This window comes from Hippopotamus amphibius, chromosome 7 (assembly GCF_030028045.1).
Source record: "Hippopotamus amphibius kiboko isolate mHipAmp2 chromosome 7, mHipAmp2.hap2, whole genome shotgun sequence".
NCBI classification, from domain to species: Eukaryota; Metazoa; Chordata; class Mammalia; order Artiodactyla; family Hippopotamidae; genus Hippopotamus; species Hippopotamus amphibius.
The window spans coordinates 11283976-11354309 of NC_080192.1; the positions used below are offsets into that span (position 1 = coordinate 11283976).

Consider the following 70334-nt stretch of genomic DNA (forward strand, 5'->3'; position numbering starts at 1 on the left):
TCCCTAGTGCCTGGCACGCTTGGGCACCTCCTCCCACCCCATGAATAGTTCATGGCTTTGACCACCCAGAATCACCTGCCTCCTCCCCACGCAGTTCCCAAGGTGTAGACTTGAAGGCGCCGTGCAGCCCAGGACTGTACAACCCTTGCAATTGATAGTGACTGGTTTAGAGATGGTGTATGATCAAACCAAGCTAATCACAGCCAATGAAACTCAATTTTCGGAATTTTGATGAAGATCTTAGGGCAGTGGACTCCCTTTTCCCCACAGGAGTTGAGCCTGAAAGTTTACAGCACTGTAGGGGAGGGCCATCTTGTAACTCTTAGGGGACAGCCAGTCTGAGAAGGTGGTCAATGCAGCACAAGGTATTGCTGAGAAACAGAGAGAAACAGCATTCTCATGGCTGGTGACTTCTGGATCAAGCCATACCTGAACCTTCCTGGACTTATCAGACACATGAGTCGATAAATCCTCCTTTTGTGTTTTTTGGGGCAGAAAATGTTTTTTTCTTTCTTTTTTTAATTGAGGTATATTTGGCATACATTATGTTAGTTTCAGGTATATAACAGTGATTCAGTACCTGTACATATTGCAAAATGGTCACCAAAATAAGTCTAGTTAACATCCATCACCATACACAGTTACAGAATAAATCCAGCCTGAGTCAGGCTTTCTGTAATACAGTCAGAAAAGGCCTTCCTGATAAAACCATTCTCTGGCATCAAAGTCTTTGTAAAATCAAATTAATAAAGTGATTGACAGCACAGATTCAGGGCAAAAAATGCCCTGGGTGTTTCAAGATATTCTATTCAGGCTTTAGGACATCCCTACCCTACTTCAAGTGTCGTGGGAAAAAAATGCTTCAGAATTGGAAAGTTTTACACTCAATTGGAGTTGAATTTAAATCTTAGCTATCTTGCTAGCTATGTGACCTGCTCACCTAACCTCACTGAGACTCTATTTCTTCAAATCTCTAAGGGCTATAAGGAGTGTAAAACTAAATAATGTCCATAAAGCGCAAAGTATACAATAGGTCCTCAATATATGCTTTCCAACAATATGGTTCAGCCCGTCTAGATCTGCTTTTTTTTTTAATAAATTTATTTATTTATGGATTTATTTTTTTACTGGCTCTGATGGGTCTGTTGCTGCACATGGGCTTTCTCTGGTTGCTACAAGCGGGGGTTACTCTTCATTGTGGTGTGAGGACTCCTCATTGTGGTGGCCTCTCTTGTTGCGGAGCATGGGTTCTAGGCAAGTGGGCTTCAGTAGTTGTGGCACATGTGCTCAGTAGTTGTGGCTTGCAGGCTCTAGAGCGCAGGCTCAGTAGTTGCGGTGCATGGACTTAGTTGCTCTGAGGCATGTGGTATCTTCCTGGGGCAGGGCTCGAACCCGTGTCCCCTGCATTGGTAGTCAGATTCTTAACCACTGTGCCACCTAGGAAGTCCCATAGATCTGCTTTTTTTAAAAAATAAATTTCATTGGGGTTGATTTTTTTTAAATATTTATTTATCTGGCTGTGCCAGGTCTTAGTTGCAGCACACGGAATCTTCATTGCCCTGTGCGAGATCTTCGTTGAGGCATGCCAGATCTAGTCCCCTGACCAGGGATCGAACACAGGCCCCCTGTATTGGCAGGACAGAGTCTTAACCGCTGGACCACCAGGGAAGTCCCTAGATCTGCTTAATTACAGGTACATGACAAGACATATGGGGACAGACAAGAAGACCATTCTGGTTCCCAAGAATTCACTCATGGTGGGGGCACTGCCATCAACATGTACCTTCTGTTCATCTTACCAAGAGGCAAGATAGTAGAGTAGAAAAGAGCAAAGACTTTGGGGTCAGAGAGACCTGGATTTAAGTCCTATCGCTGCTCAGTGACCTTAGGCAAGTCACCTAACCTCTCTGAGCCTTGTTCCCTTACTAGTACAATTCTGAAGGCAATGGCTACCTTGTAAGGATGAAAGCATGATGCAGTCAGTGTACACTGTACCTGGCATAGCGCTCAACAAACGAGTGTGATTATTTTCTCAGACCCTAGCCAGGGATCTTCCCCGAGGGCTGGTCCTCAAGACTGCTGCATTCCCGCCCCCCAGAGCTCGGCTGTGCCTGTGACTTCAACTCCTTGACCTCTCTGATGACCACCAAAGCTCTGTGTCCAGCTCGACCTCTCTCCAGAGTTCAAAGCTCCTGCGCATCTCCACCAGAATGTCCTCCAGGCACCCCAACCCCAGCACAAGGTCCTGGCTCGTTAACTACTCTCTGTGTGATTTCGGTCTGTCATGTTGGCCTTCGTTTCTTCACCTATAATGTGAGCAGGTTGTAGTGGATCACTACAGAGGCTCTCCCAGACCTAAGATCCTAGGACTCTCACCTCCAACCTATCATCTCCCCAGCTTGGCACCACTTCCTCCCCAGACTCACAACCTTCAAAAGCAGCACTGCCGTTCTCCAATGAAAACCAGTATGAAAATTTAGAGTCGACTTGAACATGTCCATCTTGTTCATCACAGCCCCCAAGTCCGGGAGAGTCTCCTCAGAGATGCTACCCTATCTCTACACCCCTCCCTGATGCCGCTACCATCACCCTAGTCTAGACTCCTAGCCCTGCACATCCGGGCTCCGTCACCGGTTTCCCCTCCAGTCTCTCCTCTGCTCCTTCCATCCATGGAGCCAACTGATGGTCAGTGAAGGACCAGTGCATCTTCCCTCCCAATCCACCTCTGCACGGAGGCTGGGCCTCCTAATGTCACCGTCACAAACTGGACTGCCCTGTTGACAATGTCAGCACCCTGGAGATTCTTCTTGAGGCTCAGGACGAGAAGAGGAAGTTTTCATGGCGTTCATACTAGACATTCAGTAAATATGGGTTAAATTCATTCATTCACTCATGCTTTTCAAAACACACCCCTTGGATGGTCATCTTCAATGCAAGACAGACCACCCCCGAGATCCTTTTGCGAATCTCATGAAAGCTGCAGGCCTTCACTTCACAAAAGAGCCCTTGCATGTGACTTTGGAAATATAATTTCAGAGGGTTCTTAGTCCCCCAGCCTATCTATAGAGCCAACTTTGCGCCCAATTGCATTTATTTTACAGATGGAAAGACTGAGATCCAAAGAGAGGAAGGAATTTGTCAGAGAACATGTAAAGCATATGTTTCTGGGAGGCACTAGGTCACCTTATGAAAATGCGGGGTCCACTCCCGACTCTGGGTCCATAGTTTTAAGTAGTCAATCATGGAACCCCTGACATCTTTGTTTCCCCACCCATGCAAGAGGGACCAGGCCTGCACTGCAAGGCTGCAGTGAGAAGATGGTGTAGGAATAGGCATCTAGCCCAGCCCCGTGCATGGAAGACAATTCCTGTTCCATCCCTCTGCTCGCTTTTTCTCTTCCTTTCCTTGCAGGATTTTGGAGGCCGGAGATGTTACTGCCGTCTAGAGTGGTCATGGAAGGCTTCATGGAAGAGGACTGCCCTGCCTGAGCCACAATTTTGGATGCTGGAGGGAAGCAGGGACCAAGGGTTATTAATAGGCCTGGCTCGAGGGGCCCAGGGAGGGTGAATGTGATACAGACACCCAGCACCATGGTTGGGGAGTACCTGACACCGGAAGGGGAGGGGGCCGGGGGCAGAGGGGAGCGCCACCTCCCAAAATAGCCAGAGCAGAAGCTTATATAGGTGGCCATCCCACCACCAGGCTCACTTCCAGACGGGACCTCCCACCGGCCCAGCCTTTCAGTGCAGGTTCCAGCCCTCCACCCCCACTTGAGGTGAGTGGTAGCTACTGGGATTGGAGGAGGATGGAGGTATGTCGGGGCGGGGGGGGGGGAGGCCAGCTGGAAGGGACAGCCACACGTCCCCTTCCCCCAGTGACACAGGCTGGGTTGGTGGATGCTGAGAGTACAATTCCTGGGGTTTCCATCCTAACTCCTGGTGTGACCTGAAGCAAATCCCTCCCCCTGGCTAAGCCTTGGGTTCCCCGCCTATAGAACGAGAGGGGTGGACCAGACATCTGTGAACTCAGATGAGGAGGCTCCATGCCTGGGTAGAGGAGGCAGGAGGAAGGGGTATGGAGGGCTGAGGGGTGGACCTAACGACATCGCCTGATGCTCTGGCCCAGAGAGGGTGCCGAGTTGATGGGAAGCTTCTGCAGGAGGGAGAGATGAAGGAAGGAGAGAGAAGGATGGGGCCCCTGCTGAGGTTCCAGTCTCTGCCACAGGGGTCAGTGTTTGGGGACTCTGTCTCTGTGGCTCAGACATGTGGGACTTGACTGGGCTGGGTCCTGAGACTGGAGAAGCTCCATGGAGTTGAACTAGAAGTTAGGAGACCTGGGCATGGGTCCCTCTGCGCCGCTGCCTTGCTGTGTCTTTTTAGGCCATTCACTGACTCTCTCTGGCCTCAGTTTCCCCACTAGTATAGCATAAGGATCCATCAGCTGGGGAAGCAGATTCTCCAACTAGGCCCCCTGGAGATAGCCGAGCCTGGGGGTTGAAATGACAGCACAGAAGCCCAGCATCTCCAAGTTAACAGCCCAGCTGGGCGCAGGGGCAGCAGGGGCAGCTGAGGGGTCCGGGGAAGCCCTCACACCGCGAGAGATCAGGTCAGGAGCTGCAGCCTCGGTGCCTTGGAAGCCAGCGGGCGGACGGTCACCTGAAGGAGCTGACTCACAGGGAGGGGGCCATCTGGAGCCAGCGGCACCCTAAGGTTTCCAGGAAGGGCAGCCGTCCAGGGCCGAGCTGAGGGAAGCCGCGTTGACAGAGAGTGCGAGGGAACTTGAGCTACCAGGCAGCTGGGCTGCTCTCCCCAGCGCCCCCACGAGGACCACCATCTCAGTCCCCGCCCACCTGCCCTCACCTGAAGGTGGAGTCTCAAGATCCCACCACAAGGGACCACCCATACCATCCACACAGTGGAGGGAGACTGAGGCCCAGAGATGCGGAAGGTCACAACCCTAGGTCACATAGGGACATCGTGCAGCCCCAGATCTAGAACCCAGGCCTTCTGACTCCGTATCCAGTGCTCTGCACACTTTAGAGACAGCTGGTTGCAGCCTGAATCCTTTGGAGACCGTGGGAAAGAATGCAACTGGTCTCTGGCTGCATAAAGATTAGGAAGTGTCACATTTCTCAGAGATGAAGTTCGGACCATAAAACCTGCTTCGGTTGTCTCGAAAGTGTGATCTGAGGGTGCCACCCTCTCCCCAAGCATGAGCCTTCTGGTCTCCAAGTGGACGGAGGGCGCACAGAGATTCCAAGGAGCCTCGCCCACCCTCCCCTCCCCTCCCCTCCCCTCCCTCAAATGGTTTACGGGGCAGGAGGAGTCTGGACCCACACTACACTCCTTGGCTCAGGAGACCAAGAAAGCAAGTCGTTAGTGGGGATCCGAGAAGCGTTCTTTGAAAAGTCAGACTACGGGGAAAAAAAAATCGGTTTCAGTATGCACGTCCCTGGCTAGATGTGGGATGGGGCACCCGCAGAGGGCCCTAGCAGCACCGGCCACCCCATTCCGAGGGTCAGGTTTCCAGACCTCGGCGCTCTGATTCTGCAGCATAAATTTGCATCCAGGACAGATAGAGCGGAGGCTGAGGTAGGAGAGGAGAGAGAATGGGAGCAGAGCCAAGGGGCCCACGAGGGTGTAGGTCTGGCCCCTGCCAGTCCAATATCTTCCCGGAAGCGGAGGGACATCCTGCGAGGTGCGCGGATCCGCGATCCACACCAGGCCGGTGGCTCCTGTGTGCCCTTGACGGCGGGAGAACCCTCCAGAGCCGGCTGGGGACGCGGGCGCCCCGTAAATTCCAGAAGTTGCCCCTTCCCCTGGCGCCCTGGCCGCAGCCCCTGGGATCTTAAGGACGCCCGGCGGGGCGGGGAGGGAGCGGCGGCCGGACCGCGCGCCCGCCCGCCGGCCCGGCCGGCGCGGCTCCTCGGCGCGGCTGGACTGAGCTGCTCTGGCTGCGCGCCGAGCCCCGCGCCCCCTGGCTCCGCGCCAGGCCGGCGGGCGTGCGCCCGGCGCGCGCCACTGCAGCGCAGGTCATATGAGCAGAAATGATGAGAAAAGCACTTTTTAATCTTTTCGCACTTGCTCTGCCCGCTCAAACAGTTGCAGGATGTCGATGACAGACTTGCTCAACGCTGAGGACATCAAGAAGGCAGTGGGGGCCTTTACCGGTGAGCAACGCGCTCCCCTCCGCATCCCTCTCCCCTCATCCACCACCCTGGCCCCTGCACCCCGTGGGTCTCGAGGCCGACCAGTCTTCCCCAGCGCTCCTTTGCCCACACATCCCGCGGGGCGCTGGTGGAGCGTGGAGGGGCGTCCACAGCATTTCCCAAACTCTGCCCGCGCGGGACTTGGCGCAGGGAGCCGGCAGGGAGGCCGTGTGCCCTGCCGGACAACCGAAACTCTCGGGCGCCGAAGGCCGGGTTGCCGTGCTGCGCGGACTGGGGTCCTGGACCAAGGGCGAAGACTGGGGTGGAAAGCGGGACCTCTGGGTCCTTGTGGGCTCTCGGGACTTCCTTTTCAAGGCGCTGGGGGGGGTGGGCGTAGGTGCGCATGCTTCTCTCCACGCGACCCCTTTCCGAGACCCCCATTCTGGACAGGGCTCTTTTCGCCCAGCTACTCGTTGCTGGCTCCCCGAATGTCTAAGCCCCCTCTCCGGGGCTCAGAGCCCACTCCCCCCCGTCCCCACCCTAATGGACCTGCGAGGGAGCGAGGTGACCTTCCCATAGCCGGCGCCCTGCTCTACCCAGCCCTGCCCGGAGCATCCTCCGAGCTTGCACCTTCCAGCCTCCTCAGGCACCAAGGGAGGGGAGGCGGCATTTTCATGTCTCTGAGCTGCCCTGGACTTTGAGCGCTTAGCTGCTTACCTTCCTCCTTCCTCCCGTCACCCAGATGGGGAAACTGAGGCAGGAAGAGAGCTAGAAACTTGCCCAAGGTCACCTCGCAGGGCAGAGGGGGGATTAGCACAGGGGTCACCTCCAGGTCTCCCCCCTCCTCGCCCCCATCTAGTGTCCGAGGTGGACAGAGCAACTTTCCTCCCCTCCAGCCCAGAGAGGGGACCGTGCCTCTCCATAGGATTGTCCCTACCGCCCCCGCCCCACAAACACACATAAGTTACTTGGTCTAACATTGTTTCCTTTCCCAGGTGTCCTTCAAAAGGAGCTCAGGACCTAGAAAACTGGAGGAGGGCTCCCATTTGCTTTCCTTTCTGCTTGGCACTCCATCCCCTGAACATAAAGACACTCTGGGAAGCCACCCACTTCTCCTTGACCCTCCTTGCTCCCTCTGAGAAGAAACCTAGCTGGGAATTCTTGGGGAGCCTTCCAACACCCGCCCCCATTCCCACCGGAATGGATTTATGCAGCAAAGCTGGGACTTCTGGGTCCTCCCCCTCCTCCTCCTACTGTGTGACCTTGAGAGAAACTTGTCCTGTCTGTGTTGATTTTCTGGCCACACAATCTGTGGCCAAGAAAAAGGTAGACCCCCCCCCCCACCTCGCAATATACACACATCATATTCACACCAATTCCCCTGCCCACCCCCATTCAGCCACCACTCAAAAGGCTTCATGGGAACTAGGAAGCCCCTCTGCCTTTGAATGCCATCCCCGCCATTAGCAAAGGGTATAGTGGAGGGTGGGGGCCAGTTGGGGAGCCAGGGAGATCTGAGTGCAAGCCCACCTCTGCCACCTCTGGCTGTGCAACCTGGACTTGCCTGGCCTGGGCTCCCTCAGCCCTCCCATGAGGTGTACCTCCGCCATCCCGCAGGACTGGCCCCCTTGGAGTCGATCAAAATGCTGTGACATCCCCATTCTCCCACCCCTCCCCAAGTCCCTTCTCTGTCCTCATTTTAATCCCTTCTCTCCACCCCCCAACAGCTGTCGACTCCTTTGACCACAAGAAGTTCTTCCAAATGGTCGGACTAAAGAAAAAGAGCCCGGATGACGTGAAGAAGGTATTCCACATCCTGGATAAAGACAAGAGTGGCTTCATCGAGGAGGAGGAGCTGGGGTAAACTGAGGCCTGCAGGGGCTTCCCAGCCTGCAGATCTGGGAGAGGGAGTGGGGGTTGGGACTCTTGCTTCCAAGTTCCAGTCCATCTGCCCTTCTCTCTGCATCCTTCACAGAAAATAACCGTCCGTGCCTGACTGCTGTTGCTTCCGGAAAATAAAATCCTCAGCAGAAAGTGCAACTAACGAGGTTAAATTATAGCCACTTAATATTGCTAATGGAATGATGCTACTTAATAATTTAATACAAACCGAGAGGCAATTTTTCTCCTTGCCTAACACCATAGGCAAGACAGAGAGCGCTCCCTTGAGTATTTCATTGATTTTCATTCTTCTAAAAGGCACCTTCTACCATCCTGCAGACCCCATGCCCTTCAGTACCAAGGCAGCTAGAACAGTTTCTGGTCAAGTCAGGGATGCAGAACCAGCTTTGGAGGTTCAGGAGTCCTGGGAGCAAGGCAAAGAAGGTTATCACTAGGAAAATGTAAGATGACATCAGCAAATCCTTCCACCATAACCCTCTTGGCCACCTGGCCCATGTCTGCCGACCCAGCTGTGCTTTATGTAACTCTCTGGCCAAGATGGCCTTGAATTTTGTCAGAAAGAGAAGGGGGAGGGTGTAGAGAGGGGCCTTTCAAGTAGGGACTTCATCCATCTTGTCTCTCGCCTAAACCATCCCACAAGGGTACCCTTTTTCTAGAACTTTCTCCTCTACCCTCCCATGCCCAAGCATGTATGTGTGCACCCCCCCCCCACACACACACACACAGAGGCCTCCCATTTCCAACATGGCCCTGGCACAGAGAAGACACTTTGATGTTTGTTGTGTTGGCTGAACAAATAAACAAATGCAGGTGCCCTGGCTGAAGTGAGGGCAACCCTTCGCTGAGGACAGCCTGTCCTTCTCTGCACACCCACTTGGGAAGCATAGCCGTGGCAGCCATGGCGGGGCTACCTGGCCCAGCACAGCTGCACGCATGCTCGCTGCTTGCCGCCTGTCCCAGCTGCCTGCTTCCCCTGTGCAGATGCCAGCCCACCATCCACACGGTGCTCCTGCAGGGTGACCCTGTCCTGACTCCCTCCCCGCTTTCTCCTGCTCCTCCTCCAGATTCATTCTGAAAGGCTTCTCCCCAGATGCCAGAGACCTGTCTGCTAAAGAAACCAAGACGCTGTTGGTTGCTGGAGACAAGGATGGGGACGGCAAGATTGGGGTCGATGGTGAGTAGCCATGACCTTGGTGCTTGGTGGATCTCGGGATGCTTGGATGCTAAAAGCTCAGAGCTATGTCTCTGCATCATGGGAAAGGGAGATGGGGGAGCACATTAGAAGAAAAAAGGCAATCCATTAGGTCTGAGAGTTCTGTCATATAAGCCAGGCAAAGAAAAAACTGGTTTATTTTTTTCTAGATTTGAACAACCCAAAAGGAATAGGTTCTGTTTTTTCCTCCCTGCTGTGTAAGGAATCCAGGAGAATTTGGAATTTTTCCTGAACTTTGTCTGCACTTTTACCTGAGTTCTGGTCCCAGCTCTGCCCAAGCTGGCTATGTGACCTTGGGCAGTCTCTCTCCTGCTCTGGGCCTCAGTCTCTCATCTGTAACCTGAGGAGATGAGGCCAACTGATCCCTCAGGACCCTACTGGCTCTCATGTTCTCAGATTCCAGGGATGGAAATTCCTTATCTCCTGTCTTCCTCAGCATCTTATCCTGGGTGTCCTATAACTTCAAGTGTCAGAACCTGTTTTGGCTTCACCCAAATATACCATTCCAGCATTGTAGGAGAGCCAGGAAAAAAACAGCCATCCAGGGATCAGCTGGGAATTAGGAAAAGGAACACCTGGCCTGACCTTGCTGTTCAAGCTTGCTTTCAGAACAGACGAGGGACTGGTGGTCCACCATCCCATATCCTTTTCCACTGAGATCTAATCAGCATTCACATCCCAGCATCATTATCTTTATTAGCATCATAACATCCTTGGGAATCATCTCCATTTTGCAGATGGGCAAACTGAGGTTGAAGGTGGTTGGCCTGCTCGGAGATCTAGGACATAAGTCAGGGAGCGGGGATTTAGAACCAGGTCTGAATATCTCTTTCCAACATTCTATGTCATATCAGTGTCAGGCCTCATGATGGTCCTTTCTACCAACTTAAGAGAAAACTATGTGTAAGGGCTTGCCTCTGGTCCTGTGCTGTCTGGGTTCAAATCCCAGCCCAGCCACTTGCTAGCTGTGTGATTTGGAGAGATTCAAGTAACTACTCTGGGCCTCAGTTTTCTCGCCTCTGAACTGATAATGACTGTTCTTATCTCATAGGATTTTCAGAGGATTCCATGTGTTAATGTGTGATGTGTGTAGAACAGGGGCACAGAGGAAGTGCTATATACCTGTTTGTCAACAAATTTTTTTAATAGGGACTAGGGTGTATGCATCTTTTCTCCCCCAGTATCTCGCCCATACCCGACCCAGAGCAGACACTTATTAAACATCTGTAGCTTGAATGTCAAGTCCAGCCCCATATGCTCTACTTGCTCTCTGCTCTTCACTAGCTGTGACCTTGACCATCACCTCTCCACATCTAGGTTCCAGTGTCTGACAAACGGGGTGCACAGTTTTATCCTAAGAGCTGCTTGGGCTCATTGTGAAAATTAAGCAGCTGGACACAAAATTGCCTTGGGAAAGGTACAGGGATTCTGAACGTGGACATAGTTTATTAAAGTTTTATGCTAGAAATGAGAATGGAGAAACTCTAGCAAGGTCAGATGCAATGAGTCGCCTGGCCTCCTGATGCCAGCTGCCCTTCTTGTGGCTGGGAAGGAGGGAGGTAGTTTTAAAGGAGCAGGAGCAGAGGGTGCTGGAGGGAAATGGGTGGCTGGTCCAGTGATTCCAGTGAGAGGGGCAATTCCTCCCACATCCCCATCCTCACTAAGTCACTTATCAGACAGTTCCATCCCGAGCCGGGTTCCCGCCATGCCCCCAACCCAGGCCTTTGGACCTCCCTCCCATTTTCATATGCAGCCAATATGCTACAGCTCAGAAGCCCTAGGCAGGGTCTTCATGGCTGGCTGCCCACAAGCAACCTACACAATGAAGAAAAACCAGGCCAAATCCTGGCCTGCTTCCCTGACTCCCTGCCTCCCTCCCTCCCTCCCTCCCTCCCTCCCTCCCTGCCCAACTCAGATCTTAAAGCACTAACTCAACTCTTCCATCAGACCCAACAGACATTTCCTGAGTAGCAACCCTGTGCCGGGCAGCGGGGGAAGCAAAGAGGAATTAGACCCAACTCCCAGAGGCACCACTTACTGGATGGGCATCCCTGGGCCCCAGTTTCCTTGTCTATAAACTGGGCATAACGGCACATAGCTCAGTGGGATTTTGTGAGGATTCTATGACGTGATATAAGGCAGTGTTGAGGACAGTGCCCAGCACACAGTAAGTGGTCAGTAAACAGCAGCTGTAATTCTGGTCTGTTCTATCTGCGTGATGCTTGCAGCTGCAGGATATATACACAAACACACAGTAATACCAGGCAGAGGCCAGGAGGTGCAGATGAGCTCCGCAGAGAGGGAGACAGTGGGCACTTGTGCGGATCTGGAGGCCACAGGCAGGGCTGCCACAGGCCAGGAGGGCAAGTGGAGGGAGGTCCAGGAGAGGCCTTGGTATCAATCAGCAAAGTCATGAAAGCTGGGAAGTTTAGGGCGTGTTTAGAAAGAGGCAAGAAGGTTGGTTTGTTGAGTGTGGGAGGGGAAAGAGAATTATTATCCGGGCAAGTGATGTGTGCCCGACCCGATGCTGGACTCTGCACACACGTCACCTCATTTGACCTCCAGGTGACAGCGGACATAGATGCAGATGCAGAAGGAGCAGCTCCAGTGCTGAAGGTGACACTGGATTCCAACCCTGGTCTGTCTGCCAGCACAGTCCAGGCTCAGGCCAACCTGGTGAAGGTCTGGGAGTCAGGGCAGAACAAAACAGAGGGGCAAGAGATGAAATGGGCAGTGAGAACAGATCACCCAAGGCCGGGGGGCCCACACCTCGTGCTTTTGAGGTGGGAAGATGCAGACATACCCCCTCCCCTCTTCCGCCCCCAAACACAGTATTTTTCCCAGAGGGCGACAGGAAGGATGATTGTAATGATGCCCAATAAACAGTGGGATGGGAGGAAGGACCTTCGTGGGCTGAGAATTTTCTATTTTAGGCTCTCTGCTTTACTGCCTACTCCCTTTAAAGGCCAAAGAGTCTGAGCCCTGTCCACCAGCTGGAGGATGCCTTCACCTCCTGGTGGGACTTGGGATGAGTCACAGAACTCCTCTGACCTTCAGGTGCCTGGTCTTTAAAATCAGAGGTCAGATCACTGGCCGATCACTGGGGTCCCTTCCAGCCCTGGAACCCCCTAGGTGCCCCAGTGCATACACATTAGATAGAGGACCTGGTTGGCACCCAGGCTCTGCTGTGAGACCTTGAGTAACGGCATCTAACTTCATGGAGCCCTCCCTATGCCAGGCACTATGCTTAGCATTTTACTCATTGAATCTTCCCAGCTTCTTTCAGGATACTATTACTATCCCCATTTTATAGACGAGAACACTGAGTCTCAGAGAGGCCAAGTGTTTGCCTAGGAAGAGACTAGGTTGAAATCTGAGTTTCAGGTCTGTCTGGATCCAAAGCACATGCCCTGTGCTGCCTGCTTCATTCATTCACTCATCCATTTGTTCAAAATCAAAGAGCATCTACTGTAGATGATTTTTATTTATTGACTTATTGCTTGCTTCTTTCTCTCTCCCACTGGCATAGATGTCAGCGCCACAAAAATAGGAAATTTGTTTTGTTCAGCTCTGACCCCAGTACCTAGAATAGGGCCTGGCACATAGTAGGGGCCCCAGGAAAGTTTGTTGAACGAACGAATGAATGAATGCCTATGCGTCCAGCTCTGGGCATGCGATGATGAGGACGTATGGGGTATAGGGAGAGGCCCACAGCTAAGGGTGGAGACCCGTTTGGGCATGTAGCGATGCTAGGTAGGGGATTCTAGAACTAGGGATACTGCCTCCCTCTCTAGCTGCTTGCCCTTCTGAAGGTGAGTGATATTTACCGGGCCCTTTAAGGTCCCAGGTTGATGGGAGGGGGTAGAAAGACAAAGTTCTAATAATAACCCCTTGCCTTCCTGTCTCTGGGCAACTACTTCCAGGAAGCTCAAAGACTTATATAGATGTGGTCTATTGATTCTTGATGGCCACCTTTGAAAGCCTGGTGCAGAGCTGGTAAAGGGGGGGTTTAAGGCAGAAAAGAAGAGAGAAGCTGGTCAGAGGTGGAACGTGCCCCCCAAACCCAGGCAGTAACAGGCGAGACTAGTAAGTGGCAAGTTCCTTCTCAAGTACTTGTCCTTCCCCGCGGTGGGTCTCCGACGGCACTGGCATCAGAATCCCAGACGGCTTTTCATGAGACAGATGGCTGGGACCCATCCCCAGAGTTTCTGATTTCTTAGGTCCAGAGCGTTTGCATTTCTACAAAGTTCCCATGTGGTGCTCATGGTCCAGGGACCACACTTTGAGAACCACTGCCTTATAATCATCCTGGAAAGTAGATGCCATCACCCTTTTGGTTTATAGATGAGGAAACTGAGGCACTGAGCAGTTAAGGAACATGCCCAGGGTGACTCAGTAGCAGAGCCAAAACTGAGACTCAGAGGTCCAAGCTGGACCTCCTGCCACCCTGCATGTGTCCCCAGCCTGGGCTCTCCATACCCAATACTTGCCCTCATGGACCGTGCCGGCTGATGGGAATAGTGGGTACCATCCGTGTGACACTTCCTTCTGTCCTCAGAACAGCATTACAAGACATGCCCTCACTGTACAGACAAGGAAACCGAGGCCCAGGGAAGTGAGATGACTTGCCCAGAATTACACAGCATTGCAGCCCTGCTTCAAACCTTGACATTCTCTCCCCCGCCACGGTGTAGACAGGAACTGTGTACCCCGCCTACACGCATGCACACACGCAATCCTAGTTACGGTTTCCCTGAAACTTGATCTCAGATGCAGATCCTGTTTCCTATGCTTCAAGCCTGTTCCAACTCAAGAGCCTGTGTGGTTTGCTTTTTGCTTCTGTGGCTGAAAAATTTAGTCATAATGATTGCCTGACCCTTGCAGTCAGTTCCATGTGCCTGAAGGCACTTGCCTTTTCTGCTTCCTTCTGGCAAAAACCCATTCCTTTTTATCCTTAAGTAGCCTATTTAACATGGGATGTGGGAGGGAGGGGGAAAGCCCTCCAGCTGAAACTCTTGAAGTCAGGCAGAAAATACAACCTGTAGAGTGCGGTTATAGCAGTGTGCATGGCCAAGCCATGTCTTCATCCCAAAACAGGGATAAAAATAACCACCTTCAAAGGTTGTTGCAAGAATTAAGTGAGTGTTCTGGAAGTGGTTCCTTTCCTCTTGCTTTATGTGCTTTCTCTCGTAAGCTACCTCAAAACCCTTTGGAAGTAGAGGGATATCCACCCTCAAAGGAAATGAAACTAAGATGGGAGGAAAATGAGAAGGACAAAAGGAGAGTCGAGCCCACCTGCCTGTAATCCCAGCCCTCCTGCCCCTATGGGGTTTGATTTCCAAGCAAGGCAGGATGTGCACATCAGGGCCAGCCCACAGCCCTGTTGGCAGAGCCCCAAGGCATGCAGTGTTTTGTCCTATTTCATTGCATTCTCATCCCAGCCCAATACTGTCTGGGGGACAGAGTCTGTGACCCCCCAGTGAGAGATGTGGAAAGTGAGGCCCGGCAGATGTGAAGGGCCAAAGTCACACAGCAGGCCCTTGGCCGAATGGAACCCAGGTCTCCTGTCTCGGCCACTCCCTCCACCAGGCTGAGCTGGGACGCTGGGGTTATGAATGGTTTCTGTGCTTAGCAAGAGGCTCGCTCTTATTCCCATGTGGGCTCTCCCTAACTCCCGGCCTTATGCTGCACGTGATAAGATTTAGCCAAGGCAGGGCAAGCGGCACTCCTTACGTAACTGCCCTCCTGCGAAAGGGAGCCGTCGAGAGGGCAGAAAGAAGACGTTCCCTCTCCCTTTATCCCTCCCCTGCACCCGGAGGTTACAGCCTGACTCACAACCCACGGCCATTCAAAGCCAACCTCTGAGAAAGAGACACATCCTGCCACGAGCCAGGCCCGAGTTACAATCTTCCTGGCTGAGTGACTCTCAGCCTCAGTTTCCCTGTAAGTAAAATGGGGATAGAAGGGCTGGCGAGAATGAAATAGGACGGCTCTTAGGGCAGCACCTGGCACAGAGTACGCCCCCAGGACTGTTTACCGGCTTGACCCCAAATGACCCAGCCTCCTGGTTCTCTGGGGCGGGAAAGTGATCCCTGTTTGCAATACCAATTTATAAGAAACCCAGCCCGGGAGCTATTTAGAGGCAAGGTGATAAACCGGAGGCCGGTGCCTTCATCCTGGTCATCACAACAGAGGGGAGGAGAGTGTCTTCCAGGCGCTGACTCAAAGTTCGTCTCACTTTCACCTCGGGCTATCAGCAGGCGCTGCTCTCACCTGTCAATAGCTTCTAATTTTGTCCAATCCCCACAGTGCCAGGGTCGGGGACAGACCTAATTAGGCTAATTTCAGTTTCTTAAGGGAAAGGAGAGGACTGAGCCCGCCCATCCTCTGACCCTTTGCCTGCTGGCCCCCCATCCCCCCACCTCTCATCTCTTCCTGATTGGATGATGAAGACACCAGCAAGCTGGCCCCAGAGGCCTCGAGTGAGGCTTCCTTGGCAAAGGTAGGGATGTGCCTGCATTCTTACAGGAGGAAGGACTCTGGATCCCTCCCCACAGGAACACTCTCTCTCACTCCTTGACAGTAAGACGATTTAATTTTGCTCCCTCTGTGTGCCAGGCATCACTGTACCTCATATAGTCCTCGTAGTCACCCTGTGAGGAGATACTCTCAGCATTCCCATTTTACAGATGTAGAAACTGAGGGGCAGAGACTGAGTGTCCGTGGACATGCATGTTAGGGATGGAACCTTAACTCGAATGGGATAGAGAGTGTCAGAAACTTGTATCAGATCAGCTGCTTGCTCTTTGGGTGTCCCATGTCCTCTGTCTGTTTACATCTTCCTGTCCTGGTTTTGGGATTTTTGTGGTTATTGTTGTTATTTCAAAGCTCTAGCCTGTGCCAGTTGTGCTGAGGAGATCCAAGGAACTAACATTTATGAGCCATCTCCTCTGTGCCAGGCATCTTTTTGTACTTTCTCATCCAATCTTCCCAAGAGCTGTGCACGTTGACGTTATCATACCCATTTTACGCATGAGAAAATTGAGGCTCGGAGTGGTAAGGTAGTGACCTAAGGCCACCCAGCCAGGAAGTCATGGAACAAGATTCAGACCCAGTTCCAGGATTGCTGGAAGGTGCTCGGCAGGTGCCAGGCGGGACAGGAAATGGTGGGGGAAGGGCAACAACAAGGCCAGGAGGTAAAGGTTACGGTGCCATTTGTGGCATCCTCCCCCCGTGCCAGGCAGCAGCCAGGCATTTCATGGGCTTGGTTTTAAAGTGGCTGGAGCTGTAGAAGCATCTTGATAATAACAGCTACCAAATGCTGTGTGCTGGGTACGGATCAGGCCGGTGACAAGGGCTTTAGTGCTGGTTCCTCTGAACCACCCAAGGAGCCCCACTTTACAGATGAAGACACTGAGGCACAGTGAGGTGAAGTATCTAGTCCCAGGTCACAGAAGCAAGAAATGGGAACTGAGGGTTGACTCCCAGCTCCCTTGCTTCAGACTCCGGAGGAAAGCTAGAAAGGCATCTTCTAGACCTGAGGCTGCACAGATAAGAAACCCAAGACCTGGAAGGGTGAGGTATCTTGTCCAGGGACACGAGTGAAGCACAGACCCAAGACTGGAGCCCCATCCTCCGATGCCCATTCTCCATCCCAGCATCCTACCACCAGATCACTTGACCTAGACTATACAGGGTCTTTGTATGTTTGTGCATTTGTTTTTCTCTCAGGAGAGACCTAGACATTTTAGAGGAGACTATTTTTTGATAGGAGGGCTGCTGGTTAATTAGCTGGTTCCTGAGAGCTCTGCCCCGAGAGAGGTACAAAAGGTACTGAAGAGGTGACCCCTGCCCTCAATTTGTCTCCAAAGTGCCCTGCTCTGGGTTCTGGGAGGACAAAATTAGAATCCTGTGTTCTCTGCAAAAAGCCAGGGTATGTGCCATTGTGACACCCGGGCTGCTTCACGGTGGATCCCAGGGGTCAGTTTTTAGAGGCTTTTGAAAACCCCACAGGTCCAAAACCTCTCCCGTAGTCGGGGTCCAAAATGCCGGACTTTCCACCACTGGAGAGTCCCTTGGCTCCCTCTCACGCTGACTGCCCCAACTGCCATCTGGTGTGACGGTGACAGTCAGACTCTTTGCTGGGGAGCAGACAAGAACCTGTAACTTCTAGGGTGAGGATTGGGGGTGGGGGGAGGTAGATGGAAGTCAGGAAACGGTAAGGACCAACTTCCCCTCTTGCCAGTCACTCCGTGAGCTGGTGTGGGTGGGTGGACTCACGTCGCCTTTCTCCCGGGACAGAGCAACTCAGTGCCCAAGGACAGGCTATACTGGCTCTAGCCAGTTTTCCAGATCAAATGGCAGGTTGAAGCTGGAGAGAGTTCATGCTTCCACCCTATCTGGGATGCTAGCCCCATCAAGAATGGCCTCTCCACCCTCATGTCGGGGGTGTTCCTGAGACAGCAGGCCAGCTCCTGCCCCACTCCTTCTTTTCCACATGACCCTGACACTTGACTTCTCCAGGCCTCCACTTCCTCATCTATAGAATGGGAATCATCCCACTCATCTCCTACGGCCGTCGTGAGAATTATATGCAGTAAGTCAGTACTTGTTGAACCCTGAGGAGGACTCATGAACCATGCCATCCATTCATCCATCTGTCCATCCATCTGTCCACGCATTTGGCATTTGTTTATGGGCACCTGCTGGGGACCAGGTCTGTTCTATTGGTAGGAGAGTGATGAGTAAGACTGACAGCTCCCCCTGCCCCTCCTGGAGTTTACGTTCTGGTAGGGGGAGATGGACAAAAAATAAGTAAGTACATAAATAAAATCATTTCAGAGAGTGCTAAGTACCAGGAAGTAAATAAAAAACAGCTCATGTGATGGTCATGGGGATGGCGATACTTGAGCTGGCTCCTGTGTCACTCTAGACTTAGGTCAAAATAGGTCGGAAACCTCCAGAGTAAAGAGGGAAGTTTGAATCCCGTCCACTGTGTGATCTTGGCCACCTTACTTGACTCTTGGGCCTCAGTTTCCCCATCTGTAAAATGCAGACAAAAGCGTCTCTCCCATGGAGGAAGGGAGAACTTCATGAGATGATAAATGCAAAATATTTCCCATGGAGGCATTAAAAATAAGCATTTTAAAATTCTATTAAAATGGGAAGCATTAATCAAAGTACTAACAATAAAAGACATCTCTAAAGAACCACCTGCCTTAATGAGGCACTATAGGATCAGAGGAGCTCGTGGCTGAGAAAGCGGATGCTTTGCCCCCTGGCCCTTGGGAGAGGTTATTAGTGTTCGGTGTTCCGGTTCCATCCCTGTCACTCACTGTGATCGTTCACCCAGTGATTCTGAGGGTTTTCAGGACCAGCAGGAGGACTCTCCCCCTCTCCCACCTTGAGTCGATACCCAGGCCCCCACATCCAGGTCACCTGCCTTTCCTGGCCTCAGAGACTACTTGGGGACAGGAGAGGTTGGTGTCCATTTCCCGGGTCAAACCCCAGGAAGGTGAGAAGCCCTCCACCTGGCGGGGGTCAATGGCAGGTCATTTCCGTGATGATAGCACATTGGTTTAGGTGGTTTTTGTTTTTTCACTTTGCAATTTTTAAACATTCAATATGTCCAGCTTTATAGATGAGGTCTAACCATAGTTCAGCGAGTTCCGTATCTCCCTCGCCCAGCATCCCCTAATGCTAACATTTTACATAACCATGTGCATTGAAGAAATTACACTGGGAGGTTTTTACAATATGTGCTTCATATCAAGACTGGGGAGGGTGAGACCTACCCCAGGGGAGCCCCAGGTACCTTTCTGAAGCCACTTCACATTCAGTTGTTCGCTTGTGTCTCGTTAGGAATTGTTGCCGCCCCTCCCTTCACTCCACGGGCAGTTGGGGGCGTGGATGCCCAGGGGGGTACCTTTTCCAGCAAAGAAGGCCAGGCTGGGCCTCGAAGCCTGGCTCTCGATCCCCATCTGTGCTGTCCCCACATCATGACACTGTGTTTGATGGAGACTTATGTGAGGCCCCCTCAGCGTCTGGCAGGCTGGGGACATGGCATCTCAGAGACACATATGGGAGAGGGTGGCAAATTCCTTCTGTCCTCTCTCATCTCCTGGAGAGAAAAACAACAAAATAAATCTTCCAAATAAAGGTCTCAGAAGACCTGGCTACTGAGCAGACCCCTTCTAAGCAGCACACGAGGACCCACCATTGAGGGGACACCAGGGGGCAGAGGAGCTCCCAGTGGGGGCTCAGGGCCTCCTGTGCACCAGCACATCTCTTCTCATTGTCTCTGAATCAAGAAGCAGAGCCAACTTTCCTTCCTTCTACAGAGGATGCTAGTGAGGCTCAGAGAGGCTAGGCACCTTGTCTGAGGTCACACAGCCCATCAGGGAAAGAGCCAGATTGGGGGGCCCAGACCTTTTTAGCTGAGCTCGTCCTATCACACAAGAGGCCAGCCCAGCACGGCTGCTGGGTCTTTCCCAAATATACCTCATTGCTTCCTGCCCTCTGAGCCTTGACCCCTCCACCTGCTTTCTCCTATGGGAATCCCGCATCTTCTTACAGGCCTGTATCAGAAGCCACCTTTCCTCTGAAGGTTTTGCTGATGCTTAAGTAGAAAGCACCTCTTCTCCCTGTGAACGCAAAGTCTCTGTGCCTCTAGTGTCTTTTCACAAATATATGTGGTCCCCTTGGTGTCCGTTGTGGACCCAGGAGGTGGGATGAAGGCAGCAAAGCCAGTGGGGGCTGCAGCCTCATGGTCCAATGAGGGAGGCAGACAGCAAGTGAGTAAGCAAGAATATACTTGGAGGGACTTCCTAGGTGGCGCAGTGGGTAAGAATCCACCTGCCAATGCAGGGGACACGGGTTCGATCCCTACCCCAGGAAGATACCACATGCCGCGGAGCAACTAAGCCCATGTGCCACAACTATTGAGCCTGCGCTCTAGAGCCCGTGAGCCGCAACTATTGAGCCCATGTGCCGCAACTACTGAAGTCCACGCACCTGGAGCCCGTGCTTTGCAACAAGAGAGGCCACCGCAATGAGAAACCTGTGCACCACAAGGAAGAGTAGCCCCTGCTTGCCGCAACTAGAGGAAGCCGGTGTGCAGCAACAAAGACCCAACACAGCCAATAAAATAAATAAATTAATTAATTAAAAAGAAAAAAAAAGAATATACTTGGACGTATTTCGAGAGTAGTGAGTGCTGGGAATGTACTAACTAATGGTAAGAGCAGTGGCGATTGCAGTAAGGCTGAGTCACTGCTTGTGCCAGAGTGGTCGGAGAAGGCCCCTCGAAGGGTGACATTTGAGCTGACAACAGGTGAGTGAGAAGGATCTGGCCCTGAGGCAGCCTGCAGAAACATACCAGGCAGCGAGGATGGCAGGTGAAAATATCCTGGGGTGCAAACGCCCTCCGCGTGCTTGAGATTCAGAGCAAAGGCCAGCAGCACAGAGCGCTTCCTGATATTAATCTTCTTCCAGAAGCTCCTGTGGTGCAGGGACCATCCCCGGCTCCCCTGTGTCTCCCCTCACCTGGCTGAGGCATCCCTTTGTTCTTTTTTGTGGAGGTGGATTCAGTAGGACGGCTGATCTCCCCCGGTGCTGACACCTTAATTAACATTAAGGCTAAGCAGGGCAGATGGACACTGCTGGGGAGATGGTGGGGGGGTCACCGTGGACTCACAGGTAAGCCCATGTGGAGGGGCCTGGACCCCAGAGCTTGAATCCTCAGCCACTTACAACCTGGAGGCTCTGCAAAGTCACTTCTCCTCTCTGGGCCTCAGTTTCCCCCTCTGTAACATGGGGACAACAACTCCCAGTTTCCTGAGTGTTTGTGAAGATTAAATGAGAAGACAGAGCCCAGCTCATTCTGAGCCTGGATGCATTCACCCCTCTGAGCTGCGTGCAGAGGTCACATGCGCTGTCTCCTCCAGTATCTGGCTCGATCCCCCAGAGGAGGAGGAGCGCACAGTGGTTCTTGAACCTGGCTGCTCACCAGAATCACCTTTTGACAAAATAACTCATCCCGTCCCTCAGATCTTCTAAGTCAGAAATTCCAGGGCAAAGCCCTGAGACTCTGTGTCTTCTTAGATTCTGCTGGTGACCCTCATGGGCTAAGGCAAGGCACTAAGAAAGAGCTCAGGGTTTGAATTCTGGCTCTGCTTTTTACTAGCTGTGTGACCGTGTAGACACTGCTGCACTCTGAGCCTCAGTTTCCTCATCTGTAGAATGGGGATAATGATAAAATGCACATTATGGGATTATTACCAGAGTCAAATAGGATACTGTACATAAAGCGCTTAGAAAAGTGACTGGCATGTGATAAACATTCAGAAAACTTATCGCTATTATTATTGTAGTTATTATTACTAATAATTTGTGGGTGACATGAAATCATGAAGCGAAAGATACAGTCGGCTCCTCATTTCCCATCTCACTTCATTCTCTCATTCATTCATTGATTCATCCATCTCCACGCTCACTCACTTCATCACTCCAGCTCTTCTTTCTACAGCAGATTCAAGAATCAGGAGAAAATACCATGCAGGCCCTCCCCCACACCCCTGCCCCTGCGGTCAGGTCCCAGCCAGTCTCTGCTGCACAGTCCACCTCTGACTCACCTCTGTCATTTTCTTTTGCAGAATTCTCCGTTCTGGTGGCTGAAAGCTAAGAGGCTCTGACTGCCCGGGTCTGGCCCCTCTCTGCCCCAAACACCCGATTTCAGCCCCTCTCACTGCCCTCCTGCCTTTCTCTTCAGTTTGTTTATGTTATTTTTTACTCCCCTGTCCCTTGTGGCCCTCAAATGACACCATCCTTCTGGAAAATGATGGAGAAACAATAAAGGCTGTACCAATTGGATTCTACTGCTTAAGAGGCACCAGGTCTGGTGGGGTGTGGATCCTGCCTTGGCTTTCCAGGCACACCTGCGTGGGGGGTGGGGCAGGATATAGACAGAAAAAATGAAATGGAAGGGAAATTTACTGAGCCCCTCCTCCATCTTTGGTACATGATTGCCCATTCACCTTTGAAACCATCCATAAGTTAGGTGATGAAACTCCCATTTTATAGGTGCAGAAACTAAGTCTTGGAGAGGAAAGCAATGGGTCTAAGCCCACACAGCTAAGCTAGGACTTGTAGATGGATGGATAGATAGATGGATGAATGGACGGACAGATGGATACTCATTAAAACACTTTTTGTTACAAATGATAGAAACCCAACTCTAAGTAACTTAAGCAAAAAGGAAGAAAAAACAAAAACTTGGTTATGTTCCTGAACAGTCCAGGGGCAGATCTTCAGGAACAGCTGTATCAAGGAACTCAAGTGATTTCATCAGAATTAAGTCCTTCTTTTCCCACCTCTGAGCACTGCTTTCCTTTGTGCTGGGTTCATTATCAGGCAGGCCCTCCCTCCTGATGGCAAGATTCCTCCAGTACCTCAAGGTGTACATTCAGAATATCAGTTTAAAAAAAAAAGAGCTTCTCTTTTGTAATCACTCCATCAGACGTCCCAAATTTAGTCCTATTAATACCAGTAGCTCATGTTTACTGAGCACTTACTCTGCATAGAACCCCTTACCTGATTCCATCTGTATGACAAACCTATGAAGTGGGCACTATTATTCTCTCCATTGTATACATGAGAAACTGAGGCACAAGGAAGTCACATGTTCACCCAAGATCACAGTGTGAGCAAGTGGTGGGGCCAGGACCCCAATCCCGGCAGCCACCTCCTGAGCCTGCATCCCTCCCTGGAACAGTCACAGCGACCTGAAGGATGGGGGCCCTGATTGGCCCATTCTGGAAGGTGCCCATCTGTGGACCCAGGCAGGGTCAGTGACACAGAAAGCTCAAGTAGGGGAGAGATGTTCTGGGGAAATCAGAAGAGGGAAGGGAAGCTGGGGGGCAAGCATGGCAGCGGCCCTGCAGCATGGCTTTTGCTCTTCCCCACAACAGCCTTGGGGTGGGAACTGGAGCTGTGTTCTCCCCTCCCCTCCCGTGTCAGGTTTCCAGATCCCTTACCCAGTGGTGTCTCTTGACTCCTCCCCTGGGCCCCCGATGTGTTGCCCTGGGCAGGGCTGTCAGGGAGGGTTCTCACTGAGGACAAGGCCCGTGCGGACAACCCCACCAGGATCCAGGCTGAGAGGCAGGAATGGATGGACCACCTCCCATGGTAGCAGCCAGATAGAGCCAGCATGCCCAGGCCTGGGAGGGGACTTGGGGCCAGACCAGGAGTTGCACCAAAGCAGTGGCAAGCCCTGAAAAGCCACCCTGAGGGGGGATCAGCCTGGCACTAGGCCTCGGGGGCTGAGAAGGCAGCAGGTGAGCCGGAGGTCAAGCGGCTGGAAGTGGGCCTGGGTGAGCCCAAGTGTGTGAGTGTGTGTGAGCAAGAGATGGTGTGTACGAGCTGGTGGGCATGAGGGCACGCTCGTGAGAACAGTCAGGACCAGGCCAGACCAGGGTTTCCATAGGAAGTCTAAAGGGGCCCAATTTTGGACACTGAGGACAGGCGGATGAAGAGGGGCCACCCTATGCGTGGCCAGTGTGGATTTCAGGGGGTGGGGCTGGGGAGCTGGAGTGTCTCCCACAGAAACCAGTTCAGGGCCCCACAAGAAGGACACTCGGGTCAGGAACAGTGACAGCTGCCGCTGCCCGCTGGCCTGGGGTGGCCTTCAGTGCCTCCCTCCCTGCACCCAAATGACAGCCCGCACATCGCAATGCAGACCCAGGGCAGCATGTGGTGCAGCTGCCAAGCACATTTGTTCGACCTCATAGGTGACACAGGACATTGGCTCCAGGGCCCTGCTTTAGAAAGGATTTGCCTGGAGCCTGGGCAGGACAAGGTCAGGATGAGGTGGGGGTACCTTGTGGGGGCCAGGGGAGAAGTGGTGTGGTCAGAGGAGGTGTCATGACAAGTGACACTGACCTCCCAGCCATCAGTTTCCAAGCCCCTCCCCCCTCCCTGCGACCGGTTTGATTTGGCCCATTTCCCTTGTCCTGGCAGCCACCACCTGAGTCCAGGCCTGATCATGGGCAGGGCAGAGGCGCGACTCCATGGCGCCATGTGGCCTGGGTCTCACACTCATGAAGAGCCTCCAATTAGCATTTTAGGCATCTCTTCCAATGAGGCGATTCTGCAAGTCGCTATTGGTAACTCAGGTTTGGCATTTTTATAAACAGGGATCTTTACTGTTTGAGCTGGCATCAACCAGGCTCTCAGAGAGACTGGTGGGAGCTGCCCTGGCCACTGGACCACCATTCTGCCCTCCCTGCCCTCCTCATCCCCCATCCTCTCCATCCTCAGGAAACCCACCCGGACGATGCCCCCAGCTGGGGTCAGAGCCCCTAAACTCCCCCCATCACAGGTGAACTGGGTGGGGGGAGGAGTATGACCACCTAACTCACAGCCATGGATCCCAGGAATCATAAGATGCCGAGGGCGTGTCTGTGAGGTTCCCTGCTGGGTCCCAGGGCCTGGCACGCAAAAGTGTGGTGTGATGCAGATGTAGCCACAGAGGTCCGACGTGGCCCGCGCATCACTCAAGGCCACACAGAAGTGCAGAGCAGAACGGGGACTTGAACTTGTCTCCAGCTTTCCCACCCTGCCACAGTGCCTCATCCACAGGGTTCTTCTAACTCAGTCAGGAGAGAGGGGCACAGCGGAGTCCTCGCTTCTCAGCATCCCCTGCTAGACTGAGTGTCACCAGCGTCCACCCACCCAGCATCCATCACCCGACACCTTGCCATCACCATCTGAGCTCCCTTCCTCATTTGCTCATCAGCTAAACATGACTCTTCTTCTTCATTGTTATGCTCAGAGGAGCCTCACTCATTATCTCTGTCTCCCTTCTGTCTGGGAGAGGCTGGGAGCAGGTAGGGAGGGAGCTCAGGGCTGGGAGGAGGAGCCGGCAAACAGGTTCCTGAGTGCCTTTTGATTAGAGTGGGAGCAGCCTGCACCTGGGCAGAAAGCTGAATGATGGATTGAATGTCCAAGAGCAGGGAAAGGATGCAGATGGTGGGGGAGGGAGCAAGGAAGGACCAGAGGTGGAGAAGGATGGATGGGGAAATTCGGGGTTGGGGATGCTCTTCTCTTTTAGCCCTGGACTTGGAGAATATGACTTTGCCAGGCTCCAGCTTTGGGGCTGGACAGAGCCGCCGTTCACATCTGCCTCTTCCTCCTTTGAGCACTTATGGTGTGCCAGATGCCCCGTATATAATATACCATCTCTTAATCCACACCGTGACCCTCCAAGGAAGACAACGGGTGAAAAACACTAAGGTTCAGAGAGGTTAGGTAATCTTCCCAAACCACACAGCTAATAAAAATGAAAATAGAAGATGAAAATTGAAAACACTTATTCATCCATTCAACAAATGCCTTTTTAATGATTACTTGTGCCCTACGCAGCTAAGCACTTAAGAAGTATTACCCTGTTGAGTCATCACAGTAACTGTAAGAATTCTTCCCAAAGTGATCAGTCTCCTTCTGCCTCTGCCTCTCACAGCAAAGATGCCCCACCCCCAGTGCCCTGGCTGCCACTCCACGGGGACATTAACCCAGGAAGATTTGAATTGGGTGAATCCGACATTCAGGCTTATATAGGAATTAGGAGGTTGTTTGTGAGGGGCGGCTCAGAGTGGGGCTCTCTGCTCCCTTTGCATCCTCCTCCATCAGAGTAGCCAGAGAGAGGCCGGAGCAGCCAGCCTGGACTCCAAACCGCATCACGGTGGGCCCTCACCTGTATTACCTCCGTTTCTGCTCTTCCTGTACCTTCTCAGGGAAGTAGTAGAAGATGTGTCTGCATTTGGGGCTTCATGGGGATCAGATTTGAGGCTCTCAAGGGCCAAGGGCAAGCTGCCCCATGCATGGTGGCACCCAAGCCAGATAACCCCATTAATCACTATTTTGTAGATGAGGAAACGGAGTATAAGTATCTTGGGTCAGACTCCAGGACCCATTGGCTTGACCCCACTTTTCACCTGATGGGGAACAGAACCAAGATTCAAACCACAAGGAGCCTAGATCCAGAGCCAGAGCCCACATTCTTCTGCTTCCCTTACATCTCAGCCTGAAGAGGAACTGGGTTTATTTTGTGCAATTCTGCAGGCACAAAATCAGGATCAGCTACGGGGATTTACAAGGCAACAGTTCTTGGCTGAAACCTCAGGAAGCCCTGGCTACCCTTCGAGCTGCTGGGCAGTAAAGCCAACTGTCCTGTGTGGCAGTGAGCATCCTGTCACGAGAGGCATGCAAGTGGAGAGGAGGGAACTTGCTGAAAGAACTTCTGCATCAGCAGGAGAGTTCCCTATATGGCACGTTCCTTCCAACTCTGAGATGCTGTGATCTGAGCCGGCTTATGGGCCAGTAAAATCTCGCTTAACTTCTGCCGGCTTCTTGCTACTTTGTTGCATCAGTCATCTACCAGATACTTATTGAGCACAGATGTCAGGCGGGTGGATCCAAAGAGGGTACCATGGCCTAGGGAGGCAGAGAAGTTTCCAGGTTGCTCTTTTTATTTTCTCCCTCCCGACCTAACCCAGTGTTCAGAACGCCACCTCGGGAAGGTTCTGAAATATTGATGTCGCCAGGTTCATTTAATGTCCCTTTTGTGGATTTTTGCTGTCCCTTTGCTGTGCTCACCACCTCCTGGCCCCAGTGCTGACTCCTACTAACAGCACTGCTGCCAGATACAGCTGTGCCTGAAGCCACTCCACAGGGCTCACCCAAATGTGCACATCTGGCCCCTCTCTCCCTTGGGGCCAGAAAGGAGGCTGCTGCAACACCAAGAGGGACAAGTTTGAGAAAAGTTATGGGGCATCCACAAACACACTATAGTGTGTCCTTTAAACTAGACATAGTGGATACTCTATAATAACATGGGGAGAGATCCGTGATGTGCATTTTAATTGCTTGCAGGCAATATATTATATTATATTATATTACATTACATTACATTATTATTATACAGTAAATCCCCTACATATGCCTGAGTTCTGTTCTAAGGGTGCATTCATAAGTGCAATTTGTTAATAAGTCCAGCAAAGTTAGGCTAGGTACCCAACTAACACAATTGGCTGTACAGTACTGTACTGTAACAGGTTTACAATACTTTTCACACAAATAATACATAAAAACAAACACAAAAAATAAAGAAAACATTTAAGATCTTACAGTATAATACCTTGAAAAGTACAGTAGTACCAGCTACATCACCTCTGCTTTTACACTTGCTTCCAGACATCCTGGGCTTGAAATAAAGATACTGTACTACTGTACTCTACACACTACTGTACAGTAAAGTACACAAAAGCACAACCACTTGTAGAGGATGCACGCATATGACAATGTACACCAGACACGTGAACTAACTCACATGACTGGACTTCAAATGCACGTTCACATCTTGGAAAGTTCGAAACTTGAAGGTTCATATATAGGGGACTTACTATATTATATTATATTATATTATATTATATTATATTATATTTTGCCTACTCATCATTAAAGTTGCCCACTTATCACTAATTCTCACCTCTTTCTATCACAGTCCCATATGGGGGCAAGACAGCAATGTATCCTGAGAAAAATACCTGACCTGGGGACATGGTTTTGGTCTGTGAGATATAAACAGACCTCCCTGGGTGGGGCTTAGCTTCCTGAGAAGCAGATCCCCTTAATCTTTTGGCCTCTGCCTTCCTCCTCCACCCTGTCTAGGATGCAGCCTTGGTATCCAAAGATGGAGCTGTGTCCTTACGGTCACGGGGATTAAAGATGCAGCTGGTGACAGTGCCATCAGAAAGCTAGGAGTCTGGTCTCTCAAGGCTCCTTGAAGCCATCGTACCAGCCTGGAAGCTGCCAACCTTGAGAGTGCTTGTGACAGGAGGAAAATAAACCCCTATGTGGTTAAGTTGCTGTGGTTAGTACACACAGCAAACATAACTCAAACTAATGAAATTATAATTAAAGAAAATTTATAAAATGTAGTGTAGTGGCTTGAATGGCCACTTGGAACTCCTGATGTGACTTTATTTGGAATACACATCTTTGCAGATGTAATGAAGTTAAGGGTCTTGAGGTGGGACCATCCTGGATTCAAGGGGGCCCTAAATCCAATGACAGGTGTCATTATAAGAGGTAGAATAGGAGAAGACACAGAGAGAAGAGGCTCACGTGAAGACAGAGGCAGAGGATGGAGTGATGTAGCCAAGGATGCCAGCAGCCACCAGAAGCTGGAAAAGGCAAGGAAGGACCTTCCCCTAGAGCCTTCAGAGGCAACATGGCCCTGCTGACACCTTGATGTCAGACTTCTGGCCTCCCGAATTATGAGAGAATAAATTCCTGCCATTTGAAGTCACCAAGTTCGTGGTCATGTGTTATGGCAGCCCTACGACACTAATACATACAGAAAAGTAGGTGTCATAGAAGATGTGACATCTATGCTGCACATTTGAAAGATAAATAGAAGTTCGTTGCTTAAAACAACGGAGAATTGCCTTCAAGAAAGACAGGCAGCAAACTATAATGATAGCGGCAACAGCAGTGAGCACTTCCTCTGCTGCACGCTTTGCGTCTCCTTTTCTAATGGGTATTGTTACCCTTTTTAACAGATTGGGAGACTGAGGCAGAGACAGGTTAGAGCAGCGGTCCCTTTTTGGCACCAGGGGCTGCTTTTGTGGAAGACAATTTTTCCACGGACGGGGGCAGGGGAGAGGAGGGCAGGTTCAGGCTGTCATGCGAGCAACGGGGAGCGATGGGAGGCAGCAGATGAAGCTTTGCGTGTTGGCCCACCACTCACCTACTGTTGTGTGGCCCGGTTCCTAACAGGCCACAGACCAGTACCAGCCTGCCGCCTGGGGGTCGGGGACCCCCGGGCTAGAGGACGGTGCCGGGGGGAGCAGTCCCAGCAGTTACTGCAGTGCCCCTGCCTCTCACCCTGAAGACTCATGACTCCCTGTCCAAGAGGTTTTTGCTCCTGGCTGTGGAGGTCCAGCCCCCGCACAGGGCAAGGCGGATGTGCGGAGGGTAGCAGCTGTGCAGCTCCGACCAGTGCCGGATGATGGGGCGGATAACTCACTAGCCCCCTCAGCCAAGCTGGGGTGACTCCAGGCGTGCTCCATGCAGTGTCCCCCAGTCCCCAGGGGGTCTGAGCTGCCCACAGCGGCAGCTGGCTTAGTGCTGTGCCCTCTTGGTTCCTCTCCCCTCCCTGTCTCATGTCCCCACCCCCCGAGTGGTACTTCCAGGAATCTGTTCACCATAAAACACTGTGTTCAAGTCCTTGGTCAGGGTCTGCTTCTGGGCGAAACACAAACACAAACAGTGTTGGAGTTGGGCCCATCCCTGGTTTATCTGACCCCAGAGTCCCAGCTCAGACCCACTATACTCCTCTGCCCATGGGGTAGATAAATGGCGTGTGTCCCATATTTAGGGACACAAATTATGAAGTAGCTAGCTGTCTGCCACGGAGGGCAGGATGCAGCTGGGAAGCAGTAGCTGAGGGACCAGCGTGGAAGCCGCTCTGACTGTGGAGGTCCTTGATCAAGTTCTAGCATTTTCTGTTCACCGCAGTACCTGTGGTGCCAACTTGGATGTGCTCCAGCGAGAAGCCGGCCCCTCTCTTACCACGGCAGCTTCTCCAGGTTGCGGGCCACTTGTCACCCTCTCCGGTAAATCTCACATCTGTTAACTCTCAAGAAATGAGCCAAGGGCAATCAGTCAGGCAGAGTACTTCAGAGACCATTCTAGGATGGCTGTGAGGCTTGCAGGGCAAGCCAACGCCAGATGAGAAATTGCTACGCCCCAGCAGTTTTGCAAAATTCAAAGCTTTTTTGCTGGAGCGGAGGGTCAGTTATTGGAAGGCTTCCTGCATAATCATCACAAAAGGCCACCTTGTCAGCATTGCCAGAGAGATCAAGATCGTCGCGGATGGTCTGCACCAGGAGCCAGCCCTTTCTCTGCTTCGAGAAAGATCCTTCAAGAAGGTGAATGACACAGAGGAAGTGAGGGCCAATTCTTCTGCCACCATACACGGCTTCAATGGGCCTTTATTTCCATCTAAAGGAAATTGCCTTCATTTTTTGAGTTTCTTGCAAGGAAAGCTTCTTATGCCCTGGGAGAGGGCAGGAGAACGTTTAAGCTATTCATTCATTCACCCATCCATCCATTCATTCATTCATTCATTCATAGCAGTGTGTCCTAGAGTAGTAATAACTGCCGGTATTTGTTGGGTGTTTACTCTGTGGCTACATCAGCTAGTGTACAGTCATTTTCCCGTTGAATCCTCACAGCTGTCTGAAGTAGATCATTGGTCCCATTTCACAGATGATGAAACAGAGGCTCAGCTAAGTTCGTGAGCTCTCCCAAGGCCACCCAGCCAGTAAGCAGTGGTGCCGGATTTGGAGAGAGAAGATGTGAATTCTAACCCCACTCTCCCTTCTCACTAATCATGTGGTGTCAGACATGTCTTTTAAATCATTTAACTGAGCCTCTGTTTCCTCCTCTGGAAAACGGACACAACGACTGTTGAAGTCTGAGAGAACAGGGCAGAGCTTTGAGCTTTGAAGTGCCAGCCCTTTGAGGGATGACTCCACACGACTTGGTATCTATTCTTCATTTCACATATCCCAAAACTGTTTTCTTTTTCCTCATGAGATCTTAAAAATCTTTTCCAGCAAGCAAGACGTCAGAACTCTCTTTGAGGAAACTGAGGGTCGTCTCACTGACCAGAGTCATCTTTATGTTTGGATCAGACTCTGAATCCAGATCTGTTGACTTAAAAGTCCATCCCCCTGTCCTTCTGGCACCATCAGGCACACAGCCCCAGGCAGGAGAAGTCGAGAGGCTCTGTGGGGCTGGTGTCCTGCCAGCTCCCTCTTCTAAAGCGAGGGATGCCTATGTCTCCAGGTGATCACGCATGTTTACAGCAACCAGAGGCTTGGCGGGTGGGCCTGGAGGGCAACACACTCGACAACCCATGTTTAGCCCCATGGTTCCATCTGGAAAAGTCCCCTCAACTATGCATTCTGAACGGCTGTCAGGTATTTCCAGTCTGTTCGAAGGCTGCCAGAGGCCAACCCACATTCGGGTGCTGACGATATACCCTGAGAATCCTTGGAGCAAGAGACCAGGAATCAACCTCAGCAGTGAGCTGATCACAGTAAGAGTGACAGCCCTTAACTTTGTCCAGCACTTTAGAGTTTGCAAAGCATGTCTGAGGCAACAGGTGGTGTTAGTTTTGAGCCTCACAGGAACTCTTTGAGAGCGAGGGGTGAGGAATTGTTATTCCAGGTCCAGCCACATCAAGTGGCCTGAGCGTACTCACCAGGGAGCACCTGGAGGGCAGGCTGGCAACCCTGAGGGCCACCATCTCACTGCAGGGAGCAGAGCCTCCACCTATGATGCTTTGGAGAAAGACAGCATCGGGGTAGGTGGAGAGCCAGGAGAAGAAGTGTCACTGAGCAAGGTGGAGAAAGAGCCAGGAGGAAGGAGAGGTCGGCCCTGCCAACTCGGCAGAGATGCCCCATTGGAGACAGTGCAGCAATGGCTCTTGGCACCAGCTGGCCTGGATTCCAATCCTGCCCCACTGTTTCAAGTGTATGATCCTAGGCACGTTGCTCAACTTCGCTATGCCTTGGTTGTCTCATCTGTATAATGGGGATAACAAGAATCCTCACTTCACATGGTACCAGGAGGCTTGAGTGCTTATCGTGGGCCTGGCACATAGTAAGTGCAGAGCACCCCCCATTCCTGCAGCCTTGGCATTGGAGTGTACCACTTGGTCATGAGTGATCTTTGACATGGAAGGGGAGCCTGTTCGTAGCCAATGATGGAATAAATGGGCTGTGTGGGAATGAAAGAGGGATGGGCAAGTCCTCCTAGAGGAGCCGAGCTTTGAAGGGAGGTGTGGGGAACGCAGGACTGAGGGATGGTCTCCTCTGCAGAGCTGGGAACGGCTTGAGCTTGTGTAGGCAGCGTGGGGAGGAAGGAAGATGTGGGCAGAGGAAATGAGGCCCAGGAGCAAGAGAGTAGAGCCTAGGGGATAGCAGGGGGCCCGAACCCAGGTGGAGGGGTTGGCCACCTCCCCTCTCCGGGAGTCCAGAGGTAGATCAGGACATGGGCTGCCAGGCTGCAGGAAGGAGGGGGTACTGGAGTTGAGTTTTAAAACCTGCCTAGAATTGAAACAGGCAAAGATGGATGGGAAGGGCACCCCTGAGCACAGCCCACCCTCAGTCACGGAGATAACCATGTTTGAGTGAAGACAACGGTTTTCAAATATTTGTTCTTCCCTAGAAGGCTTCCTGAGTTTGACTCCTTGCTCTGCTCCTGTGTGACCTCTGGCAGGTTGCTTAACCTCTCTGTGCTTCAGTTTCCTCACCTGGAAAATAAGGCTAATGACACTATCTACCTGTCAAGATTGTTGTGGGGATGAGAAGAAATTATCTAAGGATGAGCCTCGTACCAGGGTCAATGACCGCTGGCTGTTATTATTAACTAGTATCACAAGGGGCATGGCTTAAAAACTAGAGGGTTAATACAATGATTCCTCCAGAGATTTCTTCTAATGTGTAAATATGCCCAGTAGGTTTGGCCCATATTTCTAGAATTCTTACTCTATAGCAGGCTCTGGAGTCTGACACCTGCAAAGGAGACACAGCCCTTACCGTCAGGGTTTGCACACAGCAGGTGAAAGTGAAATAGAGTGGGACCCTATGGTCCTTGCCCGCTATGTCCTCCACCTGCCTTTCGTCTGTGGGAAAACTTTAGCCAAAAAATAAGTTTAATCAGAGAAGTGAGAAAATGCAGAAACAAAGGAAACCCAGTCAAAGGACACCAAATAAGTTTAGTCATTGAGCAAAATCAAGGACCTTTAGTTCCTTCTCAAGGGCTACAGATAATATTCTGAGCCATATCCTGTGAGATGTCTTATAGATACTGAAACCCCCTCCAGATGGAAGAAGTTAACTACATGATGACAACTCTGTAGACATGACATAAGCTGTCACAATTCTGAGAACTGGCCTCAAAGAAATGGGAACAAACCAACCCTGGAACTGAAGATTAACTGTACTTAAAACAATCACGATGACACTGGTCAGACCACTGCATGACCAATTTCAAGATGACAGTCAGAGCTGACTGTGTTGTTTCTGCACGTAGCCCCCTCCCTCCACCTGTAAAAGCTCTTGCCCACTTGTTGTCAGTGTTGCGGGTGGGGGGCGTCGGCCTTTGGACAGGAGTCTGCCCTCCCCCCCCCGCCCTCCCCCACCCCCGATTGGCGGCATCCAAAATAAAGCAAACTTTTCTTTCCACCAGTCTTGCCTGTTTATTGGCTTTTGAGCGGTGAGCAGCCAGATCCCACTTTCAGTTACAAAAGAGATGTGCTCCAATCCCCTCGGCCATGGAGGCTTGTTTCGTGCTTGCTCATCTAGTCATTGAATCCTCACCACAAAAGCCAGGACAAAGGATCTACTGCTCTCATTCCACTTGTCAGAGAGGTGTGGTGAGCTGCCCAAGGTCACCCAGCCACAGAGTGGCTGAGCTGGGATTTGAACCCCAGGAGTGTAGCCTTAGAGCTTATGACCATCACTGCGCTACAGTGCCAATAACTACAGACAATGGTCACCGCCATAATGGAATGTACAGGACACACGGAGCAAGTGATGTCTGAGCTGAAGAAAGCGCAGTAGGAGTGAACTAAGTCAGGAGGGGACAGCAAGGGGAAAGGCTCTGGGGCAGGAGAAGCAGGTCAAATTTGAGGATGGAGAAAGCCAGCCTTCCCAGGGCACAGAAAGTGAGATGAAGCTGGAGATAGGCAGTGGCCTGCTCACCAGGCCGGACAGCTCTTTGGGGGAAGCAGACTTTGCCCCCCAGGACAGTAGGAAGCCTTTGAGGAGGTTGCAGTGGCAATATGACAAGATGTAGAAAACCACTCTCTGCAATTGAAGAGGACACAGCCATAAAAGAAAGAAAGAAAGAAAGAAAGAAAGAAAGAAAGAAAGAAAGAAAGAAAGAAAGAAAGAAAGAAAGAAAGGAAGGAAGGAAGGAAGGAAGGAAGGAAGGAAGGAAGGAAGGAAGGAAGGAAGGAAGGGAGAAAAAGAAAGAAAAATAGAGAGAGAGAAAATGAGAACAAGGAGCCCTGTGGGTACTGACACAGAAACTCTCCAAAGTATATTGTTAAATGGAAAAAAGCAAAGTGCAAAAGAGTATGTGTGACAGCTTCTAGTTGTGGGGCAAAGGAGAAGAGAAAGGATAAGAAAGAATGTTCATGCATATTTGCTGCGATGTATACAAAATATCTCTGAAAGGGTGTACGAGAAACTGGTAAGAGTGTCAGCCCCCAGGGATGGGGACTGCAGGCCTGGTCAATGGTGGGAGGGAATGTTTTCTGTGTACTCTTTTCCAACTTTAAAATTTTAAACCTAGGGAAGACACTGCCTGTTCAAAATTTAAAAATTTTAAAGATGACTCTGGCTGCTGTGTAGAAAATGTAATGGGGCAGGTCAAGAGTGAACTCAGGGAAATTATGAGAGAATGAGAGTCTGGACTGCTGAATTTCTATGAAAGGACGATGGGGAACAAGGTAAGACAGGGCCTGAGCATGGGGTGCAGCTGCTTGGGGTGCTTTCTGGGAAGGGCACTGTGCCACTTAGATAGGGGCAGGACCAGCTGCCGTGAGCAGAGAGGGAAAGGAACACAGAGCAACAGGAACGGGTTTAACTTTGCCTGGAGCACGATTTGGCCTAGGTTCAGACTGAGCCACCCGGAAATAGACAGACACGCTAAATGTAGAATGTTCTCTAAAAGCAACTCTTGGCTCCCGCAGATAAGCCACCGTGGGCTAGTAAAGGAAACCTCGGGTGGCCCTGGAGGGATGATGTACTCAGCTTGACATACTTACAGCCGCGAAGTAAATCAAAAGAGGGAGGCAGCCCTGGCTTCCCTCCTGCAGCAGCGGGCATTTTTCCCAGCTTGCTGCTGCCCCCTGCTGACGGAATCGGGATATCGCAGCCCCTGCGCCATTTCGAGGCCTCGGCGCAGGGCCCCACTTTGCATTCCGGGCGCACAGAAGGTGAGTCAGTCACATTTCCTCTGCCCTTTATCGAGATGGCCACCGCCAAGGACTGCATCGGCGGAGGCATAAACAACCAGGCCCACGTGAACAGTGGAAAACTGAACAACAAAGGTCATTACGATGAGACGGCAGTGTACCAGAAGGCAGCTGCGACACAGGGCATGACAGGAAATTGTGAAACAGACGCCACCGCCACCGCTGCATTACAGGTCCCCCCCGGGAGATTCATCAGCATCCCAATGGCTGTTAGTAAGAGCCGGTGTTTATACCGTATCTCGCGACTTGTCAGGTGCCAGTCTAGAACTCTTCCTTGTCGTCTGTTAACGCAGCTGACCCTCGTGGCACCCAGAGGGGCAGCAATGAGGTGCCACGAGGATCTTAAGGAGGCAAAGCAGGATTCAAATCCAGGAAGTCTGATCCCCGGTCCTTGCAGATTTCAATTTTAAGATCAATATTCCTCACCCATTGAATTTATACATCAGTGGTCCTCATCCGTGGGTAATTTTGTCCCCCAGGGGACATCTGACAATACCTGGAGGCATTTGGGGGTGTCACAACGAGAGAGATGATTCTGACATCTAGTACGCAGAGGCCAGAGATGCGGCCAAACCTCCTAGAATGCACAGGACAGCCCCTCACAACTGAAAATAAGTCAATCCAAAACGTCAGTAGGGCCGCGATGAAGAAACCCTGATCTAAATACATAAAATTCCTGCAAATCTACTAGCCCTCTCTTTTGCATTGCCCTCTGACATGAGGGCATTACAGCTAATCTGCTTTAATGGAGGAAAGGTATTCTTCCTGAGGATTCATGCCGGATAACTCTCAAGAGGCCTTTCCCCACTAATTTCTCCTAAAGCCTCTTATGTCCCCAGCGGGACTGTTTTGCATCCAACAATGTAGAATGCTAATACATTCTACAAGCGTGGGGCTCTGAGGAGCGGCCCAGGCACAGCAGAACCTCCTGGAGCCATGGCGGAGGGACTCACGCCCTGCAGATCAGAGCGCCGTGCAAGGAATACTGCGGCCGTCCCTGGCACCGAGCCGCAGCTCAGATGCCCGCTGCTTGTCAGGGCTGTCGGGAAGCATTCAACCCCAGGATGATTGAACATTCCCTTGGAACAACCTGTCAGTAGCTGCCTCTCCGCCTCCTTCTCACCCAAAGCCCTCGCTCCCTAATCGGCCCAAGGCCCAAACAGCCCAGCCCTTGGCTTTCGGAAGCAGCGCTGTTAACCCCTCATCCTCCACGGAGCCCTCAGGTCTGGAAGTTCTGGAAGGTCTGGAGGTTCTATGAGTCAGGAGCTGGCTATATGATGCGGGGAAGGAGGGGTGTGAAACACCCAGGCATTAGGCTGCCCCCATCCAAATGGCCTTGGCACTCCTTCCAACAGTAAGCCCATTACCTGCACAGGAATTGCTTCTAGAATTGGTGCTTGTTGAATGAATGAATTTATTCATTAATGACCAGAAGGGTAAACCCTATGAGATTCATTCATTCATTCAAAAATATTTCCTGAGTATCCTGCCATGCTAGGCACTGTCCCAGATGCTGGGTGGACAAAAGAGACCAAGTCCCTGTTCTCATGAAGCTTACCTTCTAGTGGAGGGAGACAGATACTATACAAATAAACAAATAAATAAGGAAAATAATACTAGTTAGTGGTGCATGCTATGAAGAAAGTAAAGTGACAAGGAGATAGAGTCTGACAGATTGGGGGTGATTCTGTAAACGTGGGGCTTGGGAGGGCCTCTCCAAGGAGAAGACATATGAACAAAGAGCTAAAGGTTATGAGAGAGAGAGAGAGAGAGAGAGTTACAGCCATGGTGAGAACAGTAAGTGCAAAGGCCCTGAGGCAGGAAGAGTCTTGGGGAGTTTGAGAAACAGTAAAGCAACCACAGAAAGTGGATTAAAGTCGGTCCTGGGGCTTCCCTAATGGCACAGTGGTTAAGAATCCTCCTACCAATGCAGGGGACACGGGTTTGAGCCCTGGTCCGGGAAGATCCCACATGCCATGGAGCAACTAAGCCCATGCTCCACAACTACTGAGCCTGTGCTCTAGAGCCCTCAAGCCACAACTACTGAGCCCACATGCTAGAACTACTAAGCCTAAGCACCTGCAGCCTGTGCTCTGCAACAAAAGAAGCCATTGCAATGAGGAGCCTGCACACTGCAACAAGAGTAGCCCCTGCTCGCCACAACTAGAGAAAGCCCACGCACAGCAACAAAGACCCAACACAGCCAAAAAAAAATAAATACATAATAAAATAAATCTTAAAAAAAAAAAAAGTGGGTCCTGGCATGACGTAAGAGCACTGGTTCCCAAACTTGAGCATGCAGCAGAATCACCAGAAAGGCTTATAAAAACAGATTGGGAGTTCTACCCCCAGAATTCAGATGATCTAGGGTAGGGCCTGGGAGTGTGCATTTCTAACAACTCACTGTGTGATGTTCATCCTGCTGGCTGAGGGACCACAGAATAGAATATTTTTTCTTAATGCAACTAGTCCTTTCCACTCAACCCTGACCACGAGCAGTCATGGAGAATCACTGCTGGATTACCTGCCTCCCCACGGGGCTGGAAGCTCCCTGAGAACAGCCACGATGATGGGTCCATCCCTGGTGCTTAGTAAGTACTACTCAAGAAAATCCTTGTTGAACGAATCCCTCGAAGAAGGTTCTGCACGGAGCCTTGCCTCACTTTCTCTCGTCGTTCTGCTGTATATTTGGCTTCAAGCAAAGGCCTGGGTCAGACCTACTTCTAATCAGTCTCCCATTCACACCTAAGCCAAGAATGTCACCTGCCATTCTCCAAACGCTCAGTTCACTCCCACAACCCCATGCCTTTCCATCTGCCCAGGAGGTCCCTTCCCCTGTGTCCACCTCCTAAGTTTCTACCCATTCTTCAAGGCTCTCCTTCCAAAATATCCTTCCTAACTCCCCTAAGGGTTAGGGGTGCTACTTGGGGTTCTGTATCGACTTGTCATAGGATTTGTTCACACATTTGTCTTTCTTGACTAAATGTCACAAACGGGCAGCCCCCAGAGGGAACCAGATAACAGAGGTGCTCTACTGCAGCTGTGGTGTTTTAAATTGAAGTTCATTGCCAGAATTTGAGAGTCAGGGCAATTCACACAAAAAATCCAGATTCCTGCCTCCTCTAAAAAACGGCAGGGTCCTCCAGCACTGGGCCAATGTTGCCACAAGGGCATGAGCTGCCAGAGCTGCCTGGGTCTCTGTCACCTTCACTCGTGGCCCCAGCAACCATCCCGGGGCCTGGCCTAGGGCAGGCACTCAAGGAAAGCTTATTAATGAAACCAGAAAGACTACATCAAACAATGTAAAAAAAAAAAAAATCGGTCCCAAGAACAGGAGATATGAGGTTGGTTCTGATTCTAGCTGGCTTGTTGCATGAGCCTGGACTCTCTGTGGGCCTCAGTTTCCTTACCTGTGAAATGGAAAGAATGATCGTTTCCACTTCCCAGAGTCATAGCAGCCAACAAGAGAGAGGGTATGAAAGGTTTAGTACCTGCCTCGCATATCTAATGTTCAATCAGCAGGAGCTATTAGTACAAGGAACTCAATAAATATTTACTCTCTAGGATGGGAAGAAGTGTGAGAGGATTAGAGGCAGGAGAGGTCCCTGTCCGGGCCAGGAGGTTGATAGTCCACCTGCATTCATTTCCCAGTTGTGTCCTTCACTAGCCTGGTGACCTTGGGCCTTTGATTTCACCTCATTTGGGTCTCAGTCTCCCTGTTTATCAAACAGGGATGATGCAAGCCTCACAGGGGTTATTGTGAATATCAAATAAGCCCATGAATATTAAATTAATGAATTCTTTAAAGCACTCAGAATGAGGCCAGCACTCTGTGTGTGCTCAGCAAAAAATAGCTGCTCAGGGAGGGGTAAGAGGAGAATTTCTCAAAGGCCCTCATGGCTCCCAAACTCTCCGATCACCTAAAACCCAGTGACAGTCATGCAGCTGTCATTTCATCATCAACAGCGTATAGAAGTCCCTTGGGATGGTGGAGTAAGGCAGGAGAAAGCACCATATGGGGTTTACCACCTCTCTGGGAAGATCCAAAGTGCTCTTACCATGGCACTAACCAAAATCAAACAGAATCAGCAAGGAAAGGGCCGGAGCAGATGTGGTGCCGAGGAGGACAGCCCTATGAGGGAGACGCGATTATTACCACGCCCTTCCCTCACAGTCGAGGAAACTGAGGCTCCCAGATGTATCGCCCCCAGATGGATCTCAGCATCTGAGCTCCACAGAGCTGCCTCGGGAGGGTGACTCACTCAAGAGGTCCTTTAAGGGAGTAACAGGACAGCCTGGAGGTGGAGGCAGGAAGACCAGGCAGAGACTTTGTGACTCACCGAGGCCCAGGGTGCCTAAGACAGGCTTGCACGATGTCTCCAAAGAAGACAAGCAGGTGAGGGGAATGCAGGAGACAGGTCTTAATGACAATACCAGGAATGATTGCCAAGGAAAGAAAATTCCAAACAACTTGCATTGTTTCACTCCCGATTCAAGGCTGAAGCATTCACAGTGATTTGTGCAAGTGCATGTGTGTTCATCGCCGTGTGCAAGACTGGTAGCCACAGTAAGACACCGGGCAGGTGAGAGAAGTTCCAGGTAAGTGAAAGGCATGTGATGGCGAACGCTGGGAGCAGGCGCCTTCACTGAGGGGCCGCGCTTCCCTTTCAGCAGCAGCCATCCCAGAGGAACCAGCAGGACTGAGAACAGGGGTGCATGCATCTGGCCAACACATGACAGTGATGTAAACCTGACACGTCCAGATAAATCTCTTCTCACTCATCCCTTCATCACTGTTGAGCACCTACTATGTCCCAGGCCTCTACAGATGTTCTCTTTTCCACGCCTCAGGACAACCCCAGAAGGTGTGTCCCACTAGCCCCTTTTAAAAATGAGGAAACAGGCTCAGGAGTGAGGCGACATGCTCAGGTCAAGAAGACAGCAGTGATTTCAGTGCGGAGTGACCACCAGCAAGAGGGGCCTCCCCAGAAAGTCCACAGATATCAAGGGAGCCTCCCTGTGGAATGGGAAGTGTCCTGGATGCTCACTTTCATTCCATATGTGATAGGTGATACGGTCCCCATTTTACAAGAGAGGCTGGACTCAGAGGAAAGTACAGCCTCCAATTCCTGAGTCCAGCCCCTCCCCCACATCCCTCACTTGTCCTTTTTCCACAGACATCACTTTTAACTCTCTCACATTTTACATTTTAAAGCACCTAATAACCCGGGCTTTAAAAATCAGATTTCTCTGCGAGATGCGAGCCAAGGACTGGATTTCCTGATGCAGCTTACGGCCGCGCTCCCCAGAATCTGAGACTTGGGGGAGCGACAAGTACCTCGACGATTTCGAACCCGCTCAAAGCGCCGCCTGGGCGACGACACCTTGTCCACTGAGCAGGCGCCGCTCCAGTCTCCCGCCCTCCCGACCGGCCCCCTTCGTGGGCGAACCCACTTCCAGGCAGGAGGATACGGCGAGTCCCCATTCTTCCCCGAACATGGGCCAAGCCAGTCTCTGGCCAATCAGAAAGCTTCTTTTATCACCGCTTCTGGATACCCTGTGTTGGAGCCGTTTTTCCCTGAACTTTCCGGCGGTGCGGGGGCGGGAGGTGGCTATGATTGACATCCCCTACAACCATTAGTCAAGCGAGATAAGCTTGAAGAGCAGATACTAGTACGAATTATCCGGGGAAGAAAAGGTGTTATCCCCGCCCCCTCCTCCCACTGGTCTCCTTTGAGCCTTCGGGGTGGGAGCTTTTGGTGGCAGCCAATCGATGGTCAGCGAGGAGGAGGAGGAACGTGAGGAGGCGGGGCAGGCTGGCGATGGTTGCCCGGGAGCGCATCTGTCTTGGTGCTTGGGGTCGGAGGGTCGCTATTCCCGGTCCGCACTGCCAGGGGCTGGGCCGGGTACGGGAGCCGCAGCGCCTCGCTGGCATCTTCCAGGCTGCCTTCTGAGGCCTTGAGCCTGGCCCCATCTGGCGCTCCGCCGCGGCCCCTCGAGACTCTAGCGCCCCGATACCCGCCCCGCGGGCTGCCTGGAGGGTCCAAGCCCCATTGTCCCTGTCCCCACCGCGGCCACAGGCCCCTTGATCCCTAGCCCTCCCACTCCCCTTCCCAAGCAGGGCCACCAACGCCTCCAGCAGCCGCTCTTCCCCTGTCTGGTCCGTGGTGGTGGTTGGTTACCATGGTGAAGCTGGCAGCCAAATGCATCCTGGCAGGTGAGTCTGCAAACTTGGGGTGAATATAGTCTCCGGAGTCCGGAGACTTCATAAACTGTCGAGAGCTTTTGTTCACGTAAATTGTCTACCCTGTTTCCCTTTCTCTCTCCCAAAGGCGAATTAATGCAATTACTGATAAATTCCATTAGGCGTGGAAGAATTATCTTCCCAAGCACATTTGTAGCTCCAGCTGGTTTCCCTTGCTCCCTGTCATATTCTGAGGCCACCGTTACCAACTGGAGCTGTACTTAGGAGGAGCTGACATTAAAAAAATCAGGCTAAGCACACCATAAGTGCTTCAGTTAACCTATGTGCTGTACCGCAAAGTTAGGCATCAGTGACTTTGGTGATCTTTACTTATGGGATTTTTTTTCCTGACCCCATTCTTCTGAAAACGGGTAGGAGACAGTAATGTACAGGTGACCAGAGTTTGCAAAAGGCCACGTGTGGTCTCTTTAAGACCCAAAATTACTGTGCCTGCCCCGTGATCAGGAGGATATAAATGTCGAATCCCCCAAAAGAAGCTTTGTTTTGCTGACTGATACATCCCAAGCACCCAGAACATGTATCTGGAACTTAGTAAGTACTCAGTAAATATGTATAGAATGAGTGCATGTGTAGCACTCATTTGTGGTGTTTCTGCTCATTTAGAAGAACCTTTGCCTGGACTATGCACCTGGAACCACAGAGCACAGATGTACTTTCCTGAGCCCTTACTGCATTGCCAGGCCCGTGTATTTAATCCTGTCACAGCAGGTAGCACCCTGGGGTAAATGCTGTGTTGTTCTGACCTCACTGAGGCACTGAGGTGAAGTCTCTTGCCCAAGGTCACCTCCTAGCGAACGAAGGTCACAGGCAGGATTTCAGCCCCCAGATCTGCCCATCTCCAAAATTCTTAACTTGTGTTCTTGTTGAAACGTGTAATCTTTCCAGGCTTTTCTGGCCAGCTCAGGAAAGGCTCAGGGAGAAATTATATAGAGGGAAAAGAGATTCTTTTTTCTGATTCCTCTCTTCCAGACTGAAAGAGATGGTATTTTTGAATGACTTTTCCAATTTGGAAATAAAAAGGTCACGCAGAAAGATGACTGACAGTAGTTGCTCAGATCACACAAGAGCAAAAGAAATTAATGGTTCTCAAGAGAGGCCTCTGATTTCCAGAGCGCCAGGGGGGGCAGTATTGTGTAACAAACATAATTCTGCTGTTCCTCAGATTGGCTGTGTGTCCTCTTGGACAAAGCACTTCTCTGAGCCTCAGTTTCCTCATGGATAAGGTGGGGATTTTTTTTCTGAAGGTAGATTTTTTTTTTAATGGGCTTCTCTCTCTGACTATTCTTTCTCCTATTTCTTTTTTAAATCAACTTCCGTCATCACGAGGCTCACTTACTGAGCACCATCTATGTGCCAGCACTGTGCTAGACCCTCACCACGGGTCACCTCAACAACCCTGTGGGGTCAGGATTATTGTCATTCTCCTCTACAGATGGGGCAGCTGAGGCCCAGAGAGGTTAGGACACTTGCCCTGGGTCACACAGCTGGATTTGGCTGAATTGAGATCCAGACCCAGGGGATCTGATTTCCAGGGCTTTGTTCTTAGCCTTACACTCTACCATCCTCAGGTCTCAACCCGAGACTCCTTGCCCTTCTTTATACCCACGCCCTCAGGTACTAGTTTTACCTGATTTCATCCACTGCCTGAGAAGTCATTCCTGAACTCTAACGTAGCCCTCAGTCGACAGCCTCCCTTTGAGGCTTCAAGGGTATCTAAGTGTCCAGGGACCAAAAGGCCTCAGCGCAATGAATCACTGTGCCCAGCTCCACCTCCACCGCCCATCAAAATCTCATTCTTCACCCCACCCCCACCACCCACGCCCCCTCACTGGCTGACTGTTTATTTTATTTTATTTTTAAAAACAAACACATTTTTAAAAGTATTTATTTTATTTATTTATTTATTTGGTTGTGCTGGGTCTTAGTTTCAGCACGTGTGCTCCTTAGTTGAGGCTGGTGGGTTCCTCAGTTGCAGCTTGCAGGCTCCTTAGTTGTGGCATGTGAACTCTTGGTTGCGGCATGCATGTGGGATCTAGTTCCCTGACCAGGGATGGAACCTGGGCCCCCTGCATTGGGAGCACAAGTCTCACCCACTGGACCACCAGGGAAGTCCCCCAACTGTTTAAAATGGAGTCAATCTGCCTTTTTTCTCTCATATAACTAGTCACCGAGGGACCTGATAACTCAGTTCAAGTGCTTATTCAGTCCACGTATTTATTGAGTACCTACTGTATGTGAGTCACCACGCAAGGTGCCCTGGGAGTACAAGGATGAAGCCGGCCAGTCCCTGCACTCAAGGAAGTGCTGAGTTGTGCATAATTGAATCCCCTTTGTGTGCCAGTTCCCAGAGAAATACTTCAAGGCACAGCTGCTAATTGTTCTGGTTCAGACGAAGAGAGAAAACAATACTTAACATTTATCTATATTTTATGTACTTCCAAATCACTGAAATATTACTTAATATATGCCAAGCACTGTACACGTTAACTCACTAAATCCTCATAACAATTCTGTGAGATAGGTGCTGTTATCCCCATCTTGTAGATGTGGCAACTGAGGCCCAGAGAGATTACTGATGCAATGTCACACAGCTCGTAAGCAGTGGAGCTGGAGTCTGGGCCCTGAGTACCATGATGTATTTACTGCCTCTTGACATACGTGGGGATGATACTCCTGCCTCCCTGGAGGGTTGCTCTGATGTCAAGTCTCATGCCACCAGCAGTGAGTTGCAGTAGCCATGCAGGTAAAGACAAAGGACTGTGAGACGACCTTCAGAGGCTGGGCAGGAAGGATATTCTTTGATCTTTGCCTGGCAGAGAATGGGCAGGATTAGGAATTGGACTAGGGAGACCTGGAAGGAGGTTATCCTCAAGGAATTTTCAGTGATCAATAGAATAGGAGGGCAGAGCCCAGATCTTGTGTAAGGGGTAGTTGGAGAGAGAGCTGGAAGGTGGGGAGGGACATACAGCAGAAAGAGTCCTTTGACAGGCTGTTTGAGAGCATCACAGGAGGAAGTCTCTGTTTTGTGAAGGTCTGTCTGTTGATGTCAAGCTCAGGGTAGATTAGAGCAGAGAGAAAAACAAAAAGAAGAGAGAGCCAGTTGGGAAGTGTTTTCAGTCCAGACCCAGTCAAGAAAACAGAAAATACATTAGGCATTTCAACAGAGAGATTTTAACGTATGGAACTGGTTCAGCGGGTGTCAGAGAACTGAAAAAGCCAGAAGACAACATTGCGAAGATACAGAAGTGGTAGGTAGAGGTCGGGGTTGTCAGAAACTTGAAGAAGAACCTCCCCCAACCCCGAGCTGGGATGCAGACTTCTGAGGATGGGGCACTGCCCATCGGGGTGGTACCAGCGTGTGATGCTACCACGTGCCACCGACCACTAGGACCCATTGCCCACTGGCCAGGAGCAAGCCCCGTGTTTAGGGCAAGACACCACCAAACCAATTCCAGACCATCCTGAGGGTCTGTGTCTCAAGATCACTCCTGGTACCGAGTGCTACATGAGGCAGGGTCCAAGCGAAAAGCAGAAACTATACTTTGTATCTCGACAGGGAGGATTTAGTGTGGGATGTTCATTAAACAGGTACTGGAGGATTGGAAAGACAGAAGGGGACAGGAAGGCAGCACAGAGAGTAACTGCAGGAAGGAGCCTCACCCCAGGGCTGTGGGAACAAAGGGAAGAGGGCAGATGATCCGAACCTCAAAGCTCAGAAGAGCCCTGGGAGCTGAGCTGTGAATCTCTGAGGAGGGGACACTGCCCACTGATGCTGGTGTCTCTGAGGGGGCGTACTTAGGCTGGTCCAGAGGTGCAAAAACACAAACACAACTGGAGACAGCAGCTAACCTCTGCTGCTGGGGTGAAGGCCATCGCTAGGATAACACTAAGAGAAACAGCAAGCGAAGGGGAAGGAGCAAGTCCCTCCACCCCAAACCCCAGCCTTCCAGTCTCGGCAGAGCCTGGCAGGAAGCCCCCGGCAAAGGAGACATGTGTGTGCAGAGTTCCAGCCCCAGCATCACAAGACAGAGCATGGATGGTGGGTTTGGGGCTGAGATAGGAGCCCAGTTGACGTTCAAGGTAACTAGGGCAGTGTCAGCTGAGACAACAAAGGAAATGCAGGCTGCAGACACAACATGGGATGTAAGGGATGAAGAGGAGGAACCTTCAGAGGTGACCATGGGTGAAGTCTGGGGACGTCCAGAGTGAATGGCGAGCAGAACAAGTGAGATAGGTGGGCGAGAGCGCACAGGATCCAGCCTGGCTGTAGACACACTGAGATCAGGTGAAGGCCCATCATTCCAGTGGAAACACCCACAGCTTGTTGAAAACACAGAGTTTGGGAGAGGGATCCTGGCGCAAGAAATGACAGTCAAGGTACTGAGTAAGTGGGACAGAGTAGATGGGAACAGAGGACCAAGGACGGACCCACAGGAGTGTCCACGTTTCGGAGGCAGGAGCAGGCAGAGCAGCAGGAGGACCAGGCAGGGTCACTGGGGCCAGAGGGCTGCGGTGGCGTGGGGAGTGGAGGGGGCAGTGGTGAGGTGCTGCTTCTAGCTGATTCATCCTTCAGAGACTTCGAGGAGTCTGAGAACTGAGGAAAAACCATTGGACTTGGCAATTATGAGGTCACAGGTGACTTTTCATCGTGCCTTTGCTGATGGCACCCTCCCCATTAAGTAGTACACCCGCCCCTCCCACCATCACCTCTGGGTTCAGCCTCCTCCAGGGAAGTCCTCCCCGCTGAAACCCCACATCAGCGCCTCTCTGCCCTGCGCCCTCAGACGCCTTGGTTCTCAGCTTGTGCTATTTGAATGTGCACTTGTCATCTTGCTGCTCTGCAAATGTGTTTATCAGTGGTCTCCCCAGCCTGCGCTTACTCAGATCCCTCCTCAGCAGACACAGGAGGTTTTCCAGAAGTGTGGGGGACTCTGACTGACAGTCGGAAGCAAGATTTATGAAATTAACCAGGACAGATCTGTGGGGAATTTCACAAGCGGGCAGAGCCAATTTCCAACTGGATTCAGAAGCAAAATTGAAGTCGGGAGGGTGGATGCAGTCATCGCACGAGATGTGCTCTGTTTGCTCTGAACTGGATAGGTACCCAGTGAAGGCCCAGCCCACGGCCACCCCCAGTATCCCAGAAGGCTGTAGGGATGAGGAGCTGCAGGGGCACTGTTAGAAATGGGTCAGAAGGGTCCCTGAGCTCTAGGAGAGGAGTGGGGTCTGGCAGAGAGAGCATGATGTCGGAATCCTAGGCAGGTACCCAGCTTCTCTGAGCCTTAGTATCTTCATCTGTCAAATGAGGTTAATGATAGTCCCCGGTGGGGGGGTGGGGTCTGGGAAGGAGTGAATGAGATTGTATGAATGGGGCCATGGTAGAGGCTCAACCCATGTTGGTTTCCTTCTGAGAAATGGTGGAAAAAGAAAAGCGAGACCTGACTAGCTCACTCAGGCCCGGAGGAGTTAACGTGGAATGAGATGCCACAAGTAGGCAAATAATTGCCTCATGAGAGAAAATTATAGGTGAGAAAAGTCAAAACTGAAAAGTGAACAGAGCAGCAGGCTATCAAGGAGTCAAGTAAAGAGGCACATTGAAGCCGCCTGTAAAACAGGGTGAAGGTGAGGAGATTACATCAAGCTATGCAAGGCAGAAGGATGTGAGCTCAGTGGTGATTTTACTGAAGATCAAGGGGGTGAGAAAGCAGAAGACAGGTGTTCTGCCAGGGCTCTGGGTGATGGAGGGAGAATCCATGTGAGACTCAAGGTGGAAAAGATCTTGCAAATGAAAACAGCGTGGTATCAAAATAGGCCATGCAGAGCCACCGGTGGGGACATGGGGAGGGCACAGGTGAATTAAGGATGGGCATGGAGAGCCTTCAGGCACCCTTGAGGGGCTGGGAGGAACTCCAGAATAGATTGCCCCGACCATCTTGTGAGAGGTCCAGGTCTCAGACTTGAAACTGTGATATAGACTGTAGTTTTGAGGTACCAGTTTATGGGGCTCTCCACTAACAAAGGAGAGCCGAGGAGATGGACCCAGCAGGTGTAAGACAGGCTTAGAGGAACCAGTGGTTGTTGGCAATAGACCTGGAGGAGAGGCCCTGGGAAGATGGGTCCGCAGTGGTTGCAAATGGGTACCAGGAGGTGGAGGTGGAAAATGTCACTTGGAAATGGGCTTTAGGTTGCCAAATGTAGCCCCTGATTTTTTTTTTTCTCAGAAATGTAGAAACCCACCCAACTCTTACCCTCTCCGCCGAAAACAGGTGTGCAAGATTCTAAGGATGGATGCTGTAAACTCGAAATGGTTCAGGTAGTCAGGTGAACCTATAAGTCTGTACCTGGTCACACCTCTTTTGCTTTAAGACTTCAAAGTAAATTCAGGTTTGAAAGGGACAGGTTTTCCCCATCAGGTGTGTTTCAGTGGAAGGGTGTCAGTTTTATATCCAGTGCTCAGGAGCCTTCCTTCAGCTCTGTTACATTCTGGGTCGGTTTTTTTAGATGAAAGGATTAGCCCGGAAGAAATGAGACTGGCTGTGGTGGGTTTGGAAGATTGATCTCACGGACCCATTGCCCTGCCAGCGACCCCAGAGCAAGTTCCCATGAGGATCAAGCACCTTTTCTCTGAGAACTCATTGAGGTTTTCGGTTTCTAGACTAGCGTTCTGGAGTGGGAGAGCCTCAAGTCAGATTAGGATGAAAGCGGTGTTTTTCTTCTACTCTGACCTCACAGGAGACCCAACCGTGGGCAAGACCGCCCTGGCCCAGATCTTCCGCAGCGACGGAGCCCATTTCCAGAAGAACTACACCCTGGTGAGATGTGGGCATCGTAGGCCTGGCCGAGGCTTAAAGAGAAGTGATCGGATAACCCTGGGGGAGTGACTTTCCAAATGTCCTTAAGAAGCCCGAAGAGGCCTGACTGTATGGCCACAAGTCACAGGGCGCGGGGCTCTGTGTGGAGCAGGCCAGCTGGTGGTTGGCTGGTCACCACGTACAGCTCACTTGTGGGCAGGGGGTTGGACGAGACTAGGGCCTCGCTGACTTCTGCACTAGAAGTGAGTCCAGAACACAAGACACTTGAGGTGGGGACCTGCCTCCCAGGGTCGGGTGCTCGTCCTGTCCTGCAACACTCCCCTTGGGGCCCCCTGACGTGTGTGTTTTCTCTTTTCCTCTACAGACAACAGGGGTGGATCTGGTGGTGAAGACGGTGCCAGTCCCTGACACAGGGGACAGTGTGGTGAGTGCTGCCCCAGCTGTGCCCGAGGGCTCCGTGGTCCCTGTCCTCCTCCCTGGGAGAGAGGCAGTGCTGCCACCAGCCGAACAGCGATTTCCTCGGTTCTTGCCTTCTCGAGGGAAAGATTTCAGTCGAGAGACATAGAGCAGTTTTGTTTTGTTTTTTATTGCAGTACAGTTGATGTACAATGTTGTGTTAGTTTTGGGTATACAGCAAAGTAAATCAGTTATACATATACATATATCCACTCTTTTTTAGATTCTTTTCCCATATAGGCCATTACAGAGTATTGAGTGGAGTTCCCTGTGCTGTACAGGAGGTCCTTATTAGTTACTTTGTATATAGTAGTGTGTATATGTCAATCCCTATCTCCTAGTTTGTCCCTCTTCCCCCTTACCCCTTGGTAACCATAAGTTTGTTTTCTACATCTGTAACTCTGTTTTGTAGAAAAGTTCATTTGTACCTTTTTTGCAGATTCCACATTTAAGCGATGCCGTATGATATTTGTCTTTGACATAGAGCAATTTTAAGTAGCAAGAGTTTTATTAAGCAAAGCAAGAGTACATTCCCAAGAAAGAATGAGAGTTGGCCCTCTGGAAACCAGAAGCAGCCCCGCAATGGGGTAGGGTTGGATTTTTGAGAATGCTGGTCCCTCCCTGTGTCCTGCGTCATTCGACTGACACGTTGATTGACAGCTTTAGGTTCTATAACTTTTCTCTTAGTGCGCAGGCTCTTAGCCATAAGCCAAGTGCTTAGCCCAGTGGGGGTGAAAACTGCAACGCTAATTTATTACAAATAGAACAGGTTACTTTGAGTCACCTTTTAGGTCTTGGCATGACTGTACCAACCTGTGCCGGCGGTTTTATCTTGCTTGGTCTTGGTAAGGCTGGAAACTTAGCGGTGGTCCTTGACTAGAAGAGGGAGGATCTCTGGGCATGCTCTGATCGACAGTGTCCAGGTAGGGGAGGGAAAGAGGACCCCATCCAGGAAGGGGTGAGACCTACTCATGTCTGACTAGCTACCTAACAGTGCCAGGACGTGGCCTAGACTTGTCTGAGCATTCGGAAACAGGATGGAGGGGGACGCAGGAAGCATTGTAGGGAAGGGGAAGTGAGGAAGACTGGGCTCAGGACCTCGCCCTCAGAACTTACCGAGTATTGAGGTTCCTAACCTGGGTCCCTCTGTGGGAAGGCTCAACCCTTGAAATTGAATTGCAAGATGCTATGTTTGCATGTGCTTTCCTGGAGAGAAGGCTGAAGAAATGCCAGATTCTTAAAGAGGTCCATGAGCAAAAATTCACTTTAAGTACCCCGGATACAGTGAAAAGGGATAAGATGAAAGCACCAGTAACCAGTGTGCAAAGCAGAGGATGGTGCTCACCTTCAGGCAGCACGTGCCCGAGGCCAGAGCCAGCGGTAATCAAGGGGGAAATTAGGGGAGACTCCCTGGAGTGGCAGCGTCGGGGAGGGGCTCTCACCTGGGCCAGCGAAGGCTCGGACACAGGCAGGAAGGGTCGTCCTGTGCCCTCCACCAGAATCCCACTTCAGCATCCAGAACGACGGCAGACTGGCCTACTTTAAATGCCTTCCCCAGGCCTCCTCGGTGACCTCCTTTAAAAAGGATGGTTTTAAGATTTGAAAATCAATTTGGTTAACAAAGTGCAGAATGACCTTTTGGAAACCAGAGCACTTGTCAGCCTGTTTAGCATTCTGTTTCGCCAGGTGGGCAGTCAGCTTGTTCCTGGTATTTTTGCACTTGGGGTTAGGAGAGGTGAGATGCCGCCCAGAAAGAGCCAGTTGGGGTGGGAAACCACTGTACTTGAGTTCGTTCCTCTTCCCATCATCTTCCTTGTGCCTCGGGCAAAAGACAAATGTGTGTGCACGGGCGCATGTGTGCGTCACCCTGAAGGTGAGCTGGGAGTCCTGTGGGGATTTGTAGCCAGGAGATTCCCCACACGCAGGCTTTCTTGGGACCTGCCTTTCTGATTCCAGGAACTCTTCATTCTCGACTCGGCCGGCAAGGAGCTGTTTTCTGAAATGCTGGATAAATTGGCAAGTAGCATTGAGTCTTTTTCCAAACTACCACCACCACCTCCCTCCAAAGGTTTGCCCCTTAAAGGATGCCCTCACAGACATTTCGCTGCACAGCTGCCAGGAGAAGCTACCATGGCAACATTCTTTAAGGGGCACTCCTCCCAGCCTTGGGGCTTGTAGTCCCTGGGCAGGTAGGAGCAGCTCTTGCGTGTGATTCGTGATTGCCCCTCCCCCCAGCTCTAGAATGGCCGGGCTTCCAATGCACCAGCGCTGTGCCGCTAGGTCCTTGCAGCCCCCTACCCCAGGGCCTTCCTTCTCTGAGGTGTTCTTTCAGCCCTCCTCCACCTCCTTGGTCTGGAGCAAAGGTTTCCTTCCCCGCTAGGGGGTGCCCTGGAGGCCCCATAGTGAGACACACCTTTCCAGCCCACCCCCTGGTCCCACCTAGGTTTGCTCTGGGACCTGCCCCTGCTGCCACCCCAGGCTCGTCCAGCCCACCCAGCCTTCCTCATAAGATCCAGTTTGCTGTACCTTCCAAAGTAACAGTTCCGCTGATCTGGGCCGGTGAGCTAATTAGAAGGTTTGAGCTCTCCAGAGCCCTCCCCTGCCTTTCCAAGAACAGCTACATTTTAATAGAAACTCTTTGCTGCCCCCCTTTTTTTCATCTAAGAGAACTAGATCTACTGATGGTAATTTCACACAGGGTTGACCTCACGCATCAATTCTTGGTGTTTACCACGTGCCTACTATGTGCACAGCCTGGCACTGCCCGAAAGAGGGGATGACGTGCTTGGGGACGTCAGGGCCACGTGCTGCCCATCCTGAGTCCCCTCACGGAGGAAGGAGGTCTCTTCTGCGTGCGCACAGGGGTGGTCAGTGTGGCTCTAGCTAGAATTCGTGAGTTCGTCTGTGGAGTGAAGGTGTGAGTCTGAGCTCCTCTCATCCTGGAGGCCTCCGGAGCCAATTCTGGGCTGACCTTCCAAGGACAGCTGGAGGGAAAAGGATTCTCCCTCACACCCTAGTAGGTGACAACACCCGAGAAATAAACCAGGATGGGGGTCCCCAGAGACCAGGGCGTGGTCAGGAGTCATATGCACCGGGAGGAGCATCCCAGCCAGTGCAGGACTGTCCTACGGCCCCATGCCAGGCAGCAGGCTGCCCAGGACTCTGAGCAGCCCCGAAGGTGCCAGCCCCTGAGAGCATAGCCCTGGTTCTTTTGTTTGTTTTTTGTTTTGTTTTTTGTCTTTTGGCCACACCTCCTGGCGTGTGACATCTTAGTTTCCCGACCAAGCATCAAACCCACGGCCCCTGCATTGGAAGCGTGGAGTCTTAACCACTGGACCGTCAGGGAAGTCCTTGGTCCTTCACTGGAATAGTAAACCCGGCCCAGTTGCTGGGCTGGTTTGGATTAGGGCTGATACATTGCAGGAGAGGCAGAAAGTGCCCTTTGCATTTTGAAAAGCCGGCCCTTATTAGCAAAATGTAAGCAAACCAGCTTCCAGTGACTGGCTAATGAAAAGAGGATGCTCTTCCAGGCCTGCAAAGCAGAAAAGCATATCAACTGGCATAATAGTGGGCCCTCAATAAGAATGAGTTAATGGAACCGGGGCAGGCAAAGAGTTTCAGGGTAGAGAAAAGAGCCCCACCCTGGTGTTTAAAGCCTGTGTGACCTAGGCAAGTCAGTTACCCTCTCTGAACTCAGTTTCTTCAGCTACACAGTAGGGATCTTCAGACCAGCCCTGTAGAGTTGGGAGGTTTCACAATGTTGCACAGAAAATGCCCAGCAGAAGGGCTGGTACAGATTCGAGCTCTCGCCCTCGCCATCACCATCCCAGGCCTAGGCCTTCTCCGCCACTGTGCCCAGCCCTCCCATTCATTCCTGCAGGTGAATCGTTTTCTTCTGCAGACGTGGCTCCGTTTTCTGACTCACATCCCCTCTAGGATTTTCTCACTTCCCTCCACCCACATGTCCCTTCCCTTAGAAGGCCACATTTCCTCCCAGCCTAGAAGTCACTTTTGCTGTCAGTGACACGTCCACATCCTGTTCCCCTTGCACAGTGGGAGAGTCCCAATGTCCTGTGTCTCGTCTACGACGTGACCAACGAGCAGTCCTTCACCAACTGCAGCAAGTGGCTGGAGAAGGCTCGGTCGCAGATTCCAGGCACCACCCTCCCAGGTACGAGCTGCAGGCATCTGGGGTCTCCAGCAGCATCTCTGACCTTCAAGTTTAAGAGCACAGGGTCACTGCAGAGGTGGCTGTGAGTGCCAGAAAAGGGCGCCCTGGGCTTTGAGTGTGATGGTCTGGACTGTACCCTGGCTCTGTCTCTTAGCAACCGTGGAAACCTCAGTGAGTTGCCCTACCTCTGTAAGTCTGTAAAATGGGCCTGCCGACGCTCCCCCTGGCAGGGTTGTGGGGCGACTCAATAAGGGGGAAGGTGCTGTGATAGGAATGTGAGTTGTTATTTCTGGAAAGCCAACCCCCAGGCAGCAGTCCTCATCTTCTCCTGTATGTGGGGCACCAGTAATGGGCTGTATGCACGGCCTGTTGTCACTTCTGAATGCTCTCAATCAGTTTATTTTTCATCCTTTTGTGAGATCAACAAATTCTCCTCATTAGAGACCGAGGAAAGCGATCTCCAGAGGCAGGCTTAAAAATTAGCCACAGCGGATGCAGCTGGCAACAGAACCAAATTACCTCTGAATCCCTGACTCTGAGCCCAGCCCTCAGATTAGTATTAATGACCGTTTTGAAAGTTTTGTCCATGTGCTAGGAATGATAACGAATGCTCACATCAATTTGGTCCTTGCCATCACGGTTCGCAGCCTTAAGGAGACGAGGCAGACAGGTACTCACGAGGTCTAGAAGAGGGGCTGAGCTAAAGCTGCAGGTGCAAAGCGCCAGCCTCCTGTTCCGCTGTGGCCCTCAGGGGCCAACGCAGAGTCTCCCGTCGTGCTCATCCCCTTGGGTCAGGCGGCCTCTCCCAGATGACGTCTTACACCCCTCAAAATTAGGCTGCTTGCTCTTCTGTCTCTCCAGCTGTCTTCCCAGACGGTCACGGTTAAATGCCATGCTCCAATTGTTTCTTTCGAGTAGGTGTGCTGGTGGGGAACAAGACAGACCTGGCCGGCAGGCGAGTGGTGGAGTCAGCCCAGGCCCGGGCATGGGCACTGGGCCAAGGCCTGGAATGTTTTGAAACATCTGTGGTAAGTATCTCCGCCTGCGCGGTAGCCAAGTCTGGAGTGGGCCTCGGCTGGAAGCGGTTTTTCACAGGACCCCACATGCATCGAGTTGTTAGTCCGCCATATGCAGGGCCTAATTTGGAGCTGATGTTTACATCCTCAGCCCAAGATCTCTTCTCAATATAGCAAGAGTCACTGATGTGTTACAATAAAGCAGATCAGCCAGCCAGCCCGGGAAAAGCTGGATCGCAATTAGAAACATAAGTGTATTGTGTTCAATTCCGGTGATGCTTGACATTGGCACGAGACATCGTGGGTTCTGGTGTGGTTGGCACATTATTTCATTGACCCCCAACATCAGTTCCGTGATCCAGGAGCTGACCCCGCACTCCCCACTTCGTGTTGGGGTGAAGCGACTGACCCAAGCCTCACGTGACTTACGAAGTGTTGAGCCAGGGCTGGGATCCCTGACTTCTGGTTCCCCTCAGGGCTCCCTGTCCCCACCTTGCTGCCGTCCCAGGGTGATGTCAGGCCACAAAGCGTCCTCTGGTATGTTCAGCAAGAGCCCTCGTGAAGGGGGACAGTCAGAGTGATTTGCTCCCGGCCCCTTCCCTACACTAATCGTCATTTTGGCATGCCCACAGTATCAAGGTGAAACCTGCTCCTATGCGGGGAGTTCTGGGGTCTCCGCCTTCCTGCAGCCAGGGTGCAGGCATGTGACCCAGGCTGCACCAATCAGATGCACCCGTGTGCGACTGTGGAAGGGGGTCACGTGAAGACACCCCGCTGCAGGAGCCTCCCAGAAACATCAACTTCAGAGCCAGCAGGGGCCAAGGTGCTGGCTGCAGTGCCCCTTCCTGGGTTGCTGGGGAAACGTGTCATGCCTGGCACAGCCTGAAAACATCCATGGTGGTAACTTGGACTTCACTCCTGGCCTTGTGGCCACTGGCCTTTGGTCCTCCCAGGGAGTCAGTGGACTAGTTAATAAATGGCCCTGAAGTCGTTTTCTACTCAGACTCTGCTTAAGCTACAGGTACTCCTGTTGCTACATCTACGAAGTTTAACAAATGCTGCTATTCAATTGCTGTCTGGTTGAGAATTTCTTAAACCATCCTCCTCCCCACCCCACCCTCTGCCCCAAAGCGGCGTGCTTCCTTAGGGAAAGCAGGCAGTAAAGGCGGATACTCTGACCTCAGTGGTGAAGAGCAGGACTAGCTGTGGGCCCCTTGGCGTGTTACTTAACCTCTTGGTGCCTCAGGCCCCTCACCTATAAAGTGGGGATAGTCAAATATATCCCTCATTGAGTAATAAATATGAGAAGTCAGGTGGTGAATACAAAAACAGCACAAAGTCTGGGGCATAGTCAACAGTCCACGTTACCTTTCTTTAAGTATAAATATTCCCCCTAGTAGTCTTGTTTATACTATTATAACTCACTCAATCCTTGTATTCCTAGATTGTATAGAGATAAATATCAGCTTTGCCTCTGGTCCAGGGATCACAAATGCTAAATTAATGAAGTTCCAATTAGTGGGCTTTTACTGTATAGACGGTTGCCCATCTTTTATGCAGGACGCCGTTGAGCAAAGCTGTACCACCCACAGCACACCATCTCTTTGTATTCCCTCCTCCTCCATTCACGTTTGTGGAATTGCCTCCTTACCCCAGTATCCCATGTTCCCTGAAACTCCTGACGGAGCTCAGAAATTAACCCCCATTCCCAACACTTCCTGTCACCAAAGACCACTGGGCTGCATGTTTAAACTCTGGTCAGTTGTTTGTTGCTACACGATTGAAACGGGGGTATAAATGATGCTTGAGGAAGCTACAGGTAAGCACTTTGTATTAACTGTGCAAGTTAACTAGTCCCCCCTGAGCTGATGCCAACAAAAGCACCACCAGTAGCTCGGTAAGAAAGCTGTAATTAAAAAGGAAATATAACCAGATGCCGTTTGAGACGCAGCCAAGTCTTGACCCCAAGCCCATCTCCCCTTCTCCTACTAAATGCTGCCGTAATTGTCCTGCAGACCTAAAGGAGGTACTTTCACGGCCATTTGAGTTTTTTTTTTCTTTACAGTTCCATCCCAGAATATACTCACTTTAAAACTGGAGGGTTTGTACCCTTTGACTACTTTCACCCGTTTCTCCCACCCCCACCGCCTTGGCAAGCACCAGTCTACTCTGTTTCCGAGTTTGTTTTTTGTTAGATTCTGCATGTAAGTGAGAACATAACAGTATTTGTCTTTCTTGCTGGCTTATTTCACTTAGTATGATACCCTTAAGGTTCATCCACACTGTCACAAATGTCAGGATTTCCTTCTTTTCTTATGGCTGAATAGTATTCCTGTCTGTGTGTGTGTGTGTGTGTGTGTACACCACGTTGTCTTTATCCATTCATTCATCAGTGTGCACTTAGGTTGTTTCCATGTCTTGACTATTGTCTCGGCAGCGAACATGGGGATGCAGATGTCTCTCCAAGATCATGATTTCATTTCCTTTGGTTACATACTCAGCAATGGGATTGCTGAATCATAAGGCAACTCTATTTTTTTTAAGAAGAGAAACTTGAGTTTTCTCCCACTGCTTTTCTTTTTTTAATTATTATTATCTTGTAATTGATTAAGTAATTTATTTATTGGCTGTGTTGGGTCTTCATTGCTGCGCGTGGGCTTTCTCTAGTTGCGGCGAGTGGGGGCTACTCTTTGTTGTGGTGCACGGGCTTCTTATTGCAGTGGCTTCTCTTAATGCAGAGCACAGGCTCTAGGCTCATGGGCTGCAGTAGTTGTGGCGCACGGGCTTTGTTGCTCCGCAGCATGTGGAATCTTCCCGGACCAGGGATCGAACCCATGTCCCCTGCATTGGCAGGCAGATCCTTAACCACTGCGCCACCAGGAAAGTCCCCAGAAGTTAAAAGTTTTAAATGCATTGTTTATTACTGTAAGAAGTTGGACAATATTAAATAAAAGCAAGTTCAAGAAAGATCCATAGGGATGGCTCCCCTTTCAGGAAGGTGAGGGGAAGCGACTGATGTGTGTTAAGTGCCTACTGTGTGCCAAGTATTTTGCACACATTATCTATTTAGGCTTCCAACAGCCCTGCTGCTATCCATATCTTACTGATGATAAACAGACTCAGAAAGACTGTGTAGCTTTCCCTGGTTGCCCAGCTAACAAGCAGTAGAACCAGAACTAGAACACAGGCCTGTCCAGCTTGATAACCTTCTAGAAGGGGCTCTGGCCTCCCACAGAGCCTACTTTGGGAGTCCCAGGGGCAGAATTCCAGGCCCAATTAAGCACTAGTCTGAGGCTGCTCTAAGGAGTCTTCACACAAAGCAGATCTACTCTACAGCTGTCCAAACGATGTCAGGGAGATTATGATTCGTCATTTAACAAAAGGATTCCTGTCTTTGGCAAGCCCTCCTAATGCATTTGGAAAATGGTTGTGTTTACATCTGCTACTTCAGAAGCACTCCATGTGTCTAAAGAGGCTTGACTCCATTGAATTCCCTACTTTTTATGTTGCATTCTCCCTAGATCTGGCTTTCAAGAGCTTTCAGATTCATTTAGAAATCCTTGTGCATGCACTTTGTGGGCCTCATTCTCTTCCCATTCAACACTTGACTGTACTTTCAACTGATGTAATGTTTTGCTGTTTGACATCAGTGTTGCCTAGGACGTTATGCTCTGTACAACCAAAGGTACCTTGCAGATGTAACTGTTATTCCTCTTATGTCCCGCTGAGGAGTGACAGCCTTCCAGTCCTTGGCAGCCATGAGTTTAGTATAGATTCTTCCCTGGGCCGCCAGCTGTCCTCTTGTTCTTCAGCACTGCCACTTCTGGGTCTGCTCTTGGTGACTTGTCTCCTCCCCCTTGGGACGTCCCTCGCTGGAAAGTGCGGTAACTTTCTCTGCGGGAACTGATTTCCCTTTGCACGTTCCTGTCACCCCGGCTGGCAGAGTGGAAAGGCTGCTTTTCTCAAATTTGGGGCATCTGAATTCCAAACTGGGCTCTGCCTAAACCAGCTGAGCCACTGCACCCCCTGGGCCCCAAACCGCTGTCTGTGAAATGAAGGCACTGAGCTTGATGACTTCGTTCCATTCTTTGGTTTGGAAATCCTTCCATGTTGTTGGGGATATTTCATTGCCTCTTATCAAGGCTGCGCTTTTGCCAGCGGCCAAGGATTGTTTGCAAACAGGGTCTTGTAAACTCATAGTTTGAGCTACTGTCTTGAAAGTCGTGGGTGCTTTTTTCTGTCGACTTATTTCTTTAAAAAGAAAAAAATTAAAATACCCATGAGTGTGCACATAGAGAGTGAGAAACGATAGCTAAGTAGAGAGGGTACCATTTTCTTTCTCCCAGAGCCTGTCAGGCTCACCCTGTAGGGCCAGTTTTCTTCCCATCAAATGGAGAAAATTTAGGGCAAGTTCCAGAACTTTTCTGATCTCTCTCAGATAATAAAAACAAATCCTTTGGGCACCTATAGTCACAGAATTATTCATTATTTCAGTAATTAAAATGCCTAGTCCTGAGTGACTCAAAATTCTGAATTTAAAGTCAGCACCGCCCCCTGAGTCTTTTGTGGGAAACAGGGCCAGGCTGCTGAGTCTGTTTCTGGACCTACACTCTCCCCCAACCCCCCTTCCCCCTGCCATGCCAGCTCGCTCTGTTGGGACTTGCTGTGGCCCCTCTAGACTTGCCAAGTGCCAGAGATGCCCTCCCTGCCCCCATCGGGGGCACTCTCTCACCTGCAGCTGTCGCCTCACACCCCTGAGGACACTTCCTCAGGCTTAGGCTACCTCCTCACCCTTCCTGCATCCTCAGTTCTGGGCTGTTCATGCTCGTTGGGACCCATCACTCTCCTGGAGGCTGTCTCTGCAGAGTCCCTTTAAGACAGCTCCAGGCTGGTCCTGGGAAGCCCTGCTGCAGCCCCAGTTTGACTGAGGAGGTAGTGTGGGCCATCCCCAGTCTGCCCTCTCCTGCTTGGCCATCCAAACAGCCAGCCCCAGCCTCACCTCGAGGCTTCCCAGGCCTGCGTCTAGCACCAGCCTAAGTCCCCAGGCTGCAGGCTTTCTCTTGGGACCCTCCCACTGACCTCAGGGTGAGGGAGAAGTGCCCAACTCCTGGGGGAAATGCCACAGCACTCCCCGACCTCCATGCTGTCTGGTCCTCCCCCCAGAACATGGAGGTCCTTGCCATCTGTTGTTTTGCTTTGGCCTTTGGGGCCTCAGTCAAAACTAAGCCAGAAAGAGTCTCATTTTAACATCCTGTCACACAGAGAGTGAGAGTGGCTTAAAGTACAGGCTCTGCAGGAACAGGTCTAGGTTCAGACCCAGCTTCATCATGGGCAAGTGTGTGGCTTTCAGCAAGTGACCTTAATCTCTCCATGTCTCAGTTTTCCTTTTGTAAAATGGGCAGAGTGGTAGTAGCTGCCCCAGGTAGTGGGAGTGGTGGGAAGGAGAAGTGGGGCAGAGGTCGGAGCACCTGGCAGGAGGGAGAGCAGGGGATGTCAGCTCCCTGTGACCATCCTAAAACCCACCAACGGACTTTTTCAACTTGTCTCTCCAGAAGGAGGTGGAAAATTACAAAGCCCCGTTCCACTACCTGGCCAAGCAGTTTCACCACCTATATCGGGAGAAGCTGGAGCTTTTCCAGGCACTGGTGTGAGGGGCTGGCTGGACCGTTTCCCGTGATGGAACCTAGCCGTGGGCTCCGGCTCCTGGGAAGATGGGAGAAGATGGAGTTGCCTGGGCACTTCCAATCTATCGTGACAGCTTTAAATAAAATGAGGAGAAAAATGGAGACGCAGCAGCTCATTCCTTTCTTGGCCGGGGCAGCCCTGGTGCCATTTTACACTTAGGCTGCTGCTTCCAAAGCAGCCTTCAGTGGCGGGAGCTGGCGCTCGTGACAGTGGGTGTCCTGCCCTCCCCGAAGGACCTCCCCCGCAAGAGCCCACCCCACAATTTGCCGCAGTTGAGATGCTCAGCTTGGAACTTGCCGCATGGCTGGGGGGCTGATGGCCTCTCCTTATTCTAACAGATTCGGCTTTGCTGCCTGTCCTGCTGTCCAGATGCCAGAGCTCCCTGGCGATGGCTTCTGTCCCTGGCAAAACAGTGCCCTCTGCTGGCTGCCCTGGGTGCCGCCTCTTGATCAAGACCCAGCGCCTCCCAGCTGCCCGGAACCCTGAGCCCTCAGGGAGCCAAGAACGAGGCCACTTTCCTTTAATGACCCGCCTCTCAGCGAGCCGGGCAGCAGTCATAACTCTTTGCACTGAGCTTGACTGTTTTCCATCCTGTCTCTGCTGCCAGATTAATCTTCCTAAAACACCACTTTCGTCGTTTCACTCCCCTGATTAAAGACCCACAGAAGTTCCTCACTGCCTCTTACATCAGGGCTGCGGGCTGAGGTCTGGCATCGAAGCCCGCCTCTGACTGTCACCCTCACACCGGGGTCTCGGCTTCTTTCAGCTCCAGCGCCCCAGGGGGTCATCACCCTCCTCCAGTCCCCCGCTTGGTGGGAGTGGGGATGTCGTGCAGGGCGCTGGCTTTGGGGGTAAACAGACCCTGGGTCTATCCCAGTGATAGCAGTGATGATGGAAATTACTCTGATTCCTTTTTATGACCTGCCATGTCTCTACATGAGCCAAGCACCTTGCACATATTAGCTAATTTAATCCTCACAACGTGGAGTCTCGCTTTCCTACTTTTACAAATGAGGAACTGGAGTCAGAATTGCGGACACCACAGCCCGGCCCACAGCCACCGCCCTCTCCTGCGTCTGCCTGAGCTTGGCCAGGAGCAGGAGGAGGTGATGGCTAGGCTGCCCCTCAAGGTCATTGTGAGAAGTGAGATAACAGATGAAGGGCATCAGACACACAGTATCAACAACCTCAAGCCCCTCCCACCCCCCTCCTGTTACTTCTCAACACAAACTGTAGCCACAACTGTCTTCCCACTGAGTCACTTTTTTCAGAAGATAGGAGCCTGCAATGTGCCAGGCATTTTTCTAGGCACTGGTCACATCAAGCTGTTGGTCTCTTGGCCCATGTTCCAGAGGGAAGATCTACAATAAACAACCAAGGAGACATGGAGAGGACATTTTCAGTTGCCACAGAATTGGTTACTGGGACCCACGGCTGTGGCCAAAGAGATGCTAAGAAACCCACTTCCTAAAGAGATCACAGAAGGCTGGGGCCAGGCACCTTCCCCGGGGTGTCCTGGAGGTGGCAAAATTGGCCCTGCTGCCAGAAGTCACCCCAGCCCCTCCGCTCTTTGCTCTTTGCTGTTTATATAAGAAAATTGAATGGTCAAGGGGAGGAGGGAGAGAGGGTGGATGCTGTTGGTGAATGGGTACCACTCCCTCCCTGGCCCCACCCCCAGAACCAGGCAGAGGAGACCCCAGCAGAATCCTCCTAAGACGAGATGGAGGATGCTGCCGAGAAGAGGAGGCTGGCACCTCGCTCCCCAGCTGCTTGTTCGTCGAGCTGCAGGAGCCTGGTGCCAACTGCAGGGACAGGGTGGTGAGGGCATCCTTGGGGGAACTTGGCACAGATCCCCCAGACTTGTGCCTGGCTCCATCCAGGGGGATTGAGGGGGGAGGAGCCTGCACCGCCCACAGGGGTAACAGGTGCCCCCACCTCCACTGTTTATAGCCCCCAGGAGGCTCATGTAGGGACCCACACAGAGAGTGGGACACTGAGGGCAAAGGGACACTGCAGGAGAAGGGGTGCTGCCTCCCACCTGAAAGAAGTCAGGGGCCTGTTCCACTGGCAGGGCTGTGCCCTCCTGCGGAGATGCCAGCCACAGAGGAGGCTCCACCCCCAAACAGCCAGGCACCCCAGCTCCAGGGAGATCTCAGCTGGTGGAACCAGACCGAGAGAGAGCCTGCGAGGGAAGCAGAGGTGACCCACCCCCAGCCCTTACATTCAAAGTGCCCCAGAGAGACGGGAAAGAAAGCTCGTGCTCCCCTTCCCCACCCCGCCTCTTCTGGAGAGGAGCTTTGCACCAAGACTTGGAGTTTTGAACTGGTCTGGTCCGAGCTTTAATCACTAAGAGGGCCTGCAGTGTGTTGGGATCCACCTGACGGGAAGACCCCGCAGGAAGGGGCACCTGGCAGAGCATGGCAGGAGGAAGCCAATAGAAAAAGGAAGATGCGTGAGGTTTGGAGCCCACGGAGTTGTGACTCCCCGATCAGCTGGTTCTACGAGTGAATACGTGACTGAGAGAATTTCAGGCAGTGCTAAGGATAATGGGGCTGTGATAACTAGTGATTTGTGGGGTCACAGGATCAGGTTGGCAGGAAGGACTCTGAGGAAAAGTGACATTTGCGCTGAGGTCTGCCAGCCATGACCATCTAGGGAAAGGGCCGTTCAGGCAGCGAGGACAGCAAGTGCAAAGGCCCTGAGGTGTGGGCAGGCGTGGAGCATCAGGGAACTTAGGGCCAGTGAGGATGGTGTCTGGTGTGTGCCGAGGAGAGCAGGAGGAGGGGAGGTAGACGGGGGCTATCCTGGAAGGAATTTGGATTTTACTGCAAAAGCAACAGAAAGTCAGCGGAAGACAGACATCATGGCTTTTATATCCTGATACCTCAGCACTATTGGAGGGATGTAGTAAATGGTTACTAAGGACTTCTCATGCCTGATGACCTCATGCTCGATGAGCAAACATTTGCATAAGGCTTGCACGTGTCTAGATTTATTCATTCAACAACACTGGCTGAACACCTACTACATGCCAGTCCCTGTTCTAGGAATTGGGGACTTGGAGAGTAAAACAAAAATCCCTACCCTCAGGGAGCTTACATTCTAGTGGGATGAGAAAGAGATTCTCTTAAACAGGGAAATCCTGCCGTCTGACGGATGGTAACAGAGCAGGGGGTGCAGACGGTGTCCAGGGAGGGGGTGGCAGTATGAAATAGGGAGGTCAGAGAAGCCCCCACTGAGAAGGGAGCATTTCAGCAAGATCTGAAAGAGGGCAGAGCCTCTGGCCCCCTCTCGGTGTGGTTGGGTCATAGGCCCCTCGGAAGTGGAAAACCTGCCTTCCACTTTCTTTACCTGGCAGCTGGCGCTCGGTCTGAGCTGTGTGCCTGGACTTCTGGGGGATCTGGAGATGGATGGGACTCAGTCCCTGCCCTAGAATCACCTACAAGCCATAGAAGAGAAAGACGAGCCAACCCTTCACTTCTAAACCCCAGTGGAACCCCAATAGCATGGGCGCAAGTGTCCCCAATTGCCATGGACGGGCACAGGAGCTGCGTGCTTCTCCTGCTGTCTTTGGGACATTCCCTTCCCTCCACGGTTTCCTTCCTTCTGCAAGGAGTGGGCGGGGGCGGGGGCCTGGACCCTTGCTGTTCATTCCCAGGCTCTGGGAAACTGACCCTTCTGCGGTACCTTTTGCTGCCTGCTGGCATCGCTTGGGTTCACCCACCAAGAGGGCAGAGAAGCCCAGGTGAGTGGGAGGGTGGGAACACAGCGGGGCCCAGCGTGTTTTGAGGTGGTCGCTTAGAAATGTAGACCCCAGTTCCAACACGGGCTCTTAGGCACTTTCCCTGCCTAGTATCCTTTGTTGAGGCCCCACCACGGAAGGGCTCCCCACTCAGATGTGGATGACATGGGAGGCAGCCCCGGGGGTGTCCCTGGGCCCAGTGTTTCATCCCGGCACTGTTTTTGCCATGAGTACCAGCCCTTATTTTTCCATGGCTGGGAAAGTTGCCTTGATTAGATGCTCTTCTGCGAAGAGACTCTGAGGGCGGAGCTACCTGCTGTAGATAAAATACGTGCATTTTGGTGCTAAAATGGGTATTTTAAAATGGTGTATTGAAAATTAAAAATTTCCTGTCCCAAACTGGGATGGCAATCAGTGCAGATTCAGCAGAGCCCAGGATGGAAGCTGAGAAGCATGCTACCCCAGGTCTCTTGGAGGAGTTTTGTCCATCCTGGATGCAGAGAGAATCCTTTGGTTTTGCATCCCTGGGTCCACCTCAGTGCAGGGGCCCTGCCTCATATCGGGGGGGACTGTGCCCTCAAGGAGCTCAAGTCTTCTGGGCAGGAAGGGTTTCCAGGGACCTTGCAGGGAAACACCCAATGCCAGCCAGGGAAGAGCATTCCAGACAAAGAGAACCACACGTGCAAAGGCTGTAAGTCATGAAGCAGGGTCCCTCTCCTCTACCGCCCACCCTTGTGGAACTGCGTGAAGGGCTGGGTGAGGAGTGAGGGATACCCAGCAGGTGAGAGGTTGGAGAGAAGGAAAAACAGGAGCATGGAGTTTTTGGTACATAGACCAGAGAAGCTGGACTTTTTCCAGAAGGAAGTGGGAAGCTTTAAGTGTTTTATGAGGTGACTCACCTGGATTTCTGCCTTAGAAAGATCACCCCGGGGGGAATTGGAGGATGGAGTGGGAGAGGAAGTGCCTGGAGATTAAGGAGACCAGTCACTCTGGCTGAGAGCTGTTGGGGAAGACTTGGAGACAAGCCTTTATCCATCTCCACGATTAGCAAAAACTTGGTATTTTCAGCCCAACTTAGAGTCGTTTCCCCCCTTGCCTTTTCCTCAGAACACCAATTGATTTTTTTTAATGTGTTATCCTTTATTTACTTTAGAGACAGAGGAAACACAGAGCGAGCGACTTCTTTGGGTTGCAAATTGTTAGTGATGGAGCCAGGATTAAGAACTCAGGCTTGCCAGCCCTCAGTGGATTTTATGATATTTATGTATACAACGCCCGCTCACTCTCCTGCCCTGCCGGTAAACAGAGCTGATAAATATGAAGAGGACAGCAGTGGAGAGCTCGTTTCCATCCTAAAAAGGCAAGAGGAGTGGGAAAACTCAATATCGAACAGCCAGTGTTTGAGTTTTACCTGTGATGTGAGGGGGAAGAAAGTGCATTTTTGCTGAAGCCATTTTGTAACTGTTCTGGGGGCAGAGGGAGTGACACCAGAATAGAGCATGGGGGCAAGTGACCAGGAGAAGAAAGAGACTGTCGGTTTCTAGGAGGCAGAAACTACATCAGATACTCCTTATCGGTCCTCTAGAAGCATCTAGGGTTTAGTGGAAAGAGCACTGGTTTTATGTCAGAAGAATGGAATTGGAGTGCTCTGTTTGTAGGCAAAGCACTCACCCTCTCCTTGACCAGCTTCTCTGCTCTCAAATGGGGATGACAGCATCAACCTTACGTATTATTGTGTGTAGATTAAGATATGTAAAAATTCCCTCTACAAGGCATGGTATATACAAAATCCAGGTGATTTCCAAATTTTCTTTATTGGCTTTTTTATGAGCATAAAAGCAATGTATGGATATCGACAAAAAAAAAAAAAAAAAAGTCAGAAACTGCTAAAAAGTATAAAGAAGAAAATGGAAATTACTCAACTCCTTCCATCCAGAAATAGCCACCATTAACATTCTGGTGTGCGTACTTCCGTCCTTTTTCCTCTGCATATAAAAATACATACGTATTTTTTTAAACCAGAAATGTGATCATGCCATATATGCTATCTGAAATGTTTCTCTTTTCACTTAAAAATATCTTGTGGCCATCATTTCAGGCCAAAAATTACAGCTTTATGTGATCATTTTATTTCTTTTTAAATCATGAAAATTTTAAACATACACAAAAATAAGGAGAACAGCGTAACAGACGCTCATTTATCCATCAGCTGGATTCAAAACTTGCAAGCATTTGCCTCCCTTGCTTCATCCTAGTCCCCCTTCCATTATTAGTATTGTTATAACAGTTTAAACCAAATACCAACCCTCCAGCAGTGTGTCTCTAAAGTAATCTCAAGGTCATTGTCACACCTGAGAAAATTAACAGTAATTCCTTACGAGCACCTAATGCCCAGTCAGGATTCAAATTTCTCCAATTAGCTCCGAAAGGTTCTTTTCCAGTTGGTTTATCACATGATCCTTTTTAATGACCCCCTGTGGATGGAGACCAGGTTTCTAAGTTGTCGCTCATGAAAAGCACGGAGGGCAACATCTTTTGCAAGTATTCGTGGACCCCTGTCCAATTATTTCTACAGGACAAATTCCTAGAAGGGGACTTTCCAGGTCAAAGTCTATGCACTTTTTTTTTTAAAGCTTTTAATAGCATTTGACAAATTGTCCTCCAGAGAAATTGTACCAATTTACACTCCCACCAGCAGGGACTGGCACCCTGGACAGCCTTGGGTTGTTAATGAAATGAAATAAGGGGAGAGAAAGAAGGTGGGGAGAAAAAGGGGAAAGGAAGATAGGCCCGGAGTGATAGGATGCAGAGAGCATCTCGGAGCTTTTGGTGGCCCCCAGGGGCCAGCCCACCTGCGCCCGAGAGCAGCTCGGAGAGCCAAGGGTCCCAGCCCACCAGTGACTCCCCCAGATTAAGTCCTAAAGCAAAGATTCAATCGAGACTGAGAACAAAGCTGGAGCAGAGACTCTTCGATCCATTCTAATTAGGAGCTGCCTTTCCAGAGAAATCAGGAACAGGCTGCCACGGCTGAAGTTGGAAAAAAAAAAAAAAAGAAAGAAAGAAAGAAAAAGGAAAAAAAAAAAAAAAAAGCAGAGCTTCAGCCCAGCTGTGCTTGAAGCTTGTCTATTTTCCAAAAATCCCAAGAAAGGTCTCCATCCACTATGCACACAATCTCGGGTCCCTGTTCTGAAGGTTATAGAACTCAGCTTGGACCAAGGATCTCCATCCCCCAAGGGTGGAAGTGGGATGGTGGGGGGTACTTTCTGTCTTGCTCTTGCTAAGGGCAGGGGGAGGAGGGCAAAGAAGTGATAGGCACCTACCTTGCTTCTCCTCCTTTTTTGCTGTAGCTTAAAACCTACAGTCTATTTCAAGTTTGAGAAAAGGAACTAAAATTAAGATACATTTGAGGCCTGGCTCTACACACAAAAATAGAGACCAGGCGGGTTCTGGCTCGTGCAGCCTGGGTTACGTGGGAGTTTTGCTCGGTAGATGGAGGTCACGATGCTTTGCTTGCCTTTGAGTCTCCCTTTCCCGTGTGCACTATGCCCTTCCCACGCTGAGTACAAGCATTCACAGAAGGACTCGTCCAAGGGGCAGCGTTCGCCAAGCTTCAGTGACAAAGCCATTCCAGCTGTAAGCACTGAGCAACCTCACATGAGGACTGCAGTAAGTTCATGGTCTAGGACTTCCTCGGGCGCTGTATCATTTGTAAGATGGTATTTAAATTAAGAGCATGCATGATCCAGGTTATGGTGGATTCTAGTTGGTATCGAAGGATGTTTTCAAGCAAAGATCAAGAAACAGCTTCCTGAACAACCTATGGGCAATTCACACACATCTCAATTTTATTTTCTGTGTCCGCTCTTTGAAGCGGATGTTTTGCACCCAACTTCACATGAACGTGACATGACCTCCTGGCCGGCAGGAGTCAGGTCTTGAACCTGCCTTCCCTCCCACTCAGGCCTCTTTCCATGACCTTGGGCTGCCTTCTCGGCATCTAAGAGCTTTCTTTTGTCCCCTACCCTGTGCCTCACCACAGATCCCAACAGCGGCTCCCTTTCCCAAGGGTGCTGGGGCTCGGACCCGAGAGGAGGACCTGGCGAGCCCTGCGAGCACCCCCTGGTGTCAAGATCCCCCAAGTCCCCTTCAAGCCTGTTTCCTCTCACTCAACCTCCACTTGACAACCCAGGGGGCCGAGGCAACGTTCCAATTTCACGGCCAAGGATACAACAGGCCTGTGACCTTGGTTCCTAATGCCGCTTTCCAGGAACGCCCACAGCTGCTTTTGGGGATCTGTGAATCTCAGGATACATCTTGGGGAAGCTTGGATCCTTCCCAGCAGGCTTCCTTCAGCTGTTGTAACAGCTCCCTGTTCTAACAAGCAGAAGGTGATAACAACTTGGAGAGGCAGGGCGTGGTGCCCTGTGCCTGCACAGAGCGTTCTAGGCTCTGGGGTCAAACAGCCCTGGGTTCAGGTCTCCCTTCAGGGCCTTCATCACAGGCTGGCTCTGGGCAAGTCAATTCACTGCTCCAGGCCCCGTAATATCATCTCCCTTGGGTGGTTGCTAAGGGTTCACAGTATGGCGGTACTCACAAAATGCTCAGCCCATGTTGGGACAGTCCCCGTTCAGGCTTTGCTATTATTGTTGCTGTGTGGTTCTCATCCTGGCTAATCCCAAGAAGTTGAGTCTGCTGCCCCCCGACCCTTCATCCAAAGGAGCTCTGGGGCTTGGAGGCTCGGGTCCCCTATGAGTGACCCCTGGGAAGTGGCCGGCCATGGCCCAGAGAAGACTGGAGAGAGACCGGGCCAGTGGGGGTGGGGGCAGGAGACCTGGGTTCAAGTCCACCTCTTCCCCTCACTGGGAGGGGGCCTTTGCCCCAGGGGCCTCTATCATGACAAGGTTGGACTAAGCATCCCTAAGAGTCCTCTGACTTCTTTGGTTCTCCATGCCCAGCAGGCAGGCAAGAAGGGCTTAATGACCTGCTCTGGGCACAGAATGGATGCATCTCAATCAGCCCTGGCCTTCTAAGCACCAGCCATGTGCCAGGCCTTGCTCTTGGTGCTGGGTCTTCAAGGCTGAACAGGAGACGTGGGCCCCCCTCCTTGCCCCGTACAGTCCAGTGGGAGAGAGAGGCAATAGCAAGTTTACAAACACGAATGTAACCAAGTTGTAAATGCTGCTTGAAGGAAAAGATGAGAACCCTCTGAACAAGACTACAGAGGAGGCCTATTTTAGATTGGGGAGAAAGTTGTCCAGCAAAAGCCTCTCTGTTGAAATATGAAGGGATATGAAGGGGTAGGAGTTGGGCATGAAACAGGGAAATTGTGTGTCAGCCAGAGGCAGCAGCAAGTTCAAAGGTCCTGAGGCAGAGAGGAGCAACAGTCTCAATCCCTCAGCACATCTCAGCAGAGCCTCCTTCTCGTCCCTCACTCTCCCAGGGTTTCCACATGGGGGGACTCTCACCCCCAAGAGAATGGAAGACACCAACTATGGGGGAACAGATGCTCAGATAAGGGCCTTGAGCTAAAGTGGGGGTACCCGCTCTCTCCTTTATGGCATGGGCAGCCCTGGGGCTCCACACGGGACTGACCCAGCACCAGGCCCATTCACAGCCTGCAAAATCAGGTCTGAGGCAGTCCTCCATTGACCCTCAGAGGTGAGAGACAGAGAGAGAGAGAACCACGTGGGGCAGGGGAAGCTCCAGGACCCCCAGACTGTAGCTGGGCAGTGTGGGGAGGTGCCTTCATGGACCCAAAGCTTCCATCGCATAGATGGGAAGATAAAACAGGCACCAGATGCCCCAGCTCACAGCCTGGGCGGCTCACACACCATGTTGACGACCCTCCCCTCCCCTCCCTCCTCCCTGTGACAGGGCAGGGCGTGCCCATTTGAAGGCCAATGAAATCAAGGCCCAGAGAGGTGAAATAACTTGTCCCAGCCCCACAGTCCACCAGGGGTGGGGGAAGGCAGAGGAGCCCCTCACCAGCACCTCCTCTGTGTCTGACATCTCACATCCTTCATCTCCCTTAATCCTCACGAGTACCTTTCCAGGTGGCCGTGGTTTGGGTCATTTTACAGATGAGGAAACTGAGGCTCAGAGAGGTAAAGCCAAAGACTCCAGTTCAGTCGGAAAGCAGAACCCACATAAAACCTGTGCTCTTTTGGTCACTGAGAAGCAGCCCAGGGGGGTGATCAGGAAGGACACCATGGCTGCGAATGTCTGAGGACAGGCCTGCAGGGAAGCAGCTACCCTGGAGAACTTGCGGGGAAGACCCATGTGATAAACACTGTGGGCTTTGGGAGTTGGGGAAAGGCCCCCCAGGAAGGGCGGATGTAGGGGGTATGACGTGGTGGGGAGGAGTGGGTAAGAGCCCAAGGTCACACTTACTGAGGACTAGGCGCACAGTAGGGCCTCAGCAAACATCAAGTCCCTTGACCTTCTCCCTAAAAGAGGTCCTGCTGCCACCACAAGCCACCCACTGAGGACCTCACTGTGCAGTCAGTTGCTCCCCAAGGCATCTGCAGGGTGGCCTGCAACCCCCCCTTCCCCTCCCCCCCCCCGCCCCCCACACTCTGCTGTCACCCTGCCACCCTCCAGTCCTGCGTCGGCTGTCCCAGAGCCCTCGGGACCCATGTCCCGCCCGCCCGGCACTGCTGGACGTCTGGGCCATGTCACATCACACCTCACCGGGCTGCGCGGTGCCCCTGGCCAGCCAAGCTTGTCGGCTTCTCCAGGACAGCAGCAAGGGCAGCGGAGCCCAGCAGAGGCAGAGATGGACAACATGGGACCGGCAGACCCTCCTGAC

The 70334-nt window shown here is 51.5% G+C and overlaps 2 protein-coding genes across 2 annotated transcripts; both read left to right on the plus strand.

Moving 5' to 3' along the window:
• The first annotated feature begins 5913 nt into the window (after positions 1-5913).
• On the plus strand, positions 5914-22133 carry PVALB (parvalbumin). The gene is made up of 4 exons (XM_057742716.1): positions 5914-6169; positions 7876-8008; positions 9115-9224; positions 21917-22133. Exons 1-4 carry the CDS (start codon positions 6109-6111, stop codon positions 21943-21945), a joined length of 333 nt encoding a protein of 110 aa, XP_057598699.1. The 5' UTR covers positions 5914-6108; the 3' UTR covers positions 21946-22133.
• Positions 22134-41185: 19052 nt separating this feature from the next.
• On the plus strand, positions 41186-59885 carry IFT27 (intraflagellar transport 27). Its single transcript, XM_057743614.1, has 7 exons — positions 41186-41596; positions 48377-48456; positions 48821-48880; positions 50869-50928; positions 52966-53083; positions 54002-54111; positions 59652-59885. The coding sequence occupies exons 1-7, from the start codon at positions 41563-41565 to the stop codon at positions 59748-59750; spliced, it is 561 nt and encodes a 186-aa protein (XP_057599597.1). The 5' UTR covers positions 41186-41562; the 3' UTR covers positions 59751-59885.
• Positions 59886-70334: the final 10449 nt, after the last annotated feature.

Bases quoted from the DNA above. Each gene is read 5' to 3' on its own strand.
- PVALB (XM_057742716.1), top strand. From the start codon at position 6,109: ATGTCGATGACAGACTTGCTCAACGCTGAGGACATCAAGAAGGCAGTG. The intron at 6,170-7,875 runs GTGAGCAACGCG...ACCCCCCAACAG, and splicing joins GGCAGTGGGGGCCTTTACCG to CTGTCGACTCCTTTGACCAC. The intron at 8,009-9,114 runs GTAAACTGAGGC...CTCCTCCTCCAG, and splicing joins ATCGAGGAGGAGGAGCTGGG to ATTCATTCTGAAAGGCTTCT.
- IFT27 (XM_057743614.1), top strand. From the start codon at position 41,563: ATGGTGAAGCTGGCAGCCAAATGCATCCTGGCAG. The intron at 53,084-54,001 runs GTACGAGCTGCA...TCTTTCGAGTAG, and splicing joins TCCAGGCACCACCCTCCCAG to GTGTGCTGGTGGGGAACAAG. The intron at 54,112-59,651 runs GTAAGTATCTCC...TTGTCTCTCCAG, and splicing joins AATGTTTTGAAACATCTGTG to AAGGAGGTGGAAAATTACAA.